We start from the raw sequence: 72089 nt of genomic DNA, 5'->3' as shown, positions 1-72089 counted from the left end.
ATAATATAGGCAAAGCACTTTGTGAGCCTTAAACCACTATATAAATAGTTGCTATTATTACACGTACAAGGTATGTGTATACAAGACAATATAAATAAAACACAAGATCCCCTTGGAAGGTCAAGCTTTAATTAGAACCTGGAGGATGGGGAGGCTGCAGCAGGACCAGGAAAGTCCTCCCCAGAAAGGTGGGTCTGAAGGAAACCAGGGATTAGTCAGCATAGATGGCTAATGAAAATGAAAACAAGACACCACTGCCTACTGGTCCACCTTTGTTTCTGAGATTCTTTAATGCTTCCCCATCGTCAAATGAGGTCCTGTTTAATCTGTGGCCTCTTTGATCAAGCACAAATGCTTGGACCTGGGTAGCTGCAGGGCCCCTCCTTTTAAACTATTTACATAAGGGCTTATCTCCTCTGGCCTCTTCTCTCTTGATGTCACTATGTTTATAGATGTTGAAGCCAAAATGTAAACCATATTGAAATTATTCTACAACAGACCTTGGAAGTCTTGAAGTCTCTAGTCTCTATTGACATATCTTAGGCAAGATATTTCAAGTGTTTCTATTGGCATCCTGCATTTGGCTTTTCCTTTTGTCTGCCTGGTAAAACAGATTTAAGGGTGGGATTTTTGTTTTTGTTTTCTGTAACACAGAATATTTGTGATAGATCAAATCAAGAAAGGGGGGGATTTCCCAGAATTCACTTTTACATCCACTGAACTTTATGCAGAAAACAAAAGCTGGGAATGATTGTTAATGTGCTCAGGACAGAATCTGGATCCAAAAAGATTTTGATAGATTAAAGTGTTGAACTGAGTCTAATAAGATGAAATTAAGGATAATGTATAGTCTTGGGTTCAAAAATCATTTTGAAAAATACAAGAAGGGGTATGTAAGGTTAGACAGTAATTGGTCTGGAAAAGATATAGGAATTCTGCATATCTCCTATGGTATTTTTTCCCTAATCTTAGGCATATGAACTTGCTACTCAATGAAGATTCAACATACCCAAAGCCTCATTCCTATCTTAATGAGTTCAACTTTTCCACAGTGGGACATCATCCTATATCACCCATCTCCTAGCTCAGTGATGGTGAACCTTTTAGAGACTAAGTGCCCAAACTACAACCCTCATGTCACATGAGAACTGTCATCTAACCCCAGACAGGGGAGGGAAGAAGTGCTCCCATTGGGCTGCTGGGCAGAAGGGCAGATAATGTGAGAAATGTCCTCAGGTGCACGTGGAGAGAAGGAAGGAGGCAGCCCCCACCAGCACGTGTGCCATAGGTTCACTAACACTGTGAATCTTAAAAACTGCTCAGACTCTACCTTAGAAGATTTGGTTAAGCTATTTCCCATTTTAAACAATGGAGGCACTTAGTCAGGAATGTATTGAGAACTTTAAAATTACTCCACCTTGCTCAAACAGTGCCTTAGGGGAAGATAAAGTTGTAAAATTCCTTACTGAACAATGAAAAGTTCCCAACTCATACTTCTAGTGGAGCAAAAACCCTAAGCTAGGTCTATTTCTAGATCCAATACAAAAGGGTGCTAAGTACCTATAAAGGTTAAATTAATCACTAAAAGGTCAAGCAACTTACAAAAGGCAAGCTTAGCAAGAGATGTGAAGTTTTAGTCTACTCAGAAAAGGTGATAACAAAAAAGATGTGAATTAAGAATGGTCAGTCCTGTGGAAAGCGTCTACTGTGATTGGTAGATGTGAAAATTTAGGGGAGGTGACATAAGAGAAATTTCTCTTTAAAAGGAACTGGCTCTCTCAACTTAGGACCTAGTTGGAGCTCAGACTAATTGGAGTGACTGGGCCTCTGAACATAGTTGAGTTTGGAAGCTGAATTGGAGGGTCTATCTGAACACTAGAGCTTGCTTGGAACAAATCTTGTGGTGAGTGGATAAAAGACTGACTAGTCTCTCTTAAGGCATATAGGCCTTTTCCTACTATTTCCTCTTACTCTGTCTCTCTCCCTTTCCTTAATTCCTTCATTTGTATTAATTAAAATCTCCATAAAACCCAGCTGACTTGGGTATTTTCATATTTGGGTATTTTCCCATGGCGACCACTTATTTTTGATTTAAATCAAGACACTAAAAATTATCTTACCAGTGTGGCCAAAACCTTACACTTTGGCCATTTACACATTTTCGCGGTCACAACACAGTCCTGGCTCATTTTATTTTGACTGGTAAAAATTGTGTTCCTTGTTTTCCACTTGAATAGACCATTTTTTCTACTCAGATGACTACAATATTACCCCTCACAAGGACTACTGTATTGGCTTCCTAATTTGTCTCTCTGCTTCATCTCCCCCTTCGCCAATAAATATAGCTACTAAAATGTTGTTCTAAAAATAACATCCTGACAAAATCCCCTTCACTGTTTTAAGCTTCACTGTTACCCCACTGCCCTATAGGAAAAGGGTTCCTAACTTTTGTGTGAGTCATGGATCCCTTTGGGAATCTTTTGTAGTTTATGGAACCCTCAAAATATTGTTTTTATTCCAAATAAAATAGCCAGGATGACATGGGTAATAGATTATATTGAAAAATGGCTGTCAAAATAGACACATATTTTAAAAATCATGTTTTGTGGACTCCAGATTAAAAGATCCTTCATTAGGGTAAAATGAAACTCCACTTTCTGGAATATAAAACCTTTAAAAAGAGGATTGTGATGTAGCAATACAGACTCATTCAATGTTATTCCTGCTCTTATATGTTAATCCATGCATCATTCAACTGCCAAAGTGATTTAGCATCAGTCTAATCATGTCACCTCCTCCCTTAATAAACTCCAGTTGCTCTCTATTACCTCCAGAATGAAATCTTTTTAGCACATAAAGCATTTTCAGTGTCTTCCGTCAGCAATGGTTCCTTCCCATCTGCCTGCAGAAAACAGTAATGAACAGTACAAAGGAATTGGTGAATGCTGATTTATATAATAAGCATAGGAACTAGACCTGTGATTTTATTAGTATAAGGAATTCCCACCTCTGGTGGTTAGTGCCTTTGACCTTGGACAAGTCATTGGTCCTCCTAGGACCTCAGTTTCCTCATCTATAGAATGAGGAACCTGGACTAGATGGTCTCTGAGCTCCTTTTTCATTCTAGAACTACAATCCTATAATTCTAGTTGAGAAGATTCCCTCTATCATTTGGAGTTGGCATCTCTACAATCTATAGTTTGTTCCCTAGAGCACTGAGAAATTAAGTGATTTGTCTAAGATCACATAGAAAGTATGTGTCTGAGACAGAACTTGAATCCAGGTCTTCTTGGCTTCAAGGCAGTCTCTCTATCCACAACTCTATGCAGATTCTTATAAAGTTAAGTGTTAACAAACATACATGTATGTATTTATAAATATGTGCATGAATATAAGTCTATATTATATTATAGACTGTACATATATATAATATATATGTATATATAATATACATATTATATAAGTCTAGTAGATCAGTCACTCATGTCCCATAATTAAATGTATTTACATCATATATATATATGTATATATATATATATATATGTACTTTCTCTTTAAGATTTGTTATTAAATTGTCTGTTTTAGGAGTTCTGGGAGAAAATAGTTTTTGTGTCAATTATTTTCTGACTGCGAGTCTCAACAAGCAGTTCCTGAATTTTGAGTATTATATAATAGAATGATATGAGCACAAGAACTGCAATATGACTATAGGATAAATGTAATTTATTGGATTACACACAATAGAAGGGAATTTTATTATTAATAACAAGCCGAGGTGAGGTCCTTCACAGAGGATTGATATTCTGAATCTGGAAAAAGAGAGAGAAACTCTCTTTTCTGAAACATGTTTCAGAATTGCATTAGCTACGTTTGAAGCTGGAAGTGATGGACAGTACAGCTGCTATTTGAGGAGCAAGTCTAGATGAACAGAAGAATAGTTTGAAAGATGGAAATCATAAGTCACCCAGTGAATTGATTCATTTTGATCAAGATATCATACCCACTGAGTCCTTGGTCCAGTCCAGCATGGATCAACTTAGCTTAGCAAAAGAAGTATTTATTCAACACAAAAGCTATATTCGTCAAGGAACTAGACACCAAGTTTAGAGTCCCAGAGGTGCAAGATAGTCTGAGGAATGCATTTTCCTCACTCATGTGTCTTCTTGGTGTGGTTTGCCGTGTGCCTACTCTCCTCTCAGAGAGAGTGAATTGGTAAAAGATGGTAATCCAGATTTATGTGTGAATGAAAATATATTTATTATTCATGCATCTATTTTACCATCCAGGTATCGATCATATTATTGGGTTTTTTTTACCTTATTATTAAGCAAATGACTATGACATAAACGTTTACGATATGAGAGTGCCATTATTGTGAGTGGCTGTAGAAACAGAGATGCCTAGGGACCTAAAATAGCTAAAGAGTTAAGTGTGACTAGGAAGGATGTTCCCCCACCCAACGCTCAGGGGGGCGCCCTCAGGTCTCCGTGAGAATTTGAGGGGTGATGGTGGCCCTGTACTGGGAACCCAGAAGTGCCAATGTGAGAAAAAGTTAGGCTGAGCAAGCCAATTCAGAAAATAATTAAGTATTCACATACCAGGTGAGAAATATAAGCATTATCAGTGGATATAGCCATCCCAGGAACCCATTCTAAACATATATGTTTGTTAATACATTTATCATATATGCATGTGCATATATATCTTCATTCAACTTCCACATAGTACAAACATTCAAGTACATAAATGAGGCCATAAAATAAGAATGTAATTTTTTTTTTCAAAATAGGAATCTTTAAAAGATTTTACATACGCCTTTCCTTTAAATTTGTTTTATTTAGATCTTTATTTTTACTAATTGGCAATCTTTTCCCCCCAGATCTCACACTAAAAATGACAAAGACAGAAAAAGGAGCTGGACCAAACCAAGAACCCCAATACATATTTCTTGAATTGAATGAGGTTTAATTTTCCCCTGAACTAACATTTCTGGATTGGCCAGTATTTAGATGGAGCAGGTAGCAATTATTTTTAGTCTGGTTTAGTTCGTATTTACAGAGACTTTCCTAAGGAAAGGGGTTGAGAGCTGGTTTCCTTTTTTTTAAGGTCCTTCTCCACTTGTTTTATTAGAAAAGCTGTGTTTTTCCTGATTGTTTGTATTTTTGATGGATTGTTTCCATTTACATTGGGTGATCCAGATGAACAAATGGCTAATGGGAACAGGCAATTCCAACACAAAAAGAGAGTCAAACCCCAGAGGACATTTTTTTTTTCAGTAGGAATTTAATTATGGGATGTGCTTGGCTGATCTCTTCAGAATGGGAAAGCTGTCAGAATTCTTGATGGGTGAAAGAGGTGGCATTTTGCTCCCAGTCTGCCTCAGCTCTGACCTCATCTGTCTGTCTGGTATGATGACAGCCCATTTTCTCTTCACAGAAGCAGAGAGGATGCTGGGAAGTGTGTCACTTCCCATTAGCAAGTTGTGGCATCTCTTCTGGCATGCTTGGCAACTTGGTGAAGATAAAACAAGCTAGGAAAACATGACTTGTGAGTCTGAATCTCCAATAGCATCTTTTGCCCTCTAATAATTTGATTTGCTAAAGTTAAATGGAATCCATCTTTCAGGAACACAATGAGTGGAACATCCACTTAATTTTCCCAGGGTTCTAGAAAATGCCAAATTTTTAACCCTTTTTAGCCCTTTTCCATGAGATCTTTAATCATGTCCAAAGAAAAAATGATAGCCTATTATTCTTCGCCTGGATCGAAGCTAACTTTCTGTAATCCTTGGGCCACTCCCATCACCTTTCTAGGTCTTGGCTTCTATACATGCAAAATGGCAAGTTTAAAAGAAGGAAAGAAGATCTTTGGGTTTGGGAGGGAAGGAGGCATTATAGCTGTCTCCACGTACATGAAGGTCTGTCTATTGGAAGAAAAACAAAACTTGTTCTGCTTTTTTTGCAGAAGACAGAATTAGGAGCAGAATGGAAATTATAAAGACACAAATTTAAGCTTAGTAGAAGGAAGGTTGTTGTTCAGTCATTTCAATTCGTCCAGCTTTGTGACCTCCTTTGGGGTTTTCTTGGCTAAGATACTGGAGTGATTTGCCATTTCCTTCTCCAATTCATTTTACAAATGAGGAACCTGAGGCAAACGAGATGAAGTGTCTTGTCCAGAGTCACACAGCTATTACATATCTGAGGCCAGCTTTGAACTCGGGTGTTCCTGACTCCAGTCCCAGAATTCTTTTTACTTTGATACCTGACTGCCCATAGAAGGAAGGGCTTCTGACAAATATCTCATATGGTAAACTTTTATATCATAGTCATTTGCTTAATAATAAGGTAAAAAACCCAATAATATGATCGATACCTGGATGGTAAAATAGATGCATAAATAATAAATATATTTTCATTCACACATAAATCTGGATTACCATCTCTTACCAATTCACTCTCTTTGAGAGGAGAATAGGCACATGGCAAACCACACCAAGAAGTGGAAGGGGCTCTCTGGTGAGATAATGAGTTCCTCTTGTTGAAGATCTTCATGATGACCAAATTGATAACCATTATTACAGGAATGTTGCTATGGAGATTCTTATTTGAAAGGCGCCACCATATTCCCCTCTGATCCTGAAATTCTGTGAATCCCAATTTTATTATTCCTTTGCTATACTGCTTAGCCTATGGAGATTCTTATTTGAAAGGCGCCACCATATTCCCCTCTGATCCTGAAATTCTGTGAATCCCAATTTTATTATTCCTTTGCTATACTGCTTAGCCTCTCTGATATCCAATCTCCTTATTTAGACAGTGTATCCCTTTTAGGGTAACTCCCCCAGTTTGGTGGTCCCCAGATGGTGGTTGACTACCACTCCTTCCAGGGTTCTAGGGCTAACCCCCAATAGTGTTATTCGTGAGCTCTTCCCACTGTGCTGACCATTGATAATCAACCAATGGACTCCACTAGCTTTCAGGAAAATAAAAAGATGTCCTGAAAAGTTATAGCAAGAACAGTTAGGACAAACTATTCTGCCCCCACCAAGAGACTATTATGTTCTCATACCCAAAAAGCCTGGGGGAAAGAGAATCTACCTGACAGCAGGATGGCCATGAGTCATGTATGTTGAGTACACATTTGGCCACGTTGTATTTCCCAATTTGTCACCTTGGGGATCTTGTTTGCCCTTCGTAGACTCCTCATAAAGTTTTCAGTGAGGCAGAAGTTAGTGGTGGACAAGTCATTCTGCCATTCAGAAAACCTGGTAAATTGCTGGACCAAGGATCTTCTCCCTGCTTATTGACTGGGACATTTCTGTCTGGGAATGTCACCCTGCTGTTGGGTCAGGCCACACCTGGACTCCAGGGATCATTCAGTCCAGACACTGGTGGGACTTCTGCTGGGACGTCTGGATCTCCTAAATTCACGAGGTCACCTGAGCACTTCCATCTAAGAATGCTCATTTGTCTAAGAGGAGGAGAGAATAAATACAAAGAGACATCTGTAGACATGTGCTCACAGCTGCTGTGCCTGGGAAGGAGACAGAGATGACTTCCCACCCCACTCAACTCTCAGCACCAGCTCAAAGTAATCCTGCTTGGCTCATGGCCACAGAGGAAAGAGAACAATGAAGGAGTGGGTTGAACCTTTTTTGTGTACACATTGAATTCCAGCTCAGAGACGTCAATTGTCCATTTTTTCTGCCTCTATACATAATTCAATGACTTTTCGTCATCACACACTACAAATCTCTGAGTTATCGTGGCTAGAAACCAGCTTAGGCTGAGAAGAGCCAGGGAATATCTGGGCCTGATTCAAGGATTAGCCCCTACAGCCCAGTCTACTGCTATTACATTCACAAAATGAGCAGCTTAACAGTTGAAGTACCATGATAATTGCTTTGAAAGTAGCTTAGAAGAAAGCTACCCCTCTCTCTCTCTCTCTTAACTCCAGGTTCTTCCTTAACTCCTCACCTCAGCGGAGCTCTTTGGTAGGGAACTCAAAGCACCAGTTCCATTATTCTTGGAATTATAAGATGACCCACATTCAATTCTTTGGGACATTATGGCCCTGAGCTAATGGAGTAGAGAGAGTCAGGCTTGGAATTACAAAAGAACTTGACGTCCAAAAGGATCTCAAATAAGATAAATTACTTAAATCTCTGAACCTCAGTTTCCTCCAGTGTAAAAGAGGAATGATAATATTTCACTGCATTAAAGTGAGTCAAATGGCATATCTTCCAAGTGTTCTGCAAACTTTAAAGCAACATATAAATGTCATTTATTATTATTATTTTGTACTGCTATCCCTTTCTTGACAATAAAGAAAGTCATTGGAACATGTAGATCGTAGAGCTTGGTTTGGGGGTATGATATGATCAGACGTGCATTTTAGGGATATCCCTTTGGCGGTTTGGGTGGGGAGAATTGATTGGAGCAGGAGACAGAAAGACCACTTAGGAGGCTGTATTGCAGTAGTCTTGGGAAGAAGTAACAAAGACTTAACTGGTGCAGTTGCTGACTAAGAGAAGAGAAGTGTTTATATAAGGGATGCTATGAAGGGAGAAACAAGGTTCGACAATGTTTGGCTATATGGAAGGAGTTCAAATGATGAGCTGAAGATAACACCCAAAAGACAAATGGAGGATGACAATAATAGGGAAGTTGGAAAGGGCTGAGACAATCAGTGACTCCCTTTTGCCTCTGAGATCAAAGATCCACTGTTTCCTTCCAAAGCCCTCACAACCTGGTCCCAAACTGCCTTTCCAACCTTAGTCTGTTGTTCAGTCATTTTTCAGGGACCTTCATGGCAAACATATCGGAGTGGTTTGCCATTCCCTTCTCCAGGTCATTTTACAGATGAAAAAACTGAGACAAAGGGAGTTAAGTGACTTGTCTAGAGTCACACACAGTAGTGGATGTCTGAGGCCAGATCTGAACTCATAAAAATATCTGAGGCCAGATCTAAACTCATTAAAAAAAATCCTGATGCCAGAACAGGTACTCTATCCACTGAGCCACCTAGTTGCTTAACCTTAGTTTACATTACTTCCTTTCCCAAACCTTATATATTTCAAGAAAGCCTGGTCTTTTTCCTTACCCACGACATCCATCTTCCATTTCTGCCCACAACTAAATGCCTGTTGGTTGATTGATTGGAGTTCTGCCTAATTGAAATTTGGTGATTTTACAACTGATTGATCCTCACCTACCTCCCAGTGTGATGTTCCCAATGTGAACTCCCCCCAAAAGTCTAACTTTGAGATCTGATCCCCTCCCCCTGTCATTTGGAACTTCAGAAGGGAAAAAGTCCTGGACAAGGTCTCCCCATTGCTGCTTCATCTCTTCCTCTCCTTAATGGGAGCTGACACAAAGAATTTAAGGGTTTGGGAGAAAAAAAACTCTACCCAGAGCCATAGCCAGCAATGTTGGTACCTGGGGCATGACCAGGACACTGGGTAATTAGGACCCTATAACACACGTTCAAATGGGCATAGAGACAAAAATCCCAGCTCAAGGTCTCCTGTTGGCACAGATTTCCAGGCACGAAAGACCACTTTTAGAGAAGCTACCCCAACATGGTCAAGTTGAATTGGGACAGACAAGAACCAACTTGAGATGGACGTACCAAGGGGCAGGAAGCCATCATCTGGTACTTCTTGAACTCTTTATCCTGGCTTACTCTGTGCCAAATTCAGTTTTAAAACTCCTAAAGAGCAAAAGTACTATCAACCCCTCTAAATTCCAATGCCCTCATGCAAAGACGTGTGGTCCTACCCTAGTTACATCTATGCCTTTCTATATATTCGATCTTCCAAATAACTGTGACTGGAGAAGCTATTGCTATTCCCATTTTACAAATGAGGAAATTGAAGCTTAGAAAGCTTTAGGGAGTTGCCCGTGACACAGAAAGGAAAAGGAAAAGCAGCATGCCAAACTGGAAAATGAGCTGGGTTTTGACCAGAAGAGTTCATTTCAAATCTCATCCCTGCCACTTGCTGGTTGGTGATCTCATGATCGTGGCTTAACTTCCCTGGTTTCTTCCCTTGGTTTCTTCAGCTGAAAAATGAAAAATTTTGACTAAAAGGACCACCAAGGTCCCTTCCTGGAGTGCCTACATAGCAAAGTACATAAAGGGCTGGGACTGAAGTCAAATGTTATGGTTCAATAGTGGTAAATGTTGGATTTGTCCCAAGAATGAAGACTCAGATTCTGTCCGTGGCAGGAAGGCTAATTTTATTGGGTTCAATGGCTAAGTTTATTTTTGTTTTTTAAAGGTCAAAGTGTTTTATTTCTGTATGGGAAAATGTCATCTATGGCCTCTAGGAAAGGCATCATTGCCTGGGGATTTCTAAAATGTTGTTATTGTCATGCAAAACACAATTCCATATTGGTCATTATTCTAAGAACACACTCAAACATAACCAAAACCTCCCAATAAAACCAGAGATCCACTGATGTGAAAGACGACTCCAACAGTTCTCTGGAGGTGGATAGCGGTCCCCCATCATAAGTCTTTCAGGATTATCCTAGATCAGTGCACTGCTGAGAGTAGCCAAGTTTTCACAGCTAATCATCATCCAACATTTGTTATTGTGTTCTGTGTTCTACCAGTTCTGCCGTATTTCGCTCTGCATCAGTTCCCGCAGAACTTTCTAGCTTTTTCTGAAATCATCTTATCTTTTCTTATCTTACAGCACTACCTCACCAACATGTACCACAAGTTGTCCAGCCATTCCCCAATGGGTGGGCATCCCCTCCATTTCCAATTCTTTGCCACCACAAAAAGAGCTGCTATAAATATTTTTGTACAAGTAGATTCTTTCCCCCTTTTTTAATTATCTTTTTGGGATACAGACCCAGTGGTGGTATTACCACATCAAAGGACAATGGCTAAGTTTAGAATGGCCAGGGTGGTGAAAGAAAAACTACTGTTGGGGGTGGGGGAAAGCTCTTGGAAAAAAAGTTGCTTTTCTAGAACTCAGGTCTCTAGATTTTTATTGCGGGTCTGCAGGATTCCTTCGTCCCATCTTTGGGAACTCTTCCCCCTGTCCCCAGATTATTCTTCCCCTGGGCATTTTAAGGGTATTCCAGGCTGAAAAAAGGAGAATGGGTGAAGAAGGGGCATATAGGTCTTTAGGTGTGTTTTAAAGGCTGGCATATCCTATGGTGAATTTTTGAGCATGAAAAGAGGAAGGGACTTGCTCAGGGCTTGAGGATTTCCCCAAATCGTAAAGAACTTCCCTTAATTGCAAAGCTGCTCTTGGGGAAAATCTGCTCCACTGCAATTCAGGTTTCTAGATTTTTTTTGAGGGTCTTGGGGGGGGTTCCTTTCTCCTAGTGCACATGTATGATGTTTCCTCCAGTGTTCCTTTAAAAAAAAAAAACCCTTACCTTTCATCTTGGAATCAATACTGTGTATTAGTTCAAGGCAGAAGAGTGGTAAGGGCTAGGCAATAGGAGTTAAATGACTTGCCCAGGGTCACACAGCTGGGAAGTATCTGAGGAAAGATTTGAACCTAGAACCTCCTATCTCTAGGCCTGGCTCTTAATCCACTGAGCTACCTTAATGTAATTATTTTTAAAGGTTGACTCGGACCTCAAACCAACCATGAAAATGCTGAGCCTGAAGTGTTCCCAGAGCTAAAAGATATTGACAGTGATGGCCAGGAAGCGACTTTAAATGGAAATTAATCCATGCTACTTTTTTCTATTCTGGTCATTTAAAAAATATTTGTTTGTTGGTTTGTTTATTGTGTGTGTATCTATGTGTGAGGCAGCATTTTACACACTAGCTGCTGCAGCTTCAAGACTGTGCCTTCATGTATTAACACGTGGCTGCATGGCTTTGCAGTGGAGTCAGAGCAGAGGGATTCCTTAGGTGAGACGGGATTCCCTGTACCGTCTAGAGTTATTTGGGAAAAATATGGTGTGCCTTTTTGTCCTCTTCTCCTCCATCTCTCACCCCATCAGAGCAGGAGGATGTAATTTTGAGAAATTACCAACAGATGACATCACTCCAAGGGCACAGAGGATAAAACTACCGAGGTCTCTTCCAATAGAAAAAGCCCTGCCTCTTGAATCAGAATCAGAAGAGCTATCATTTAGGTGGTACTTTAGGCTTTACCAAGGCTGTATGCAGAAGATGATCCATTCCTTACTCTTTTTGTGCGATGGATCTCTTTGACAATCTGGTGAATCTGATGGAGTTTGTTTCTGAATAATTTTGATAAAACAAAATCTCCAGAATTGCAAAGGAAACCAGTTTTGTGGCAGAAACAGTTATCAATTTTTAAAAGGTTGATAAATAGAAATAAGTAAGATATAGTTATATAAATACATATACATCTTTTTGTCAGGTGATTCCTTCTCTAACGGGGGAAGGGAAGAGAGTTAACTGGCATTTTAATGTAACAAAACAAAGAAATAATTGTTAAAAAAAAAGATTCACAGAGCTCAGGTTAAGAATCCCTGTCCTAACACAATAACCAACCATGACTTCAGGGATAAAGACCAAAGACAGTTCCAGAAGGCTCGTGATGAAACAGGGTGCCCACCTGCTGATAGAGAGATGAGACTCAGGGTGCAGAATGAGACATATTGGGTTTCTTGGACGTGGCCAATGTGAAAATTTATTTTGCTTGGCTAGGAATGTTTGAAAAAGATTTTTGCTTTTCATTCTTTTCTCCAAGGGGGTGCAGAATTTTTGCTGATTTATAAACAAATTTTTACACAAAGGTTTTTCCCCCAGAGAGACATCAAGGAGAGTGAGGAGAAAGAACCTAGGAGAGTTAGATCTGCCAGCTGGATAAAGTCCCTTAACCTTTCTGTATCTCAATTTCTCCATCTGTAAAATAGGGCTAAAAATACCTGCCCTACTTACTTCACTGGGCTATTGTGAGAATTCAGCAGGACCCTGGATAGGAAAGTGTTTTGAAAACTCTCAACCCTTTAAGGGGTTATTTTTTCCCAATTCCTACCTCTTCCTGTTCTCCCCCCTGCCCCCCATGCTATACTTTAAGAGGTAAATTAAGAACTGGTAAAAGGAAAGGGAAGAAGTTGTTATGAAACTCCTTTTTAGGTCAGATCCATAGAAATGTATTTTATATATAGAAGTGTATAAAGAATGTGATTTTTAAGGGGCTCTGATGAAAAGCCTGAAACGATTGAATTGAGAGTTTAGAGTGTTCATTGGTACCCTTTGGATGATGCTGTTTTTTCCCAAGGAGCCCTAGTCTGTGCAATTCATGACCAGCAAAAGTACCTAGAATCTGTTACAGAACTAAAGAATTCAGCCAAGGATGGAGGGATGCAACCAACAAGAGTTTAGTAAGCACCTACTGTGTGGAGGGAAACACAAAGGTCCTAGGGAATAGAAAATCAAAGAAGAAAACATTCCTAAGGAGAGTTTGGGCAGTGTATGGTGCAGTAGATAGAATACCAAGGCTGGAGTCGGGAAAATCTGAGTTCAAATCCAGCCACAGATGCTTTTACTATCTATATGACCCTGGGCAAGTCACTTAACGCCTACTTGCTCTGTGTAAAATGGGGACACACTGGAGAAGGAAATGGCAAATCAGCCCCAGTATCTTTGCCAAGAAAATCCCAAATGGGGTCACAGAGTAAGGCATGACTGAAACGTGAATACAAAAATCCTTGATGGACATGGAAGATAAGTGACTTGGCCAGGATCACAGAGCTACCTTCAGGGAGTTTTCATCTGAACTGTCATCACTCCCTCCTCTCTCAAATAATGGGATTGGGCTAAGTGTCATGTGTTCTTCCTTCTTCCTTTAGCATTCTAACACACCCAAGGATATTTCACCCATGATCTTGAACTAAATGGAATTGGAAAGGCCACTAGATGATGCAGTAAACCTGGAGTCAGGAAGACCTGAATCCAAATTCCCCTTCAGACATATGCACTTCCTGTGGGACTCTCGGTAAGTGATTTTATATGCCTCAGTTTCCTCATCTGCAAGATGAAGGTCAAAATAGATCCTCCCAGTGACTATTAGGATAAAATGAGATAATATTGCTTTGTAAACCTTGAAGATAGATCTATTTCACCCTCTGCCGTTTTTCTATATACGTACACACATATCTATAGGGTAGCTATCGTTAATAATAATCAATATTAAAAGTGCTAGATTTGGGATCAGAGAACCTGGGTTCAAATGCTGGCTTTACTACCTGTGCTGCCTCAGGCCAACCTTCTTAAACCCTTCTCTCCTCTTCCTTTTAGCCTGCCCTTCTCAGCTCTAACTAGAGAAATTTACTTAGGGATTCCCTTTGATGCTCTTGTCTTTTCTCTGTCAATTATCTCGCCTTTATCTAGTATGTAGCTTGTTTGTACAGTGGTTTGCATAAAAAAAAAACAGGTAACAATATTTGAGAGGTGTGGGGGTTACCAAGGGCTTCTTCCAACACTGAAGCCAATGTCTTTTGAATAGTAATAATATTAATGGTATTTACATAGTACTTTAAAGTTTTCAAAGCACTTTATAATTATTATCTAATTTGATCCTCAAAACAATCCTATTTTTAATCACCATTTTACAGATGAGGAAACTGAGACAGAAAGAAGGTAAATGACTTGTTTAGAGTCATAAAGTTATTGCATGTCTAAGGCTGAATTGGAACTCGGATCTTCCTGACTCCACATACAACACTGTGACACCCAACTACTTTCCTTAGCATGAAAGCAGAAGAAATGTGTCCTTGAAAGAAAAACATACAACTGAGTTTCAGGGTTGGGAGGAACCTTATCCACAACCTCCCCTTCTAATTTTTAAATTTTTTCCCATGGTTACATGATTCACGTTTTCTCCCTCCCCTCATCTCTCTCCACCTCCCAGAGTTGACAAGCAATTCCACTGGGCTATACATATATATTGTATGTATATATTATATATAATAACATATATTAACACTTTAACCCATTTCCATATTATTCATTTTTATAAAAGAGCAATCCTTTAAAACCAAAACCCCAAATCACATACCCATATAAACAAGTGATAATCATATGTTTTCTTCTTGGTTTCTACTCCCACAGTTCTTTCTCTGCTGGTGGATAGCATCTTTCTCCTAAGTCCTTCAAAATTGCCCTGGATCACTGCATTGCTTTTAGTAACACAGTCAATCACATTTGATCATCCCACAATGTTACAGTCTGTGTGCATAATGTTCTCTGGGTTCTGCTTATTTCACTGTGCCTCAGTTCATGGAGGTCTTTCCAGTTATTAGAGAAATCCATCGACAATCCCCACTTTGAGAGGCAATATGCAAGGGAGAGAGGACCAGTATTAAAGAGAGACCTGAGTTCTAATCTTCTCTCATTCATTTGTAGTTTGTAGCACTATGAATAAGTCACTTTGATTCTCGGACCCTCAGTTCTGTTATCTGTAAAGTGAGAATTATATCATTTATGCTATATATCGCACTCATTTGCAGACCTTCAAAGAATAGATATGTGTAAATCTTCTAGACAGGATTAGTATTTCACTGGTTGATGTAGGCTGTGGAAATTCCCTTCACCAATGCAAATCAGCATCTCTAATTCATTGTTTTAAGTGCAGAGATTTAAACGTTTAAAGAAATATTTTCATAATTGCATTTCAATATATTCAGTTGCTTTCGTAATCCTATGTGTTTTATTTTATTCATGTCAAAATGTTGTAGAGGAATACATAGATTTTATCAAACTGCCAATGAGATCCATGACACACACAACAAAGTGAAGAAGCCCTGTCTTGGAAATTTTCCCAGAGTACTAGGAAGATAAGTGACTTACCCAGGGTCATATTAAAATAATGCAACCTTCTCAAGGGCAGAGATTGTTTAGGGTTAAAGTCTTGCTATTGTAAGACCACAAATTTTGAACTGAGAGTGACCTCAGAAGCCATCTAAGCCAACCCTCTCGATTCACAAAGGAGAACTGAGGTCATTGAGAAATTAATTGACTTGTCCAAGGTCACATAGGTAAGAAATAGAAAGAGGAATTCAACCTAGTGGGTCCCAAATTCAGCACACTTTCTACTCCATTATGAATGTCTAGCACAGTATTCATGAACGCAAAGTAGGTATTTAATAAATACTAAGAGTAACAGCCAATATTTTAAGGTTTGCAAAGCACTTGACAAGTGGTATACCATTTGATCCTCACAAGAACTCTGAAAGTATTTATTAATAATTATTAGAATTGCCCTCAATTTACACTTGAGTAAACTGAGGCAAACAGAGTTTAAGTGACTTGCTCAGGGTCATATAGCTTTCCAGGCTCAGGGCTCTTTGCACTTTGATGTCCCCTAATGGCTTGTTGTTTGTTGATTGATTTATATAGTTAATATAAGTAGAAAGTCAGGAATCCACTCCATGGGTTGCTAATACATTATACTGTAAACACTGCAAGACACAGTTGCTTTGTTGGTTTAGTTTTTCCTTGTATTTTTCTTTTCCTTAAGGAAGAGTGTTGTGGACATCTTTTCTGTCATGCTTCCAATCAACCAGTGAATCAATCAGTAAACATTTATTAAGCACCTACTATGTGCCAAGCACTGTGCTAAGCTCCTGGGATTTTTTTTAAACCATTTCAGCTTTAATTACCAATAGAATTGATGGAAAAGATTTTGCAACTTTATTCTTCTTCAGTTTAAATGATTGTTGCCACATACAGCCAGGAACACAAGCAAATTGAGACTAGATTCCAAGAACCAAATGTACAAAGGAAGTAATCTCAAAGTTGTGAGAATAGGTTAAGAGAGTCAAAGATTTAGGCTCTTCCTGAATGAGATTCATGGACCAAGGACCCTGGTGGTTGCTCTCAAGGAACTTGAAATCTAATGCAAACAAATATATACAAAGTAAGCCATACCCAGGATAAATAAGAAATAATTAGAAGAAGGAAGGCATTAGAAGCAAGGGCGGGGGCTTCCTGTGTAGAAGCTCTACACAGACTCTAAAGGAAGTCAGATAGGTCAGTAGTTGGAACGGAGGAGAAAGATTATTCCAGGCTTGGGGATACCCAGGGAGAATGTCTGGAGCCTTTGAAAAAGGCACAAACAAAAGTTATTCCTGGGAAGGAGGAAGAATGAGAGCCATTATTTTATGGAAAGCAATTCATCAGAGATGTTGGTGGAATTAAATCACAGGCACAGCGAATGAGTGACAAAGATGGAGCAGGAACCCAGCTCTTCCAGATCCCAGCCTGGTACATCCTCCATCGCCCTCACCATAGAGATGGCCCATTGAGCCTCAGCTAAGTGAGAGTGGCTGTCAGATCTGAAGCCATTCACCTGCCCTGGGCTATGTTGACCTGTCATGTAACTAAGCAACTGTATCGATGGGGTCCTGCCACCTCCCTGGCGTGTTGTCCTGCCGTCTCGTCCAATATCGGCCAAGCGGGAAGCCTTTGCAAGGCTGCCACAAGGAATAATGAGGAGGGGGAAGGGAACATCTAGTTTTCTGGCTGACTGAGTAAGGGGAGCGAGAGGGCCAGCCCACTGTATTTCCCAATTTGATTTTCTGTGAGTGGCTAGAATCAATATTGACTTGGGCTAGGGGAGCCCACTTGTCCTCTTTGCTTAAAGGAGAAGGGAGCTTGGGGGAAAAGGTACCCTGGGAGAGTGTTTAGATGGCGGGTACCCTCAGTATCTATCCCCTCATTGAGCCTCTTGTAGCCTAAACACATTTGGAGTGAAGCCAAGTACCCAGGCTCCCAAAGGCTTTCGAGTCTAGATGAAGGCAGAAGAGGGTCAAGACAGAAGAATTAATGAAATAAATTTGCTCTTATCTAATATGAGAAGTCTTGCAAAATACTCACAATAATCTGATGAGATAAGTAACAGGAGCCTTATTATCCCCAGAGGAAAATGAGGTTCAGTGATTTTTTAGTAATTGTCCTACTGTTGCTAGAAACCTCAAGAACTAAGATTTGAACTCCAGTATCCCAACTCCAGGTCTAGTATTCTTTTTTACTGAACTACCTTGTCTCAACTAGAGGCAGCTAGGGTAGACCAGAGTGCACAAAACTATTAAACTTGGAAGTCAGGAAGACCTGAATTCAAATCTAGCCTCAGTCACTTACTAGATGGGGGATCCTGGGCAAGTCACTTTATCTCTTTCTGCCTTGGTTTTCTTGGCTGCAAAATGGGGAGAAGAAAAATGATATTTGTAAAACACCTGGTATATAGTAGGAGCTTACTCAATGCTTGTTACCTTCTTTCTTTTCTTCCCTACTCAATCTAGGATATAAGATAAATAGGAAATGTATAGGAGTTAGGCCTTTCTTCCAGCCATCTGGGCTGCATGCAATGTGAGAGAGAACTTGGAATCAGCTGAGCAGAGGAATGAGAATGAAAAACAGTAGGAGTGAAAGAGAAAGAGTGAAGATCTTTGGCTATGTTATTTTTATTCCCATTCTACAGATCAGAAAATTAAGACTCAGGAAAAGGTAATGCCTTGCCCATGATCATGCAGCCAGTAACAGAAGTAGGATTATAATCTAGACTTCTGACTTCTAATATCCCTAATTACTAATCCCTATTACTATTTCTTCTTATATTATGATGTCTCATGTCAAATTTACTTATTAGGGTAGGGATTATGGTTCAGGATAAATCAAGGTTCATGAGCACAAGTCTGAGTAAACAATGAACTCAAACAGGTTACAGAAACCAGCCTGTGTGTATTTGTGGTGGGAGAAGGGGGGAAGAGTCAACCCTACATTCAGAAATTATCATTCTGTAAAATTAGGAGTAGGCTGTATGCTGTAAGACCACTTGAAATAGAGCAAAGATTGGGGGCATCTGGATGGCTCAGCAGATTGAGAGTCAGGCACAGAAATGGGAGGTCCTAGGTTCAAATCTGGAATCAAACACTTCCTAGCTGTGTGACCCTGGGCAAGTCACTTAACTCCCATTATCTAGTTTTTACCATTCTTCTGCCTTAGAACCAATACACAGTATCGATTCTAAGACTGAAGTTAATGGAAGAAAGAGAAGGAAGGAAGGAAGGAAGGAAGGAAGGAAGGAAGGAAGGAAGGAAGGAAGGAAGGAAGGAAGGAAGGAAGGAAGGAAGGAAGGAAGGAAGGAAGGAAGGAAGGAAGGAAGGAAGGAAGGAAGGAAGGAAGGAAGGAAGGAAGGAAGAGAGAAAGAAAGGAAGAGAGAAAGAAAGAAATGGAGGGAGGGAGGAAGAAAGAGAAGGAAGGAAGAAAAGAAAAAATATAGCAAAGATATACAACTGGAAGGGACCATCAAGCACACACCCCTCATTTTACAGATGAGGAAACGAGGCCAGAAAAGTTGATGGACTTGCCTGTGACTCTCAGGCAGGATTTAAATCTAAATATTTCTGCCTTCCTACCTGATGTCCTGTCCACTAGCCCACACTGCCTTTCAATGGTATTGCATGGTCTCTTCCAACTCACAGGTCTCTGGTTCTGTGAAACTGTCACTGTCAGGGACTTGGGGCTGCCTAGAGGGACGCAGATAAGTTCTGCTTTTCCCACCTGCAACAGCATTTGTGTGGCACCTTCATAAAAGCAAGTAGGGGAGCCAAACCCTGGGACCCCCCTTCCTTGCCAGTTCAGCCATAGACACCAAGTCTTCCTCCATCGTCCTCTTCTCACATCTCCCTTTGGGTTCCCCAGGGGCTCCTCTAGGACCCATTGTGGGGAGGATGTGACTTCTTGTGATTTAGCCAGGAGAGGCCAGCAGAGGGAGTCTGAGACTGAGAGGTTCGGACTTCCAGAGAACTCTGACTACATCCCAGCCCCTTTGGGTTTGACTGAAAGTCCCAGTCACTGATCCCTTGGAGAGGTCACGCTGGGGATCCGAGCACTTCGAGATCGGTTTCCCTGATGCCAAAACCTTCCAGAGAAAAGGGGAGCCTCTCAGCCCATCAGACCACCCCTAGAGCAAAAGCTCAGTGGAGGAGATACGTGGAATCCATATGGCCAATGCCTGAAGGAAGGTTCCATGCTCCACTGCTCTGCCCTTCAGAGGATGAACCGCCCTTTAGGGTCCCCCTCCTCCCTTGACCCTCCCTTTCTCCTATTCCTAGGACATCCCTAACAACAAGGATTCTACTTCCCCTCATTCTCTACAGGTCTACAGTTCCCTCCAGAGCCATCTTTGTGACCCCAGAACAACAATTTGCATTCAGTGATCCCCACCTTCTTACTCCATAATATTACCAACTCTGTTTGTTTGTTTTTTTAACCACAGAGATGACCTGATTAGGAAGATAAAGTTTTGACCATAGATTCAGGAAGCCTTGGGTTCCAATTCTAACCCTAACATTTACTGTGTGACCCTGAACAAGTCTCTTAAACTCTCTGAGTTTATATTTTCTTCATTTTACAAATTGGGGGATCATTTTACATAGTACTTTGACATACTATGTCATTGTTATTCAGGCGTTCAGACATGTCTGACTCTTGGTGATCCCATTGGAATTTTCTTGGCAAAGATATTAGAGTGGTTGACCATTTCCTTTTCCACCTCATTTTATAGATGAAGAACTGAGGTAAATAGGATTAAGTGATTTGCCCAGGTTCATACAATTAGTAAGAGTCTAAGGTTGAATTTGAACCCATGAAGATGAGTCTTTTTCCAAGCCCAATTCCAAGCCCAATGCTCTATCCACTGTGCCACCTAGCTGTCCCAAGCACTTTATAATTATTATCTCACCAGATCTTGACAACCCTAAGACGTAGAGGCCATTATTTTCCCCATTTCACAGATGAGAAAATTGAGGCAAATGGAACTGAAATGACTTGCCTAGGGTTATACAACCGGTAAGTATCTGAAAAAGGAGTAATATTCAAACCTTTTATGCTCTATTTTTCCCCATAACATTTTCTTTTTTAAAAAAATGAGCTTTCCCCCCTAGATTACATGTTAGTACAATTTTTAATCATTGTTTTCTGATGTTTTGCAATTCATGTTTTCTCCCTTCCTCTCACCTCTCTCCCCCAAATGGCAGTTAATATGATATAGGTGGTACATATGTTATCATATAGTATATATTTCCATGTTCATCATATTGTGAGAGAAGACAACTATCACTTACTTTCATGGAGGAAATAAAATGAAGAATGACATACTTCAAGCTACATTCAGATTCGGTCAGTTCCTTATAGGGAGGTGGAGAGCCTTTTTTGTCATGAGTCCCTTAGGATTGTCCTGGATCTTTGCATTGCTGAAAGTTATTCAGAGTTTTGTTTTTTTAACCCTTATCTTCTATATTAGAACCAATACTAAGTTTCAGTTCCAAGGCAGGAGAACAGTAAGGACTAGGAAATTGGAGTTGAAGTGACTCTTCTAAGGTCACACAGCCAAGAAATGGCTTGGGCCAAACTACTGCTGCTGCCCCATCATTCACACTTGATCACTGTTCTTCATTGCTGTTACTGTGTACAATGTTCTTCTGGTTCTGCTCACGTCACTATGCATCAATTCATATAAGTCTTTCTGGGTTATTTTTGTCATCATCTTCTTTGTCGCTGCTTATACAATAACATTCCATTACAGGCATATACCACAACTCATTTGGCCATTCCCTAATTGATGGCCATTCCTCCAGTTTCCAGTTCTGGAAACAAAAAGTACTGCTATAATTATTTTTGTACAAGTAGGTTCTTTTCTCCTATCTTTAATCTCTTTGGGATACAGACCTAGTAGTGGTATTGCTATTTCAAAAGGTAAGTACAGTTAGATGGCCCTTTGGGCATGGCTCTAAATTGCTCTCCAGAACGATTGTATCACTTCACAGTTTCACCAACAGTGTATTACAGTCCCATTTTTTTCCCACATCCTCTTCAACATTTATCATTTCCTTTTTTGTCATATTAGCCCATATAATGGTAGGTTCTGTTTCAGACCTTTATCTTTACTCTGTATGTGTCTCCCTGTTTTAAATGTGTTTCTTATAGATAGTCAGAATATTGTGGGATTCTGGATTTTAATCCACTGCTATTTTCTTCTGTTTATGGATGAGTTCATCTCATTCACATTCACAGTTGTGATTATGAACTACGTGCTTCCCTTTATCTTGTTTTCCCTCTGTTTATCCTTCCTTTCCTCTCCTTTCAATCTTTCCCTGTTCATAAATTTTTTTTTGCTTCTGACTGCCATCTCCTTGAGTTCATCTTCTTATTTGTCGTTCCCCCCTTTAATCTCCTCTCCACTTCTTACTTCCTTATAGGATAAGATGGGTTTCTATAGGCAATGGTGTTCAGATATTATTCTGAATCTGCTCCAATTCCAATTAGAGTAAGGTTCAAGCATTGCCTGCCACCTTCCATCGTCCCCTCCACTATCCTGATTCTTACACACTTCCTCATGTGAGAGAATTTGCCTCCAGTTTTCTCTCCTTTCCTCTTTTCCCAGTATATTCCTCTTTCTCATTCTTTGATTTGTTTTTTTATATCATCCCATCATATTTAACATACTTTCTGTTCTCTGCTGAAGAATGCTTCTATTTACTGTTCCAATAATGAGAAAGTTCTTAAGTATCTTTCATACCTTAAGCATCCCAAGTAATGGTACCTTAGACACTTCAAGTATTGTAGACATCTTAAGTATCTTAGTTATAACCTTATATAATAATTTAAGCAGTTTAACTCCATTGTTTCCCTTGATTGCTTTAATTATTTTAAGTACCTTAAGCATTTCTTGTATCATAGATCTTTTTATTTTATTTTAAAAATATTTTTCCATGTTTACATGATTCATTTTCTTTCCCTCCACTCTTCCCTCCCCACTCCCAGGGCATCAAGCAATTCCACTGGGTTTGTATCATAGTTATCTTAAGTAGCCTAGTTAACACTTTCCATTTAGGAATGTGATCAATTTAATACCATTGAGGCCCTCAGATTTTTTCTTTTCTTTTTACCTTTTTAAGCTTCTCTCGAGTGTCAAATTTGATCATTGAATTTTATTTTCAGCTCTAGTCATTTCATGTCTTCTATTTCATTAAATGTTTACTTCTTCCCTTAGAATATTATGCCATTTTGCTGCATAAGTGACTCTTAGTTGTAGTCCTAGATCCTTATCTTTCAGAATATCTTATTTCACGCTAAAAGGTAGAAGCTGCTAGGTCCTATGTAATCCTGTACCTCCAAGATACTTGAATTGGTTTTTTCTTACTGCTTGCAGTATTTTCTCTTGGACCTAGTAGTTCTGGAATTTGGCTATAATTGTCCTAGAATTGTTGAGTTTGACATCTCTTTCAGGTAGTAATCAGTGGATTCTTTCAATTTCTCATTTCTCCTCTTGTTTGAAAACATCACAGCAGTTCTTCCTGAATAATTTCTTGTAATATTGTATCCAGGATATTTTTGATCATGGTTTTCAGGCAGTCTAATGATTCTTACATTATTTTTCATGAATCTACTTCCCAGTTAGATATTTCAGATTTTCTCCTATTTTTTTAAGAAAGCACGTGTCTAGGCCCAGAGAGCCCATTTACAATCACTCACTCTACATCCTGCCTGGTAGAGCCACATGTGCCCAGATGCAGAAGTCAAGAGAGCAAGCAGTAGGCAGAGTCCCTTTAAATAATAATTTGTGATCTCACACTCAGGGAGATTCAGGGAGATTAGAGGACAATTTGGAAACTCACAAGGACTTCTGGGGATTGATGTCTGGGGTTCAAATCTCCATTTTTACAGCTTGCATTTGGTCACTCCTCAAGCGCCTCAATATGTGCTTGCATCAGGCTGCTCCTCACGTTACCTCTTACCCCAGTGAGACAGGTTTCTCCTGCTGCCCCTTTACATTTTCTTTGGCTGAAACCATTTTTCTCTGTCTTTTGTTGGTTCTGTCACTCCAGAATTTGTTTTGAGACTTTTTTTCCTTTTATGATTGTTTGGAGGTGGGTTGGGGTGAACTGAGAATGTTCCTTTCTCCACCAACTTGGCTGCTGAAAGCAGCCCCATAACATTTTCAATCCCTATCTCACAAGGTCAATTTGAGTTTTGAATGAGATAATGTGGAAAAGGCACTTAGCAAAATTGTCAAGCCCTGTATAAATATCAGTCATTATTGTTATTGTCAAATTTTATTTTATTTTTATTTATTTATTTTTTTTTGGTTAAAAATGTTTTAATTGTTTAATTGAATAACTGGGGGCAATCAGGTGGATCTGTGGATTGAGAGCCAGGTTTAGAGATGACAGATCCTGTGTTAAGACACTTCCTAGCTGAGTGACCCTGGACAAGTCACTTAACCCCTATTTTTTTTTTCTATTTTGTCTTGTCAAATTTTATTAATAACAATGGACTGTCTGAATAATTCAGACTCAGACACAGGTCATAAATCCTTCTCTTAAAGGAAAACATCCCTATCCAATGGCCAAGTTGGAACAAAGTCAGCTAGGTGGTATAGTTGAGTGCCAGCCCTCATGTCAGGAGGATCTGAGTTCAAATCTGGCCTTAGGCACTTATTAGCTGTGTGACCCTTAACAAGACACTTAACTCTATTTGTCTCAGTTCCTCATCTATAATATGAGCCAGAGAAGCAAATGGCAGACAGCCCCAATATCTCTACCAAGAAGATTCCAAATGGGGTCCCAAAGGGTTGGACTCAACTAATCCTCTTAACAACCAAACTTGCCAAGGCAGCTGGTCTACAGACTGGGGCTCAGATAGGAATTGCTTTATCTACATTAGCCCAACAGATTTCACAGCTGCTATATCAGCAGCCCTAAAGTGTAGAGAGAGAGCTTATCTTAAACCAAGAACACGTGAATTTGAATCCTGCTCTGATCCAAGTTAGCTGTATGAACCTTGATAAGCTATTTTATCTCACAGGGCTCAGTTTCTAGTTCTATCAAATGAGAATAAGCCTAGCACCTTCCTCCCAGGGTTGTTGGTAGTTAAATCATGTCTCATGCTTAAAGGGCTATGGAAATCCTGATATTATGTGTAAAATATATAGAAATGTCAGTTATTCAAATACCTCCATTTGGCTTTGAAAATCCTTCAGAGGGGGTAGCTAGGTGGCTAGGTGGATTGAGAGCCAGGCCTAGAGAAATATGAGAGGTCTTGAATTCAAAACTGGTCTTTTAACACTTCCTGGCTGTGTAACTCTGGGCAAGTCACTTAACCCCCTCATTGCCAACCCTTGTCAATCTTCTACCTTAGAACTAATCACAACGCTACCCACATTTGGAGGAAGAACTGTGGGAATAGAAACACAGAAGAAAAACAACTGCTTGTTCACATGGGTCGAAGGGGATATGGTTGGGGATATAGACTCTAAACCAGGGATCCCCAAACTTTTTACACAGGGGGCCAGGGGGCCAGTTCACTGTCCCTCAGACCATTGGAGGGCCGGACAATAAAAAATACTATGAACAAATCCCTATGCACACTGCACATATCTTATTTTAAAATAAAAATAAAACAAAACAAAATGGGAACAAATACAATATATAAAATAAAGAACAAGTAAATATAAATCAACAAACTGACCAGTATTTCAATGGGAACTATGGGCCTGCTTTTGGCTAATGAGATGGCCAATGTCTGGTTTCATATTTGTCACTGCTAGCCATAACAAGTGATGCAAGTGTGCATCAGTTAGTCGAGATCTGGTTGGAGATTTCAGATGTTTCATTCTGGAAAAAGTCTATTCACAGACCTAAGTGCTGCCAAAGATGGTTGCTATTTTGAGTGCATGGTTCCTGAGATTAGGATATGTTGCAGAGGGGAGAGATGCATAGAAATTAGGCAAGCTGCTTGACTTGAATGAGTCTTTCAGAGAGTCACAATTCTGCAGTTCAGCCAGTTCCATTTGGTAAATTGTATCCACATTTTCAATGTCAATAGAAAATGGGTTATGGAAAAGCTACATGTCCTGTTCATGGAGATGAAGCTCTTTAAATCTGAATTGCAACTCCTTTTGCAACTTTTCCAGTGAATCTTCACATGTTTCTTTTGGGAATGCAATCAAGGGCTTTTCCACTAACAGATTTTTAGTTAAGAGGAAAGGGCAGAATTTTTCCTCCTTCACTTGTTTGATAAGGAGGCCTAATTTTATTTCAAATGCATTCACATGTGATTGCATATCACAGATGAGCTTCCCTTTTCCTTGAAGTTGCACATTGAAACTGTTGAGGAGCTCTGTTACATCTGTCAGAAAGGCGAGGTGCCATTTCCATTCTGCATCATTGAGCTCTAGTACTTCTTTGTTTTTTGAAAGCATAAAAGCTATAATCTGTGGAAGTAAGTCATAGAAATGTTTCAAAACTCTCCCTCGACTCAGCCAACCAACTTCTGTGTGGTACAGAACATCTTCATAGGCAATATTTAGCTCAGACATAAATTCCTGAAATTGTCTGTGGTTTAGTGCATTAACTCTAATGAAGTTAACACAAGATACCACCAATTTCATAATAGTCTCACTTCACTGATTTACTACATAGCAACACTTGCTTGTGGATGAGGCAGTGTTTGGCTATTGGATGAGAATGGTTATGTTTGTCCATCTCTTGGTTAATGTGAGCAATTACTCCTTTCTTAGACCCCGCCATGCTAGAAGCACCATCAATTGTCACCCTGGCTAATTTAGCCCAGTCCAGATCCAAATCCTTCACAGTTTGGGAAATCTTTTCATAGATATCCTCTCCTGTAGTTGTTCCTTTGATTCTTTGCAATGCAGCATGCTCTTCTGTGACTTCAAAATTGTCATTTGTCCCACTAATAAAAATTAGAAGTTGTGCAGAATCATGAACATCATTGCTCTCATTGAGTGCCAAGGAAAAATAGGAAAGTTTTCTTGCAGAGTTTTGCAAATGCTGAGGCAAATTGTCTCTCATTTCTTCAATCCTTTGTGTAATTGTAGATCCTGAAAGACTAACTGTACTAAATAAGTCTGTATTTTCTGGATGCTTCTCTTTGGCAACAGAAAGAAGGTACTCTTTAACAAATTCTCCCTCCATGAATGGTCTGCCAGTGCACGCTATTAGCTTGGCAACTTGAAAACTTGCCTGCAGTGATGAAATATTTAGCTGCTTCTGCTTCACAAAAGTATTTTGCTGTATTTTTCAGTTTTAATATTTTATTTTTTCTCACATCTCTGACCAAACAAGCATATTTATCTTTATGTTGAGTTTGATAGTGTTGACGCAAATTGTATTCTTTGAACACAGACACTATATTCTGGCATATCAAACACAAAGCTCTTTCCTTGTACTGCAGGAAAAAGTAATCATAAGTCCACTGTTCATTGAATATCCTACACTCCAAGTCAATTTTTCTTTCTTGACATCATTGTTCCCTACGGATTCCAAATTGCTATTAGTAAAATACCAATAGATATATATGTGTAACATATATATATATATCCCTAAAAAAACAATATACCAACAATAATTTTGCCCACACAGAGGCATACAGACTGCACTGCCCAGTCCATATCATTTCAGTCTCACCAGTAGCCATATTGGTGGAACTCCACTTTTACCTCAGGCTCACACTGGTGCTGTGTGGGAACCGGCATGATTGCAGAGCTGATTTCTCCACCACCTTTCTAGTTTACACTACCCTGTGCGAACCACACTGCGATCTGTGAACTCACACAGGAATCTGATCACCTGGGTAAGACCCATGTGATCATATTCCATGGCAGGAAAAAGGAAGGCATGACACTAGTGCATGTCCTCTTGTGGTCTATGTTTATGGATCTTTAATTATAGACTGTAATATGAAAAACACATGCCTCACTTCCCCCACATAGTACAATGGCAACCATACTCCCCCAGATGCACAATATAATGGCCCCTATAATAGGGGCCATTATGTTGTGCATCAACTGTGTTTCTCTGAAAATAGGATGCATCCTGTGCTCCTCTCACTGACCACCAATGAAAGAGGTGCCCCTTCCTGAAGTCCAGTGGGGGCCAGATAAATGGTCTCAGGGGCTGCATGTGACCTGGTCATAGTTTGGGGACCCCTGCTCTAAATGATCACCCTAGTGCAAAAAGCAATAATATGGCAATAGGTCTTGTGCATCAGCTATGGGAAGGGGTTAGGGGGAGGGGAGAAAAAGAACATGAATCTTGTTACCATGGAAAAATATTCCAAATTAACTAATTAAATAAAATCTTCCCCCCCCCCCAGTGAAATAAGCCCTCCACTTCTTAACAGAGAAGCAGTGGACCAGACAGCTAGACATGCATTAAAAAAAAAAAGAACTAACCACAGTACTGATTCTAAGATGAAAAGTAAGATTTTTTGTTTTTTTTTTTAAAGACCTTTATAGTCTGGCTCCTTCCAGTCTTCTTACACCTTTGACAACACCTGTATCCCTTAGTTTAGAATCCAGTGACTCCAGTTTCTTTGCTGTTCCTCTCACAAGATACTCCATCTCCTAGCTCTGAACATCTTTCATTGTCTGTTCCCCTTGCCTTCTCATTGCCACCTCCTAACTTCCCTTAATTCTCACCTAAAATTCCATCTTCTCCAAGAAGCCTTTCCCCATCTTCTTTCCTGCTAGTGTCTATTCTCTGAAATTATCTCCAATTTATCCTGTAAATATCTAGTTTTCACATGTGGTTTCTTGCACTAGATTGAGAACTCTTCCAGGACATATTCTGTCTTTATATCTACAGAACTTAGCACAGAGCTTGCCAAATAGCCAGTATGTTATAAATACTTGTTAACTTGATAATCTCCACATCCTAATAAACCATCAAAGCAAACTTTGGTGGATACAGACATGCTCAAAGGCATGGGACATCATCCAACGTGCAAGTGTTTGCTCAAACATTGGCCTTTGCCTGCATTTGAATGGATTCAATGAGGATAGACTGAATTTTAATCCTTCCTCCAGACATGGAATCATAGTCTCCTCTAGAAAACTCTGATGTTACCATCCTGCTCAGTATCTTTCTAGTGTGTTCCATTCTAATTGATTCTCTTTGGAACTGATTATGTGCCTTCTTAAAAATAATTCTTTTGAGTGACAGAGCCTGATTGCCCATCCTGTCTTTGTGCAGTGAAATGACCTTATCCAATTACTGGGGAAAGGAAAGGGGGAAGGGACAATATGCTAATATTACTATGTGATCAGACACATTTATCATTGTGACAGGAACATGCTGTCTTTAGAGTCTGCCCCTAGAGGGGAGAGGTTAAAGCAGGAGCCATGATTCAAAAAAAGATGAGGAACTCTTTATTGTTAGCATGACAGGGAAGGCAGGGCAGCTGAACAGTAAAAGTTGAAATGATACAGCTGTAGGCAATAATACTGATGCTTATACCAGTCTCTTTATGGGGCCAGCACTATCTGCAATCAGTCCATCAATACCATTTTTTTCAGGCACTATGTGCTAAGCCTTCAACATATAAAAAGAGGCAAAAGACAATTCCTGCCCTCAAGAAGCTTACAATCTGACTCGAGAGACAACATGCAAACAAAATATACATTGCAAGCTCTATACAGGATAAATAGAAAATAGTGAACAAAAGGAAGACGCATGAAAACTGGGTTTCAATGTTGGTTAATCCAAAATAACCCAGGAATTGTTACTATTACAAAGAAAGATTTAGCAGGAAAATATCAGGCATTTCCATGTCTTTTGCATAGCTACATGTAAATGGTTAGTTCCTTTTCCCCTGGCATAGGCAGCTGGAATCACAAGGAATATCTATAATTTTTTTTTACTCTTAGACTACCTTTATGGGCTTGGGATTGTGGTGGTGTGTGAATTCAGTCTATAAGCATAGATCTAATGACTGGGGGAGGTGATAAATCCTAGGATCAGTTTAAAATAAAGTGTCTGGCTCCAGCTGGTGAGCCCCCTCCTTCATGCAGTTAAAGTTACCTTCATATAGCAGAACTGGAAGCATGGCAAGGTACCTAGTATTTGCTGGACCTAGACAGTATCTGTTTAACACTTAACCAGTTAGTAAATAAATATAACATAAATATAAATAAATATAACATATATAATATATAGTATATATACATATATAACATATAATATATAAATAAATATAACAAATTATATTTATTTATTAAATATATGCATATATATTCCTCCTATATTTATTTAGTCCTCCCCACAGTGATTGCAATTGAGAAGAGGGATATACATTTATGTATTATATATAATATATAAATAAAAATAAATATTTTTAAAAAGTGGATCAGGACTATATTAAGGTACTAACTGAGAGGGAAGAATATTGATTGGAAAAAGACACTGAAAACTGTCAAGAGTCCAGAGGAGGATAATCAGGGATGGTGAAGGGCCTTAAGATCATGCCATATGGGTATTAGCTGAAGGAAATGGGGGGATGCTTAGCCTGTAGAAGAGATGTCATAGTCTGGGTGTGAGGAGGACATTTGGTTTGTCTTCAATTATTTGGAAGCCTGTTATGTATAATAGGAATAAGGCTGCTCTGCTTAACCTCCAAGGAAAAGTCTAAAAAACAATGCCTAAAAGCCATAGAGAGGAGGCAGCTAGGTGGCTAAGTGGATAAAGTCAGGCCTGAAGACAGGAGTTCCTGGGTTCAAATCTGGCCTCAGATGTTTCCTCTAGTTGTATGATCCTAGGCAAGTGACTTCACCCCAATTGCCTAGTCCTTGCAACTTTTCTGCCTTGGAACTGATATTTAGTATTAATTCCAAGACAGAAGGTAAGGATCTTAAAAAGACAGAAGAGGCTTGAGGCAAGGAAGAACCTCCCACAGGTTGAACTGTCCCAGAAGGAAATGGACTTCCTCAGGAAGGAGTAGATTCCCCTTCAAAACAGGTCTTAAATGAAGGTTGGCCAGCCACTCATTGGGGATGGCTCACATCTGGGTCCTTACCCTATTTCATATGTTACAATCCCCTCTGGCAGACTCATAAAGCCTGAGGATCTCTTCTCAGAATCATGTTTTTCCATGCATGAGTCTCACCTCAGACACTTAGGTGAACTGAGGAATCACTTAGTCTTCCTGTGCCTCAGTTTCCTCATCTATGAAATAAATGGGTTGGCTTGAATGGCTTCTTATGACTCCCTAAATTTCACCTCAGCTGCCTTCTCACTTTGGAAGTTCCCTTGAACATCTTTCCACCTTTGCTGCCTCCTTCTTCCATTGAATTCCTCTTGGAATGGTTTAATGGAGTGAGCATTGGGCCTGGAGTGGGGAAATATGGAGCCCATAGTTCTGTAACCCTGGACAAAACATTTCATCCCTATTTGCCTCAGTTTCTCCAACTGTAAAATGGAATAATAATAGCACCTACCTTGCAGGCTAGTTATGAGGTTAAAATGAGATAATATTTGTGAAGCTCTTAGCACAACGACTGGCACTCTGTAGACACTATGGAAATGCTTCTTCTCTTTGCCCCAGAACCTCTCTTTTGAGGGAAGGCCCAAGCCAGGCAGCCTTTATTCTTCTCTCAGCCCTGTATGGACTTTCTATAGTCTTCCATCCATCTTGCATGGACTCTCTTGACTCTTCCCCAAATCGCTCTTTCTCATCCCTTTTAGATATTCTCTTCCTTCTCAGAAGGTAAGCTCCTGAAGGGCAGGGACAATCCTCTTTGTTTATATTTGTAGCCTAGAAGCTAGCTCAATACCTGTTGACTTGATTTGACTCCAAGCTTCTCTCCACCTCTGTCTTTTGATTCTGCAATTCTCCAAATCATTATAAGAGAACCACAGTTTTCTCTTTTCTTGCTTTAGCACCAAAACCTCCTTGCAATAATTCTCACAACTCCACCCCCTCAACCTGTTGCCACAATGTCAGTTGATCAAATCTGGACATTTCCTAGTTCTGTGACCCTGGACAAGTCACTTAACCCCATTTGCCTAGCCCTTGCCCTTCTGTCTTAGAGTTACTACTATGTCAGACGGTGAGGGTTAAAAAATAAACAAATGATGGCTGACTCCCTGACTGGAACCTGATGGTCCAGAACCATACCCTGGAGCCTTTTCCCACCTTGGTGAGAAGTTCAGGAACCCAGGGTTCTGACCGTCTTCACCTCAGTATCAGTTTTAGCCTCTTATTCTAATTATTGCTAGTTTGGTTTTGACTTTTTAAGAATCTCTTCTGTATTTTTGTTCATTACAAACTTCCCTCCCTCTCAGGATTCCTGACCTCTTACTGGTAATTCCTTGTTCTTCCAAACTCTGCCTGCTTGATTGCCGGGATTCCTGACTTCCTATTTGTTTTTGACTTCTCAGTCCCCTCAGGGAGGGGAAGAAAGATAGTATTAATCAGAATTTGAGATGGATAATAGGGAGGCCATCAGGGCTCTAAGAAGAGTGGGTGCCACAGTGGAAAGAGCTGAGGACCTGGGTTCAATAAGCCCCTCTCTCATGTATTACCTATGTGACCTTGGGCAAGTCATTTACCTTTCTTTGACTTGGTTTACTAATCTGTAAAATTGGTGTAGGGGGTCAGACTAAATGATCTCAAAGGTCCCTTGTTGCTCTAAATCTATGATCTTATGGGTTCAAATATCATTTGGCTCTTCTTAGACTTATATGCCACCCCCTACTTTTTTGCCTACCTGTGACCCGGATATAACAGTGGTTTTGTATGTGTGCACTTACCACTGCAGATATATTAAAAACGCTATGGATCCCATGATATTCAGAAAGCCAATTCATCTCTGGTACCTGCCATTATGCTTACTCAGTATCCTGGTTACTGGAAGATTACAACACACAAGAGTTTTTTTTTAATGACTCTAAAGGAGGACAATGTATCACAAAAGGCAGAGAGGCATAAAGGGAAAAAAGGAAATATTCTTCAGTGGGAAATGGGTTTAGAAGGAGAAGAAACCTCCCCCCCATATTGCAACTTAAAAGCAGTGCTAGAAATTGAAATGATTTCCTCTAGGAACCTTAACTGTATTTCCATCCCATAATTTGCATACTCTCTGCCTGCCAAGATTCCACTGATAAGAGTGTGTTGGGCTAGAGCAAAAATCACTTTGGAAAAGCTGTGGTTATTTTCTCCTCTCTGAACAGACTCCATGGACCCTTTTTCAAATGAATGCAACTCTGAGATGGTTTGAGAAAGAAGCAACTGGGAGTAATCAGGACAGGTTTCACGAAGGAAATGACAGTCGAGTTCTTCCTTGGAGAAAGCTAGGAATTCTAATAGGTGGAGGTGGGAAAGGGCTCCATTTCAGTTATAGCATGGAGTGATGGGAAATAGAATGGTCCAGAGAATAGCCAATCGCCTCCTTTCTACTATAACCTGGGTTTCAAGCCTGAGACATTTTGCTCATTGCTGTTTGGGCAATAATTCCAAATTGGTGAAAATGGCAACAAGGTGTGACTATGTGAGGAGCGGAGTTGGCCAGGAATAAACCAAGGATCTCTTGTCTCTGGGTCTGGCTTTCAATTCATTGAGAAACCTAGCTTTGGATGGGTGAGACATTCTTTTTTTCTCTCTCTTTAAGAGAGATATAAGAGATGATGATTTTTTTTTTTTTAAATTTTAATATTATTTTATTTGGTCGTTTTCATACATTATTCACTGGAAACAAAGATCGTTTTCTTTTCCTCCCCTCCCCCCCCCCCCCCCCCCGCCTTTCCCTCTCCCATAGCCGACGCATGATTCCACTGGTTATCACATGTGTTCTTGACTCGAACCCATTTCCCTGTTGTTGGAGTTTGCATTATAGTGTTCATTTAGAGTCTCTCCTCAGTCTTATCTCCTCCAACCCTGTGGTCAAGCAGTTGCTTTTCAGCGGTGTTTTTACTCCCACAGTTTATCCTCTGCTTGTGGGTAGTATTTTTTTTTTAGATCCCTGCAGATTGTTCAGGGAAATTGCATTGATACTTATGGAGAAGTCCATCACCTTCGATTGTACCACAATGTATCAGTCTCTGTGTATAATGTTTTCCTGGTTCTGCTCCTTTCGCTCTGCATCACTTCCTGGAGGTTGTTCCAGTTCACATGGAATTCCTCCACTTTATTATTCCTTTTAGCACAATAGTATTCCATCACCAACATATACCACAATTTGTTCAGCCATTCCCCAATTGAGGGGCATCCCCTCATTTTCCAATTTTTGGCCACCACAAAGAGCGCAGCTATGAATATTTTTGTACAAGTCTTTTTGTCCATTATCTCTTTGGGGTACAGACCCAGCAGTGCTATGGCTGGATCAAAGGGCAGACATTCTTTTATCGCCCTTTGGGCATAGTTCCAAATTGCCCTCCAGAATGGTTGGATCAATTCACAACTCCACCAGCAATGAATTAATGTCCCCACTTTGCCACATCCCCTCCAGCATTCATTACTTTGCATAGCTGTCATGTTAGCCAATCTGCTAGGTGTGAGATGATACCTCAGAGTTGTTTTGATTTGCATCTCTCTGATTATAAGAGATGTAGAGCACTTTTTCATGTGCTTATTAATAGTTTTGATTTCTTTGGCTGAGAATTGCCTGTTCATGTCCCTTGCCCATTTGTCAATTGGAGAATGGCTTGATTTTTTGTACAATTGATTTAGTTCTTTATAAATTTTAGTAATTAAACCCTTGTCAGAGGTTTTTATGAAGATTGTTTCCCAATTTGTTGCTACCCTTCTGATTTTGGTTACATTGGTTTTGTTTGTACAAAAACTTTTTAATTTGATGTAATCCAGATTATTTATTTTGCATTTTGTAATTCTTTCTAATTCTTGCTTGGTTTTGAAGTATTTCCCTTCCCAAAGGTCTGACATGTATACTATTCTGTGTTCGCCTAATTTTCTTATAGTTTCCTTCTTTATGTTCAAGTCATTCATCCATTTTGAATTTATCTTGGTGTAGGGTGTGAGGTGTTGATCTAAGCCTAATCTTTCCCATACTGTCCTCCAATTTTCCCAACAGTTTTTATGAAATAGTGGGTTTTTGTCCCAAAAGCTGGGATCTTTGGGTTTGTCATATACTGTCTTGCTGAGGTTGCTTGCCCCCAGTCTATTCCACTGATCCTCCTTTCTGTCTCTTAGCCAGTACCAAATTGTTTTGATGACCGCTGCTTTATAATATAGTCTGAGATCTGGGACTGCAAGACCCCCTTCCTTTGTATTTTTTTTCATTAATTCCCTGGGTATCCTTGATCTTTTGTTCTTCCAAATGAACTTTGTTATGTTTTTTTCTAAATCAGTAAAAAAAATTTTTGGGAGTTCCATGGGTATGGCACTAAATAGATAGATGAGTTTGGGTAGGATGTTCATTTTTATTATATTGGCTCGTCCTACCCATGAGCAGTTAATGTTCTTCCAATTGTTCAAGTCTAGTTTTAGTTGTGTGGAAAGTGTTTTGTAGTTGTGTTCATATAGATCCTGTGTTTGTCTCGGGAGATAGATTCCTAAGTATTTTATTTTGTCTTGGGTAATTTTGAATGGGATTTCTCTTTCTAGTTCTTGCTGCTGAGCTGTGTTGGAATTATATAGAAATGCTGATGACTTATGTGGGTTTATTTTGTATCCTGCAACTTTGCTAAAGTTGTTGATTATTTCAATTAGCTTTTTGGTTGAATCTCTAGGATTCTTTAAGTAGACCATCATGTCATCTGCAAAGAGTGATAATTTGGTCTCCTCCTTGCCTATTTTGATGCCTTCAATTTCTTTTTCTTCTCTAATTGCTACTGCTAGTGTTTCTAATACAATGTCAAATAATAGAGGTGATAGTGGGCATCCTTGTTTCACTCCTGATCTTAATGGGAATGGATTTAGTTTATCCCCATTGCAGATGATATTAGCTGATGGTTTTAGATATATACTGTTTATTATTTTTAGGAATGACCCTTCTATTCCTATGCTTTCTAGTGTTTTTAGTAGGAATGGGTGTTGTATTTTATCAAAGGCTTTTTCTGCATCTATTGAGATAATCATGTGATTCTTGTTGGTTTGCTTGTTGATGTGGTCAATTATGTGGATAGTTTTCCTAATGTTGAACCAGCCCTGCATCCCTGGTATGAATCCTACTTGATCATGGTGGATGACCCTTCTAATCACTTGCTGGAGTCTTTTTGCTAGTATCCTATTTAAGATTTTTGCATCTATATTCATTAGGGAGATTGGCCTATAGTTTTCTTTCTCTGTTTTTGGCCTGCCTGGCTTTGGAATTAGTACCATGCTTGTGTCATAAAAGGAGTTTGGTAGGACTCCCTCTTTGCTTATTATGTCGAATAGTTTGTATAATATTGGGGTTAACTGTTCTCTGAATGTTTGATAGAATTCACTGGTGAATCCATCAGGCCCTGGGGATTTTTTCTTAGGCAGTTCTTTGATGGCTTGATGGATTTCAATTTCTGATATGGGATTATTTAAGAAAACTATTTCTTCTTCTGTTAGTCTAGGCAATTTATATTTTTGTAAATATTCATCCATATCACCTAGATTGGTAAATTTATTGCCATATAGTTGGGCAAAGTAGTTTTTAATGATTGCCTTAATTTCCTCTTCATTTGAGGTGAGATCCCCCTTTTCATCCTTGATGCTATTAATTTGCCTTTCTTCTTTCCTTTTTTTAATTAAATTAACCAGTACTTTGTCTATTTTGTCTGTTTTTTCAAAGTACCAGCTTCTAGTCTTGTTTATTAGCTCAATAGTTCTGTCACTTTCTATTTTATTAATTTCTCCCTTAATTTTTAGGATCTCTAGTATGGTTTTCTTCTGGGGGTTTTTAATTTGTTCATTCTCAAGTTTTTTGATTTGCATTTCCAATTCCTTGGTCTCTGTCCTCCCTAATTTGTTAATATATGCACTCAGGGATATGAATTTTCCTCTAAGTACTGCCTTGGCTGCATCCCATAAGGTTTGAAAGGATGTTTCGCCGTTGTCATTTTCTTCAACGAAATTGTTCATTGTTTCTATGATTTCTTCTCTAACTATCCGATTTTGGAGTATCATGTTATTTAATTTCCAATTAATTTTTGATTTGGGTCTCCATGTACCCTTGCCGATCAATATTTTAATTGCCTTGTGATCTGAAAAGGCTGCAGTTAATATTTCTGCTTTTCTGCATTTAAGTGCCATGTTTCTATGACCTAGTGTATGATCTATTTTTGTGAATGTGCCATGTGGTGCTGAAAAGAAGGTGTATTCTTTTTTGTCCCTATTTATTTTTCTCCATATGTCTATTAATTCTAATTTTTCTAAGATTTCATTCACCTCTTTTACCTCTTTCTTATTTATTTTTTGATTTGATTTATCTAAATTTGATAGTGGTTGGTTCAAGTCTCCCACTAATATGGTTTTACTGTCTAATTCCTCCTTCAATTCTCCTAGTTTCTCTATTAAAAATTTGGATGCTATACCATTTGGTGCATACATGTTGATTAGTGATATTTCCTCATTGTCTATATTTCCTTTTAGCAGAATATATTTACCTTCCCTGTCCCTTTTGATCAGGTCTATTTGTACTTTGGCTTTGTCAGATATCATGATTGCAACTCCTGCCTTCTTTCTATCGGTTGAGGCCCAAAAGGTCTTACTCCAACCTTTAATTCTAACCTTGTGAGTGTCAACCCGTCTCATATGTGTTTCTTGAAGACAGCATATGGTAGGGTTTTGTGTTCTAATCCATTCTGCTATTTGTCTACGTTTTATGGGTGAGTTCATCCCATTCACGTTCAAAGTTATGATTGTTATTTGTGGATTCGCTGGCATTTTGATGTCTTCCCCTAGTTCTGACCTTTCTTCTTTAGCTTTCTCCTTTTGAACCAGTGATTTACTTTAGGTCAGTCCCCCTAGTCCCCTCCCTTGAGATGCTTCCCTTTCTAGCCCCTCCCTTTTTATGCTCCCTTCCCCTCCCCCCTCTCCTTCCCTCCCTTTTTGTACTCCCTCCCCCCTCCCCCTCCTTAATTTTCCTTTCTTTCTTGCCCTAATGGATAAGATAGAATTCAGGATCCCACTGGATCTAGATGTTCTTCCCTCTCAGATTTGATTTCACTGAGAGTAAGGTTTAAGTACTTCCACTTCACGCTCTCTTCCTCTCCTTCTCATATGAGAGTTCTTCCCCTCCCTTTCCCATGTGTATCTTTATATGGGAAAGTTTATTCTATTGATTCCCCCCCTATTTCTTGAAGTTAATCTTAGTATTATCACGGTTCCCCCCTCCCTTTTCCTTTTTTTGCCCCAACTTTCCCCAAATCTTCTTGATTCCCCAATCTTTCCCTATGCATGTTTCTTCTAACTACTCTTATGATGATACAATTTATGAGAGTTACACAAAACATTTTCCCCACATATTAATATATATAATTAGATGTAAATGTAGTCCTTATAGAAGAGAGTTTGACTTAAAGAGAAAGATAAGATTTATCTCCTTTTCCCTTTCTTTCATATTTACCTTTTTATGTTTCTCTTGCTTTCTGTGCTTGGATATCGAACTTTCCACAGAGCTCTGGTCTTTTCTTAGCAAATGCTTGGAAATCTTCTATTTTGTTGAATGCCCATACTTTCCCCTGGAAGTATATAGTCAGTTTTGCTGGGTAGTTGATTCTTGGTTGGAGACCCAGCTCTCTTGCCTTTCTAAATATTGTGTTCCATGCTTTGCGGTCTCTTAGTGTGTTAGCCGCTAAGTCATGTGTGATCCTTATGGGAGCCCCCTTATATCTGAAGCTCTTCTTCTTGGCTTCTTGTAGGATTTTCTCCTTTACTTGGAAGCTCTTGAATTTGGCAATTACATTCCTAGGCGTTGTCTTTTGGGGATTTAGTATAGAAGGTGTTCTATGAATCCTTTCTATTTCTATTTTGCCCCCTTGCTCCAGAACGTGGGGGCAATTTTCTTTTATAATCTCCTCTAGAATAAAATCCAATTTGTTGTTTACCTCTGGTTTTTCTGGGAGACCGATGATACGGAGATTTTCTCGTCTTCCTCTGTTCTCCAGGTCCGTGACCTTCTCAGTGAGATATTTTATGTTTTCTTCCAATTCATTAATTGTTTGGGTTTGCTTTATTGATTCTTGCTGTTTTATCATCTCACTTTCTTCTAGGTGCTTGATTCTGGTCATTAGGGACTGGATTTGCTTTTCAGCCTTGTCTGCCCTTGTATTGGATGCTTCGAGTTGTTTTTCCAATTGAGCAGTCTTATCTGTCAGACAGCTGATCTCTTTCTCCCATTTTTCTTTCCAGAAGGTTTCCATCTTTTGGATAAGTTCCAGTTTGAGATCTTCCAGAGCTTGTTGATAGTTTCCATTTTGGGAGGCGTGTTCTGAATTTTTTTGGATTTCCTCCTGATTCTCCTCTTTTCCTTGGGTACTTCCACCATAAAAGTTTTCAATAGTCACTTTTTTCCCTTTCTTCCTGGAGGCTTGATTTTGGGCCATGTGAGCCATCCCTTTGGTGGTTTTATTTCCCTTTCCTTTTTGGTCTGGGGTCTGGGTTATAAGAGTGGTTTTTCTGTGAATTTAGATTGCTTCAGACTAGTTCTTCCCAGCCTCCGAGCCCAGGTATTCAGCTGAGCCCAGGTATTCAGCTCCGCCCAGATAATCAGCTCGCCTTGTTCAGCGCAGCCCGCCCGAAGTCCGCTGGCTTCTCCAGTGAAAGCGCCCTGAGACGTTTTTTCCTGGCAGTCCCCAGATCCCAAGGACCCTGGAGTGCCCCCCCAGACAGAGACGCTCCCCACTCACTCGCTGTCCCGGTGAGCGCTCAGGTAGCTCACTCTGGTTTAGTGGGGGAGGTGGGGTGGGGGAAGGGCGGCTCAGTTCACTTTTCTGTGCAAGCTTTTCCTTCTTATTTTAGTGTGGAAATGTTCAAGCCCCACGTACCTTTGCCTCTGTGGGGTACTGGGGAGTCCTTCTGTTCCTCCAAAGGTGATTTTATGCTCCTTTGATGTAGTCTATTTCGTTCGGTGCTGGGGAGAGAAAGCGTGCAGCGTCTAGATTGCAGCCATGATTACCCGGAAGTCCCAAGAGATGATGATTTAAGAGAGATGGTTCCAAATTCTCTTCAGGGAGAGACCTGTGAAGAGAAAGAGAGACAGAGACAGAGACAGAGAAAGAGACAGAGACAGAGAGGGACAAAGAGACTTTGGAGGCATCACAAATATAGGGGAAGCTGTCTCTTCAATCTGTTCATAATTCCCAATTTACTTCCCTAGAATTTTTAGGGAATGTCTCATTGGGTGGGATGAGGAGCTCTCTTTAGTTCAATCTGTAGAAGAGTTAACTCAGGTTGTACCTTTTCTGTTATATTCTAATCTGTAGAATTTCTCCAATTTCTATTTCCTTTCTGGATTTATTTACTAATCCTTATTTGAATCACTCTTTTGTATAACTAGCATTTTGTGGGAAGGGGTCAAGCCTATGAATGTAATTTTGGGGGTACCCTCCATTTTAAAGAGAGAGTTTACAGAAGTATCTTGAACCTAAAAAGGTGCTCTTAGATTAGTAATATTTCAGGGAGCAGGTATAATTTTAGTTTGGCATCCCCTCTATAAGGAAAACAGAACAGTCACTCTCCTGGCCACTTCTCTTGCTCACCTCCATTCAGGAATCAAACTAAGCCTTGGAAAAGTGTGAGCAAAATCACAGAGATATCTCTCCATGCCTCCCTACAAGCCTCATTTAATTAACCATTGACATATACACATCTTAGATGAGTAGCCCACATCTTAAACTATCATGCAATATCCTACCCTTATCACAATCTAAATGTAGTTTCCATTTACCCAGCACCCCATTTAAAAGAGCAACGAACTAAAATTTCTCCTTCAAAATGTCATCACGTCCCAATTATTCTAGGCCTGGGTATATGATTTATGGATCATCCTGCCCCAGTGAAGCTTCTCCTCTAATTATTTATGTATTTAGGAAGTTTTTGCTCATTTTAACCATTCCTTTACTCATTAGTACCTTTGCTAAAAGAGGAGGAGAAAAGAATGTAAGTAAAATAGAAACTCGGCAAGTTCAAGTTTCTATCAGCAAATTTCTAAGGGTCTTTTCATGGCACAGTGGATGTAGCACTGGATCTGCAGTTAGGAAGACTCGTCTTCCTGAAGGAACTAGTTGTACAAAAAAAAATTAAAGATACTCTTTTTGTGGTGGCAAAGAATTGGAACTTGAGGACGTCCATCAATCTGGGAATGGTTGAACAAATTATGGTATATGATGGTGATGGAATACTATTGTACTGTAAGGAATGATGAAAGAGAGGACTTCAGAAAGAGCTGGAAAGACAAAATGAACTGATGCAGAGTGAAATAAGCAGAACCAGGAGAACACTGTACACAGTAACAGCAATACTATGGAATGATTAACTGTGATAGACTTAGCTCTTATGGGCAGTACAATGATTCAGGATAATTCTAAGGAACTTATGACAAAGAATGCTATCCACCTCCAGAGAAAGAACTTTTGGAGTCAGAATGCAGATGAAAGCAGATGATTTTTCAATTGTTTATTTGGGTTTATGTTTGGGGGTTTTGGTTTTATAAGATTACTAACTTACAAAAAGGAACAATATGGAAATATGTTTTACTTGAGATTACATTTATAACCTAGATCAAATTGCCTGCCAGCATTGGGACAGGGAAAGAAAGGGAGGAAGGGAAATATGTTCAGTCATATAACTTAGGAAAACTTTTGTGGAAATTTGTTATAACATGTAATAAATTAAAGAAGACTCATCTTCCTAAGTTCAAATCTGACCTCAGACACTTACTACCGGTGTGACCTTGTTTAAATCACTTAACCCTATGTGCCTCGGTTTCCTCATCTGTAAAATGAACTGGAGAAGGAAATGGCAAGTCATTCCAGTATCTTTACAAAAAAAAAAAAAAAACCCACCACCACCACCAAATAAACCCAAATAGGGTCACAAAGAGTCAGACATGACTGAACACTAAAATAAATAAATAAATAAAGATTTGGCAAATTTACTTTTTTGTTGTTAATGTGGTATAAAAGAAATCGAAACAAATTAAAAATCCAAGAAAAAAGGTGGAGTCATGACCTACATAGCAATGGAGGCTGCTTACATTGTTCTACATTGGTTTGTACAAATCTTCCCAGGTTTCTCTGATTCTTCTGAATTCCTTCTTTTAGTCTTATTCCAGAGTTTTGGTTATGTATGAGTGCGCTCCTAAAACAATGGCCAACATGGAAATGTGTTTTCCATGATAATAAAAATAAAAATTTTAAAAATACATCATCCCAGAGCATTCTTTAAAAAAAAAGTTTTGTTGATGCATTTTATTTTTACTTCCATCATTTCTGGATTACTAACTCCCACACACCTTCCCCTAACTAAGCCTTCCTTTGAAGCAAAGAAAAACAGTTAAGCAAAGTCAAGTGATGCAACATTCTATACCACTGGTCCTCTGCAAAAAGAGGGGAAAATGTTTCTCCATCTCCTCTCTAGGAAACAAGATTGGTCCTTGTAATTACACAGACTTTGGGTACGTCTTATTAATCATTCTGTGATATTGGCATGCTTACTGTTTTCCTGACCCTACTTACCTCACTCAAGCATCAGTCATATAAGTCTCGTGTTTCCATGGATTTCTCGTAGTCATTTCTTCTTATGGTACATAATGTTCCATTATAGTCACATACTATAGTTTGGCCATTTCCCAATGACTAGACCCACTTTGTTTCTAGCTCTTTTCTACCAAAATAAAGGGCAACTGTAAATATTATATATTTATGTGACCTTTCCCATATGGTCTTTGGCCTTCTGGAAGTCTGTTCAGTGAAGGGATCACTGGGTCAAATTAATCTCTGTTCATTTTTGGTCTTAATTTTCAGTTTTTTTGGAAACCTGAGGCTTGGCTAAGAAGAGCGAGGTATCTTGTGGTAATGGCTCCATAACCCCCAGGGCATCGTCCCATTGTACCCCATAAGGTGTCCTCTCCCCCCCCCATTAACAACCCATTCTCAACTTTATTTAGGGATGCTTCTAGTATGAAATAATGGTTTAGTTAATGAATGCAAAGACATTTTGCGAAAAAGCAAACTAGAAAGTATTATTCACTTATATTCCTTTTCTCCACCTCCAACCCCTCTGGTATAATTTTTCATATCCAAGCTTGTGACAATGAAGAGCATGGAGCAGGAGGGAGGTATTTGGGAAGGAGTCTTGGCTCCAGCTCCAAGGGGGCCATAGCCCACTGCACTTTCAAAATGCTCATCTTCATTATTTCATGTTTCAGCTCTCTCAAGAGTCCCCAGAATAGCAGTTCATGCACTGCTGTCTCTCCTTTTCATTTTGTTTTTTAACAATATTTGGAAAAACAAAACCAGATGCTATCATTACAAAACACACACACATACATATACACATCTAAGCATCGACAGCTGCGTTAAAAGTAACAGATTGGAATCTTTAATTTCCCCCTGGGTTATTAATCAAGGACAGCAATACTATCATGATTTCTAGGGGAGAGAAAGTTAGGACCTCAACATGGATTATCTCAAAAGTCTTTTCACCATGCCAATACCTTAAATTTGTCTTCTGAAAGATGGCAGCCTTCCTAGGTTATTGTCACATCCTTGGTAGTCAGATCCCCCATCTCTCCCACCTCCCTCCTAGAAAAAACAATCATCTAATGCATCGTTGATTGAAACAATAGAAAACATATAACAGAAAACTTGGGGAAAGATTCACTCCCCCCTTTCCTTACAAATATAAAAGAGAAAAGTCCCAACAACAAAAAAATATTTATTTGGAAATACACATGGCAGAGTGACAGCTGACTTTTGGAATCAGAACCACTAGCCATGTGACCCTGGGTAAGTCCTCACCCCTTTGTGCCCCCAGGAAGCTGGTCAAGGCTATGGGTTAAAGACTAGTTGTAATTCTATGCAGTTAGAAGATAGTTTCAGACTTTAGACCTGGCATTGCCATAAATGGAATAGAAAAGCATTTACTAAACACTTACCATGTGCCAAGAACTGAGAGAACAAAGAGAAAAACAAGACATTCCTCATTCTTGAAGGTCTCACATTCTAATGGGAAGAGTCAAGACAAAGAGGAGAAATGAGCTTCAGGGCTGATGGCCAAGCCAAGGAGGTCTTTAGGATACCTTGTCAGGAACATTTCCTGGAAAGATCACTATCAGTCTTCTCTTTCTGGCCCAGATACACTTAGTGGAATTTTCTAACTTTTGGGACATCTCCTCTTCTCATGGAGGTATGAGGTGTGAATACTCAAGATCTGTCACTAATGAGAAGAGTTTTATACAAATATCCAGGCTTGAACCCTGGACTACATACATGGGATGCAATCTTGTATAGAGGGATCACCTCCTCCTTTACAAATTCCTGCCCATTTCCAGCCATCCTGTATGCACTGGGCCATCATCTCCACTCCATCCCCATCTGAGTAGGGAACTCTGCCCCATAAGCCATCCTGGGCTTTGAAAGGTCACCTCTGACTTTAGCTTGCTCAGTTCCAGACTTTCACTACACTTCTAGCCCTCACTTCCCCATTAGAACGTAATTAGAATCATCAGGCCAGTAGGTAGTAAAATGAATAAAGTGTCAGGCCAGGAGTCAGGAAGACTCATCTTCATGAGTTCAAATCTGGCCTCAGATGCTTACCAGCTATGTGATCCTGGTTAAGTCAATTATTCCTGTTTATCTCAGTTTTCTCATCTGTAAAATGAGCTAGAAAAGGAAATGGGAAATTATTCCAGTATTTTTACCAAAAAAAACCCACCCCAAATGGGGTCACAAAGAGTCAGTCAGGACCAATCAACTTGACTAGAACAAATTTAAACTATAAGCTCCCTGCAGGCCAGCCTTGTCTGCTTTTATTTGTAATAATGTAATAGTGCTCAGCAAAGTGCTTGGCACAAAGGAAACCTTAATAAAACCTTTAATCGTCTATCTAAAAGGATAAAAGCAAAGCAAGGAATAAGCAACCATTGGTCTTCCAAGCCATAGCTTCCAGGATGAGAATTCCCTTGCCCCCAAGACTTGTTTTATTGTTTCCTACCATTCAAGGAAGGAAATGCAAGGGTGATCTGCCTCTTTCTCTTCTCTCTCAGTCTCTCCCCTTCTTCCTGGCTCTGCATATAAGTCTATTCCCCAAGTTTTCCAGACTACACTAATTAATTGCTAAAGTTAAGTCTCTCTGAAGCAGCGATTCTTACCCCTTTTGTATTCTGGACCCCTTTTGCAGTCTTAGAAAGCGTTTAGACTCTTTCTCAGAATGTTATTAAATGAATCAAATAAAATAAACAGGATACCAAAGGAAAAACAAAGGCTGGTGGCAAAACAAGATATATTTGGGTTTTTTTTTTTTACATCTAATTTTATGGACATCCTGAAATCTATCCATGGACCCCTCTTCTGTGTATTCCAGGGAAGAACCCTGGATCTATGGAGCCAGGTAGCTCAAAAGGCAGAGAGCCATGTCTAGAGACTGAGGGTCCTAGGTTCAAATTTGGCTTTAGACCCTTCCTAGCTGTGCGACCATGGGCAAGTCTAGCCATTATCTAGTTGTTACTGCTCTTTTGCCTTGGAACCAATACTCATGATCAATTCTAAGACAAAAGATATGGATTTTAAAAAAGGGGGTGAGGGAACCTGACTCTAAATTCAGATAATACCTTCTCTTCTAGTTAACACCCTTTTCACCCTCTCTGGGCCAATTTCCACTACCTTCAGGCTCAGTTGGTTACCAGTTCCACCAATAACCACATACCTCTTGGGGTAGTCATATTTTATTTTCTCCAGATATTCAAATAGGAATATAAGTATATTCATCCAAATGGACAAGATAGTCCTTCCATCTGAATTAAGAGATAGAGGAAGTAACCATACATGAGATTTGCGATTATGGAATGAATTGAGATTTATTAAGATACACAAGAGAGCAAAAAACTGGAAATCAAGGGGGCGCCCATCAACTGGGAGATAGATAGACAAATTATGATATAGGAATGTAATGGAATATTATTGTGTTATAAGAAATAAAGATGGATTTAGTGAAGCATGGGAAGGTTTATGATCAACTGATACAGATAAAAGTGAGCAGAACCAAAAGAAGAATTTATATAACAAGAACAACATTGCAAAGATAAACAACTTTGGAAGACTTAAGAGCTCTGATCCACAAAATAATGCATTGTGATTCAATGGACGATTGAGGTTACCACCCAAGAGAGAAGTGATGGACTTTTGGTGCAAACCAAAAAGTACATTTCTGGATGTGGCCAATGAAGAAATTTGTTTTGCTTAGTGTTTGCCAATATAAAATATAATCTCCTGAGTTTCTTTTTTCTTTTTCTTTCTTCTTTTTTATATCCCAGGAGGGAGAAGGTAGGAAAGATGTAAAATAAATGCTTGTTAGATGAAAAGAATAAAATAAAACTATTTTTTAATGGATACATAGAAGCAGAAGTTGAAATCACCCACAGCAGCCAAACCAAGCATGGGTCATCCCAGATATTTGATTCCTAGGCACATGGCAGGGCCCTTGGATAAACAACTGTGAAATTTATATGAAGCATAGCACCCCAAACACTGAGGGCTTTCATAGCCCTCTGGTGAAGGATGGGGGTGGGATGGGATTTAGAAAATTTCTGTTAATGGCCTTGTGACATCCCCCTGGAATAATCTTAGCAAGTCATTAATTCCCTAGACTATAGTGTCCTTGTACAGAATGAAGGATTTGATTAAATGGCCTTTCTACCTGCAGAATTGTGTGAGTTGATGGTATGTTACTATCGAGAGAATTATTCCAATACAGCTATTTTCCTACACATGGAAGGGAAGGGGCCAGTATCCCAACACTTGACATAGTAGTATTTTTTATTGTAATATGTGAGTGATAATAATAATGCTATATGGTTTTCAAACTATTTTACAAATATTCACTCACTGGATACTCAGAACAATAATTTTGGAAAGAATGTGCTATTATTATCATTTCCATTTTTTAAATCCCTTTTCTTCCATCTTAGAGTCAATACTGTGAATTGGTTCCAAGGCAGAAGAGCAGCAAGGGCTAGGTAATGGGGGCTAAGTGACTTGCCCAGGGTCACACAGCTAGGAAATGTCTGAGACCAGAAATAAACCAAGGACCTCTTGTCTCTAGGTCTGACTTTCAATCCATTAAGAAACCTAGCTGCCCTTTATCATCTCTATTTTACAGATGAGGAAATTGAGGCAAATAAAGGTTAAAGGACTTGTTCAGGGTCACCCAACTAGTAAAATGTTTTAGACTGTATTTGAATTCATGACTTCCTGATTCCAAGTCCAACCCCTTTTTAAACTCAGGTGAGCACTTTTGCCAAGCCCATTACAATGACTTCTTGCTGGGAGGGAAGTCTCTCTAAGATAAAATGAGTGTTTAAAGTACCACCTTCTACTTTATCACCTTTACACTTCTTCGACATTTTCAGGTTATTCCTCAAGCATTGACTATTATATCAAAGCCTTGTAAGTGTTTTCAGTCGTTACTTTAAATGTAAGCCATTCTGAACAAATTGTGATGGTGATGGCATACTATTGTGCTATAAGGAATAATAGGTAAGATAATTTCAGAAAAAGCTGGAAAGACCTACATGAACGGATGCAAAGGAAAACAAGCAGAACCAGGAGAACATTGTACACAGGAACTGAAATATTGTGGGGACTCAAATGTGATTGACTTTGCTACTAACAGCAATACAGTGATCCAGGACAACTCTGAGGGACTTATGAAAAAGAATGCTATCCACCTCCAGAGAAAGAACTGTTGGAGCCAGAATGCAAAAGAAAACATGATTTATCACTTGGGGGGGTTGGTTTTATAAGATTATTCACCTACAAAAATGAATAATACGGAAATATGCTTTACATGATATGTGTGTAACCCAGAAAAAATTTTAATTTAGTTTTATTTTAAAAATAAATAGCCTAGGACACTTCCCAGCTGTATGACCCTGGGCAAGTCACTTGGCCTCCATTGCTTAGCCTTTACCACTCTTCTGCTTTGGAACCAATACACAGTATTGATTCCAAGATGGAAGGTAAAGGTTTTTATTAATATAAATAAATAGATAGATAGATAGATAGATAAATATAAGCCATTAAGATGTCACTCTGATGCCTCATCGTGGTGTGGAGATGACCCTGCATTCTTGAAAGTGAGTCATTAGATTGTAAGGTCAGGCAGGTCTATAAAAATTAAATTATATCTCTAATAATAAAAATATTATATTTAATGAGGTTTATTAAGGATCATTAAAAGTCAAGGGATAAAGATACAAAATAAAAACCACGTGCCCATGGCTGATTAGCCCATTCAAAATCCCCATGCTTAGCTTACCATTATACTTGCTACATCATTGCAATGGAAGAGAAGAGAGCATAGGAGGCATTACTGCCAGTTAAATACCAATTGTGATCTCACCTACATGGGGACTCAGGTGAGATTATAGGGAATTCTGGGAGATACCAAGGACTTCTGGGGATTGAAGTCTAGGGTTCAAACTCTCCATTTTTACAGGTCCTACCAAGCTTTGAATATCTGGGAACTGAATTCATTCTTGTTGCTCTTTTGGCCAATGACGGCTCTGTAAATGTCGATAAAGATAATGGCTAATTCTGTTTGATAAGGATAAAAACTTGACCAAAAAAAAAAAACCTTGTCTGGATAAAATGAAAACCTTCAGAAAAAAATGCTATCATTTTCACTCCAATGGCTGGTGTTAGGTGAGAGATCCAGAAAATGTGGTTTAGGGAAGTATGCTTCTCCTTGTCACAAAACTGGCAACAGCTCTGTGTATGCCAGTGAGTGTCTAAAAGCACAAGCAGCAAAGCTTAAGTCTGCCTCCCCAGTAAACAAAGGTTGACGCATGAGTCTTGGCACAGTGATTCCCAGAATACTCTTTGGGGCAGCCCATTGAGGAGGCAGGTTCCTTGATCACTTAATTCCTTGGGCCTCTCGGATGGAGTTAATAGTAACAGAAACCTGAAAAGCAAGATTTCATAGGAACAATCAGATCTGGGAGGGAGGCCAGAAAGCCAATGTGTGTGAGTGTGTTTAGGATAAAGGAGAAAAGTTTCTCTTTATATCCACCCTTTGACTTGTCCTCATGGCCATTAGTCTCTTCTCAGGCTCTGCCACACAAACTCAATGCCATTTATCTGCTTCCCTCGCTCTACTGCCAACATCACAGATAACATCTGGGGGTGAGATTTCACTTAGTTTTCAAATCAGTGACTCACTCCAACTGGAAGCCCTGTTCCCTCCATCTATATGGGGCAAATAAAGCATAGTATTTGTGCATTGATATATTAGAGAAGGAGGGAATAGATGAAGAGCCCAGGGAAATAGAATATAAGCCTGAAACAGAAGCATAATACAGCAGTGATGGACCACCTCAACTACCCAGACATCCACTGGATAGCTCCTTTCCACTCTCTGTCTATCTGTCTCCACCCTTCCCACTCCCCCCAAAACCCAAATAGTTAATTTCTTGACTGGTCTTTTATGATAATTACATCCTTCAAATGGTTAAATAGGTCTATTCTGATATGATTTTCACTAATAGCAAGGAATTAGTTGCTGGGGTGGAAGTAAGAACTCTGGGTGGAGGAAGAGGGAAGAATTACCTCTATTATCAACTCTAGGAGAAAGTGGATGGGAGAAATATTTTGGCAGAGTTTGATACGTACCCTAGATGTTAGAAAAGTGAATTTCAGAGGGTTGAGGGAAAAGATAGGTAGGAACCCACGAGCTAAAATACTTCAGGGAAATTCAGTCTGGAAAGGAAGAGAGATGCTCATGAAGGGAATTCTAAACATTCAAAGGCAGATAATTTCTATGAAGAAAGGAAATGAAATTTGTCTGAAGAGACTGATATGGATCCCTAAGGAGCTCACCAACTACCTTATGTTTTAATGAAAAGATGTGCAGAAGGTGGAAGTAAGATCAAAGAAGAAAGGTGAATATAAGAGCATGGCAGAGTCTTGTAAAAAAAAAAAAACAGTTAGGAATACCAAAGCCAAGAATGAGTTGGGGCTTGTAAAGGAAATTGACAAACAAAAAATGGTGGGGGGTTGTTGTTGCTTTTACTGTTATTTGTATGTTTATATATGTGTGTATGTATATAGACTGTATGTTTTTAGCTACACTGAGAAAAAATGAAGGCTGCAAGAATGATAGGACCTTTACTTAGGGTGGATGGAAGAATGATAATGACCAACAAAGGGACAGCAGAGCTGATGAATTCTCATTTTGCTTCTATTTCTCCTGACAAAGACCACAACCTTTGATCTGGAAATGACCAGAACAAAGATGGCTCCCCCAGAGCTAAGTAATACCTAACATAAGTAAGGTGTTAGATGTGAGTCTCTCCTTGACACGTTAATGATGTTTAATTCTTTACAAGTTTTAAAAAGCCAATTTGTACTAGAAAAGGAAGTTCTCACATTAGTAGAGTTGGTTTCCTCACTAGGATTTCCTTAGACTGATGAAATCACAGACATAACAATAATAACAACAAACAAACAAGGTACTATGCTATGCTCTGGAGATGGAAATAAAATGAACAATATAGTCTCATCCCTCAAAAAGCCTCTCTTCTAGTGGGTCAATACCATGGACAGTCTTCCTTTCTGTCCTCATCCCCATTCCTGTCATCCTGGGGACCTTCAGTATTCACAAGACAATGAACACAGCCATGCATGCACGCCCACGCAATTCTTCTACCATGTTTAAAAGCATGAATGCCAGCTCTAAAGTCACCCTGCCCAGTAAACAAAGGCTGATACATGAGTCCTGGAACAATGGTTCCCAGAATACTCTTTGGGGTAGGTTCAGCCTCACTGAGGAAGCAGATTCCTTGATTACTTAATTCCTTGGGCCTCCCAGATGGAAGCCATTATAAACTCTCTACCATCATGAACTCCCTACTTATTGAACCATTGGATTTAGAGCTGAAAGGGCAGTAGAAAGGTCCTTGGAGTTGGAGACAGAGTACATAGGTTTAATTCCCATATATATATATTCCTCTTACTTTCTGCATGACATTAGGCAAATCAAATTGTTGAGACTTGTTTTCTTCTTCCACAAATTTAGAGAATCCTTCCAGCTCTAAATCAGTGATCTCATGATCATTTAGCCCAATCTTCTAGTTTTACGAATAAGAAAATTGAGCCCAAAGAAGTTAAGTGAGGTAAGGAGAGTAGGGAATTTAAAACCAGTCTTCTGACTTCAATTGCCCTGCTTTTCATCTTCCCACAGTTCCCAAACTATATACCCTTGGGGCACTATAGCAAACTCACTGGGACACTACCGAATATTTAAAAATTTGGGCCTAACTACTTAATAAATGGAACTGTTACATATTTCTTTTGGCCTAAGGGCACTGTGAAAAGATTAATGAGACACTAAGGACTCCATGAACCCAGAAAGTTTGGGAACTTTTGCCTTATCCCATGTGACCTCTTTAACCAAATCACCTCACGGCTCATCATCTCATAGATTTTCATCACCTCCAATATCCTCAGTTTCTATTCTTTAAACACAAAATGCCAACAGGAATCCCTAAAAAAAATTAATAAGAATTTGGGGGGAAATGAAGAGCTGAACTCCTACAGAAAAATTTGACGTGAATCAGTGGCTGATCACAGAAACTGAAACATTGCAAGGCAGAACCTGAGATAGTGAGTGGATGATACAGAATTAAAAATATAGTATTCAAACAAAAAAATACTTGAGGAAAATCACAAGATAATAAAACCAGAAGATATTTGAGATGCTTTTATCTTGGCTAGCCCTCAGAATCATTGACCTATCAGGAAAACACAATGAAAATGAATAATAATTTCAAACTCCATATTTCAGAAAAATGTACAAGCCCCAAGTGTTAGGATTAGTGGGAAGCATGCCAAGGGATTGAATCCATAGGACTTTGGCTCTGAGAAATATCAGGTTTGATGGTGGTCCCCTCTAACTCCAAATCTATGATCCCATATTTAACCAGAACTGGTTTCATCAAGCTCCAGAACTTTTAGGTCAATCAAAAAAATTAAATTGCCAGGAGGAGACAACTCATTAACTAGGGGACACTATTCTGAGTTGCCTGGGAGCTCAGCATCACTAATAAGAAATAAAGGATGGGGCTTTGATTGATAAAAAATAGCTAAGATAAGGGAAATTTATTGCAAACTGGAGCTTATTCCTAGAAGGAAAATAAGGGGATTTTCTAAAGCTTTGATGACTTCTAAGCAACCCTTTTGAGAAAACTAGAGTTGACTTTCTGAAATGCAAACATAGACAAAAGAAAGCTAAGAAAGGGAAAGGAGTCCAAAAATCTTTAAAGTGCTGGGTCTCTGATGGTTGGAGAGAGAAGGCTATTGTTCCTTGGGAATTCCACCTTTCTGTGGGTCATGGGAGGGAGGGGGAGGCAGAGAAGATAAGTGCCCTGAAGGAAAGGGGAGGGAGGGGGTTGGAGCCAGAGAAGCTGTAGTATTTTTTCAAATAAAGTCATCTCAGGTGAAGGTCATTCAAACAAAGGGGTAGGAATAAGAAAAAGGGCAAGGCTCATAAAACCCTCTTATCTAGGCTGGAAAGGGAACTTGTACAAAAGGTTATGGCAGTAGATATAGAATAAAGTGAGTGCCAGACTGTGGTAGGCCAGAGAGAGTGAGAAAGTTTGTGTTTGCCATCCAGAGAAAGGGAGGAAATTGTGTCCAGTAAAATAAGCTATTTCTGTCTTAGGCTCTTTCTTAATTGAAAGTTGGGTTCAAGACAAGTTGGGTTCAGATCTGATTCATATTGACCTTGTGGCCTTAGATGAGTCATTTATCTGGACTCATGGAAACTCTCTAGGATTGTAAACTGAGTAAGACCAACTGGTCCACTTTGGTGGAAGGAATTTCTTTTATCAGTGAGCTCTTCTTAAATTCACAGAGCCAGACCAAGACTGAAAGGTTCAATGATTAGGGAGAGAGAAGGAGAGAAGGGAGTGTGTCCCAGAGGGAAGAAGGGAACAAGCATTTATTAAACACCATCTGTATTCCAAGGATTGATCTAATTTACAAATATCTCCTTTGATCCTCACAATAAGCCTGAGATGTAAGTGGTCTTTTTTTTAAGCTCCTAAAAACCAGTTTTATTTCAGTACTTAATGATTATGAATCTTGTGAAAGAAAAGAAAGGAAGAAGAAAAAGATATAGAAATCTTAAAATGTATTACTGCCAAAGCCGGTTTTTACTGTTTCCAGGTTTCCATAAGCACCACTCTGATTCTGCAGTGTTCCAAAAGCTCCTGTTTAGAATTGCTGCAGGGCCTTCTGAAGTTTGACATGGTCACCTATGAATGGCTTCATCCACCTTTGGACTATAATAATCCCTGAATATACTTTACTTTGAAGAACTGGACTATTGACTCTTTTCTCCATAAGAAGCCTGCTCTCATTGTACAGATAACTAAACTGAGGGATACAGAGATTGGGTGACTTTCCTAGAGTCATACAACTAGTTAGTATCTGAAACTGAATTTGAACACAGATTTTCCTGATTCTAGATCTGTTGCTCTATCTACTATATCACCTAGACACCTCTAGGCAGGAGACTAGGATGAAATTATTTAAAGCAAAATAAGCTATAGTACCTTGTGCTGATGTGTTTTTTTTTTATTCAAAAGAAGGGGAACAGCTGAAGAAATTATGGTTCCAGAATATACTGGAATATTATTGCACTGTAAGAAATGACAAAAGGGGCCATTTCTGAGAATCCTCTGGAAAATTTGCATCAACTGATACGGTGACCATGAAGATGAGAGAACCAATTTGTACAACACATTATAAAGAAAAGCAACTTTGAAAGGATCAAGACCTCTCACCAATGCAATGACCCAGAAGAAACATGCTATTCACTTCCCAACAGAAGGGTAACAGACTCAAGGGATAGAATGAACCACACATTTTGGACCTGAGAAATGTCTGGATTTGTGTTACCCGACCATGTGTGTTTGTTGGAAGAATTGTGTTTTTTCTTTTCTTTTGTTGAGGGCATAGATTTTGGGCAGGTGGGAAGGAAGCTAGCTACAAGGGAAGGAAAGGAAGAAAAGAAACAAACAAACAAGGAAGAAAAAGGTAACAAAAGATTTTAATTAAAACCTTTTTTTAACGCATCAAAGAAAACAGAAGGAAGTTAATAGGGAAAGCAATTATCAGAACATCTTTGGAAGTAATACGTTGGATGCTTATAAACCACTTCTCTTTTGTCTAATGATTCTACCTCTCCCATGGTGCATGCTGAGAAGGTCCTCAATGTCTTCACCCACCCAACCTGCTCTGTTAGTGCTTCCCCCTCTCCCAAAGCAGATTCTCCCATAATGTTTCTGAGGGATTTCAGTTGACCTCAGTGGGAACCACCACTTAAGGAGAAGGCAGTGGGACAAAAGGAAGATCCCAAGAACTTTTGTCTTTGGGGTAAGGTAACTATGGTATTGGAGCATCAGAAAGTGAAGCAAATACTAGTCTACCTTCTTAAGAGCAGGTGCCTCCTTCCAGACCTTCAATAACTATGCAAGAAGACCTTGATCTTCAGAACTAGCCTAGTAAGATGAAGTAGGATTATGCCAGCTAGTGAAGATGTGACAAACCACAGGTAGATTTTTAAGAAATTCATTTATCTTGGTAGATAACCGCTATTAATGTTGTAGAAGGTCCCCATAGTACTGCAGGGACCAGATGAAATACATTAGCAACTACTGCTATCAGTAAGCTTATTAGTAGGGATGACAGCAATAATGATGACGCAGATGGTCCCTTCCCACTACTAGGATCTATGACTTCCATGAAAGAAGTGTGGAAGAGTCATCATTAAGAACCCAGATGGACAGAAAGGAACTGGGGCTGGTCACGTATAGCTAAAGAGAGAGTCAACAACAGATGGAGGAACTTGAGTATCACAGAGGTATTCACAGAACATCAGAGGTCAAAAGAAAAGCCTTCACTACTCCTCAGATAACAGACAGACAGAATGCTAGATAATTCATTAAGTACAGTCATCCCTTCCGTATCTCAATGTTCTGGCCCTCTCTTTGTGCCAGAGAAGTCTCCATTTTTTTCTTTTTCTTATATGAGGTGTTTATAGTACCTTATTATAAATTTGGGGTTAAGTATGCATTTCTGGGTTTCTAAACTTATTTCTGTGTCATCTGCTGTCTTTGCATGTTATCTGTGGCTTCTGCAAAACTCCCTCCAAAATTCCCATTTAATTTCTTATGTCGACTAGAGACATATCAAAAACTCAATGGGAAAAGGGGCAAGGTAGAAGCTATAACACTATATACAATAACTATATGCCAGATGGGGGAAACAATCATAAGCAAGCAAGCTAGTCCCTGCCCTCCAGGAACTGATTCTAATAGTGAAAGACAACACATAAAGCACTTCTCATGCCTCCAAGGTGTTGGCAAGAAATGTTTATAGCTCCTTTCTTGCCCTATCTTTGAAGTAAATATCCTTTTGTAGAATTGTAATTAGTTAAATGGAAAGGGGACACTAGTCACCGGCAGCTAATGGCGAAGGGGGATGACGTACTCAGAATGGGAGCTCAGCCAATGATAATAGAGAAGAGACACTTCAAGGAATGCCTTTAGAGAGGGTGATGAAGTAGACTTCATGGAAAAGAGGGAAGTTAAGTGTATTTATCTGGCTCTGGGATACTGAAGCCAGGGTATACTTGATTTATATATACACACACACACACATATATATATATATATACACATATATATAATTTCTATTTATATAAAATTTACATTTATATAAATATATTATATATTATATTTATAAATAATAGAAATAAAATTTAAATAAAATATATTCTATATTTATGTAAAATAAATTTAAATAAATAAATAAATAAAACATAGAGTGTCCCCAAAGTCTTAGTATAATTTTAAGCTAATTCATGAATAATCAAAACACAGTTTATTAAAAATTTTATTTATTGTTAATACATGTAAATTATTCATTAAATGTATTTAATTAAATTAGTTAATTAAAACTTTAAATATACTAAATACACTCAAACTTTCAGGACACTGTATATGTATGTGTATAAACCTATATGTCTACCTGTCTATATACATTTGCATATATGTATTGTAGATTATTATTTATCATTTATTAATAGTATTTGACCCTAATTCTTTGCACCCAGAATGTAGCCCGGATCTCAGTAACTCACCAGGAAAGCCAGAGACAGTTACAAGGGATTTGAAGGGATTTGGGATTCCCTGCCAGGTATCAGATCACCCCCCATGTTTAGGCTCCCCATGCCCAGGGGCTCTTATTTTAGTTCTGCTCATATGATTTGTGTGTGACTCATGTTCAATACCTGTGTCAAAAGTCTATGTAATGTGAGCCTTCCACAAGCTGGGGAGACGGAGCCTCACCTCCTTTCTGGCTTACTCCCTCTACCAAAAGAACTACTCGATTTCTTTCTAAAACTATTTCCGTTTGGGCGGGGGTTGTTCTCATGAACGACATGTGCATACGTGTGTACATGTGTGTATGTATACATGCACAAGCACACACGTAGAGGAAGAGGGAAAGCCTTTCTGTACTACGTGACATTCTACACACACACACACCTCTAGAAGAGGAAAGCCTTTCTGTACTATGTGACATCACACACACACACACACACACACACACACCCTCCTAGAAGAACAGAGCCACGGCCAGCCGTGCAGTCCAAAGTGATTTCAGCGTGTCTTGGGTGGGTTCCGAGGGCCTATTGTCTTTTACACAATGGTGTAACCTGAGAGAACACATTTAGCGGCTCTCCAGAGCCCATGCCTTTGGCCAACATTTCCTCTCCCCCACGGGGGAAGTCAAACATTGGAGGTGAGCTAGAGTGGCTGGCTGCCCCAGGAGACTGCAGGGAATTCAGGCCATTTCTTTATTTCTCAATGCATCTGAATGCCTGGGGCACCGAAGGAGACCAAAGAAAAACATTGTCGACTTTGGAGTTTGGGGCCCAAAGATGGGGATGGGCAGCAGCAGCAGCAGCAGCGCATAGCAGAGGAACAGGCTTTCCCCCAAGAAAACCTTCCAATCCAAATGGCCCATTTAATATCTTGGAAGGGGTGAGCAGGCAGCCTCATGCCCAAACACAGCTGCTGAATCACATAGGGAAGAAAAGGCCCAGGGAGGGAGGAGGGATTTAAAGAATGGAGGTAACATGACGGTGCAGCTTTTATTGCAAGCCCAATCTGGCCTTCTAGTCAGCTAGCTGGAAGTTCAATTTACCCACCACACAGGGAAAAGTGGCTCTCTGTATTGCAACTCGCAGTTTTCATTTCTTGTCCAGTTTCCTCTCGGAAGTAGAGAGCATCTCGGCATGAAATCCCATGGGCGATTAAACCCCATGAATGGCAGCTAAAGAATAGCGCCCGGAGAGCAATGGATTCCACTAATAGTTTCCACGTGGGTGTACACTGTAACCCCTGCCTGGCCTCTTCTCCTTAAGGTAAGCATTCAGAAGAGCAGACCACCAAATGGGGGACCTCCAGCCAAACCCATCCATTTAGGCAGCCCTGCTTCAGAAGGAAAATGAAGTCGTTGACCGTTCATTCAACGCAGGAGACACGCTCCAGTTGGGGTCCGTATTTGTAAGTGGGCAGGCCACTCAAGGCTTTCTTCGTTGCCCTACTGGGGTTTGGAAGGGCCTCTTGGCATTCAAAGGCTCACCATGCCAGATGAGTAGAAATTAGAGAGCAAGCGTTCTTAGTCTTCTTTGTGTTGTGCAATGGATCCCTTTGGCAGCCGGGTGAAGCCTGACGACCCTTTTCAGAATAAGATTTTAAATCATTGAAGGAAGTGCTAAAATCCAGTTAGAGATCAGTGAAAATAAAAAATGTAATTTTTCTTATTCAGATTTACCTAGCTCTTTGAATTCTGTTTATAGATCCCATGGTAAGAACCCTGTTCTAAAAGGGTTAATATAGGAGGTTTGCTCATATTTGTGGGTCTAGTGATATATGTCAGCCTTCTGAGGATCAGCCTACATAAATTTAGGGAAGTTCATCAGCAGGGTTAGTAAAGCATCATCTTAACAATCTAGTCGTTCATAGAGGGATTATCCTCCATGTTGGTCGAGGGAGAACCTATAACAGCCAAACCACATAGGCTCAATATCCCAAAGGCCCATTTGCCTTTCCCTCATCCTCAACATTCCACATCCCATCTCCCTGCTTTTGTATATGTTGATCTCCATGGCTAGAATGCCTTCCTTCTTCACCTCCACCTCTTGGCATCCCTGGCTCCCTGTTCAGCTCAAGCATCATCTCCTGGTCTTCCAACATGCTTTCCTTTTATTTCTCTATCTCCTCTAAAAACTAAAACCAAAACCTTTCTGTTACATAGATTTGAAGACTAGAAACAATCTAATTCAAACCCCCCATTCTATATAAATGAGAAACCTGCCAAAGATCAAACAGTCAATATATGTAAAAGGTAGAATGTGATCTCCATTCTTTCTTGTTTCAGAGCTAATTCCCTCTCCAAATGGTCTTGGGGAGGCAGCATGGTACTAGTCTTGAATACTGTTGTTGTTCAGTTATTTCATTTGTGTCCAATTCTCTATGATCCCCTTTGGGATTTTACTAACAGAGATACTTGAGTGGTTTGCCATTTCCTTCTCCAACTTCTTTGACAGTTAAGGAAACTGAGTCAGACAGGGTAAGTGATGTGCCTGGAGACACACAGCTAGTGTCTGAAGCCAGATTTGAACTCACAAAAATGAGTCTTCCTGACTCCAGCCTTGAATAGTAGTAGCTTTCAATGATGAACTGAGCTTGAGAACTGCCTCTGACACACATTGGCTATATGGAACTTGGAGAAATCACTTTACTTCTTAGCCCTTAAAAGTACACCTCTGAGCTACTAAGTTGCCACAAGGTACTCAATTATATTGGTAGAGAGAGTTTTCCTCCCCTAGGAATGATATCAGTGAAAGCAAAGGTCCAGTAATGAACTAGCTCCTACTGAATATTTACTTGTCTATGAACACGTTGGTCCTCTACCTCACCCCACCTCAAACCCCCAGTATAGTATCAGCTCCTTGATTGTCCTAGAGTAAAGAAAGACAATTTTATTTTTGTCTCTGGTATTTAGCTCAGTACCTTGAATGTAGAAGGTGCTTAATAAATGTTGGTTGAATTGATCAGAAATCATCTGATTGCTTGACCACTCCACAAATGGATTCTGAAGACAACCAAATGATATAGATTAGTGATAAGTACAAATGAGACCCTGACACCTGGTCTAGACCAAGGTTGGATTGGTATAAGGTGATCCTTACTTAACTCTGCAGAGAACATATTTTAAAAAGGGGGAAGAGTCCTATGAAGGGTCCTTTGAAGGAAAGGGTCCCTGTGGTCATCTGTTCTCTTTCTAATCCAACCCTAGATCCACATTTCAAAATAACAAAGAGAATAAAAATGTCAGAGAAGAAAGGGAGGCATGAAGGAAAGTTAGGATTAGAGAGTAGTCATTAGAGGGCAGCTGGGTAGTATTGGAGTGCAGAGCCTAGAGTCAAGAAGACTCATCTTCCTTAGTTCAAATCCTGCCTTAAACACTTACTAGCTGTGGGATCCCGGGGAAGTCATTTAACCCATTTGCCTCAGTTTCCTTATATGTAAAATAAGCAGGAGAACAAAATGGCAAACTACTCAAGTCTCTTTGCCAAGAAAATCCCAAATGGTGTCGTGAAGAGTCCAACATAATTGAAAAATGGCTGAACAATAAGGCCTCCAAATCAAAAAGACTTAGATTTAATACAAACATCTGACATAGTAGCTGTATGGCTTTAAGTTAACCACTTAGGTTCTCAATGCACCTTCCCCACCAGAAAGTTCTCTAGGATAATAAGTTATTTGAATAATTGCTAAACTGCATGAATAGGGTGAATTTCAGCATATTTTCCTTTTAGTTTTGGATATGCCCAATGTGACCATACATATTCATAATGGGTTTTTATTGCCTTCTCAATGGGTAAGAAGATATTTAAGAAAGGAAAGCACAAATGAAACTTTTTTTAATTGAGTTAAGAAAATAGGGTATATTTACTCACTAGACATTCTATGTACTAATGAAGTAATACATGCAGTTCTGAAAGGGGAAAAAAAGTGCAACAATAAATATGAATGGTCTAAATTCCCCCACTAAAAGAAAAAAATAATTATGGAATAGAGCAAGAAACAAAACTTATGGGGGTAGCTGGGTGACTCAGTGGATTGGGAGTCAGGCCTAGAGATGAGAGGTTCTAGGTTCAAATCTGGCCTCAGATATTTCCTAGCTATGTGACCTTGGGCAACTCACTTAACCCCCATTGTCTAGCCCTTACTCTCTTTTGTCTTGGAACCAATACACAGTATTGATTCTAAGACAGAAGGTAAGGGTTTTAAAAAAAAAGAAACAAAACTTATTATGCTGTATGTATGAAACATATCTAGATCAAAATTGAGAAGTTCTAATATATAATATTAAGTTGAAAGTATCCCTCCTCAAAAAAAAAAAAAGGCTAAGTGGCAATAAAGATATCTGAATTATTCAAACCAGAAAATGTTGAAAGAGATGGATGAAGGCAAAGAAATAACAAAAATGCAGCACTTTTTAGTTAATATGTACCCAACAATTTTTAAAATTCATAATAGAAAGATTAACAGAAATGCACAAAATGAATAAAGTACAAAAATAATTGGGAACTTTAATATTCTGTTATTAGGTTATAACATTTAATTAAAACAAGTTTTTTTATAAATTAAAAATAAGTTATATGAAGGCAAATAGGAAAAAGCAAGAAATCTACATTCTTTTCAAATATATAACTCCATTCCTAAAAAAATAATTATAAAAATTAATTATGTAGACCATTAAAAAATCTAAATAAGTTCAAGAGGAGTTTGTGTGTTCAGAAATTGAGCTTGATTTATTTTCAGTCTACAATATAACTACATTAGAATTAAATAACAACATAAGCAAAAGGTATAAAGCTGCATGAAAGGTAAAAAAATTATTAAATCAATAATCAACTCTATTAAATCAATAATTGATCAAAAAAACTATATATATAGATACATATATATATATAAAGCACTTTGAAAACCTTATAACACTATATAAATACTAGTTATTGTTGCTAATAATCAGTAATTGGGTTTTTTTTAACCCTTACCTTCTGTCTTAGAACCAATACTCTATTGGTTCTAAGGCAGAAGAGCAGTAAGGGCTAGGCAATGGAGGTTAAATGACTTGTCCAGGGTCACATAGCTAGGAAGTATCTGAGGCCAGATTTGAACCTAGGACCTCCTGTCTCTAGACTTACCTCTCAATCCACTGAACCAACTAGTTGCCCCCCAGGAACTGAATTTTAAAAGAAATAAGACATGGTGTGGGCAGCTGAGTGGCTCAGTGGATTGAGAGTCAGACCCAGAGATGGGAGGTCCTGGGTTCAAGTATTCTAAGACAGAAGGTAAGGGTTTATGAAAGAAAGAAAGAAAGAAAGAAAGAAAGAAAGAAAGAAAGAAAGAAAGAAAGAAAGAAAGAAAGAAAGAAAGAAAGAAAGAAAGAAAGAAAGAAAAAGAAATAAGACATGGTAACAGAATATTTAAAAGATGACAGTAGCATTACATCTTAAAATCATGAGATGCATTCACAGTTGTTCATAGAGGAAAATAGATATCACAGATCATATACATTAATTAGAGGGGGGAAAGAAAATAACTTGGACATGTTCCTAACGACTCTAAGAAAATAGTAAAGCAATAGCCAAAAAGAACATTGAAAGAAAGATTAAAAAGCTAAGTGTAAAAATTAATAGAAAATGTATAGATCTTTCTATAGTTTGCAAAATGCTTTACAAATATTATCTCATATTTGGAAATATGTTTTTATGATAGCATGTTTATAATATACTCTCAAGTCTCTTACTGTATGAGGGGAGTGGGGAGGGATGGAGAGAATTTGGAACTCAAAATATTATAAGATTAACACCAAAAATTGTTCTTGTATATAAGTGGGAAAGAATAAAATATTACTGGAGGAAAAAACCCAATAAATATTATCTCATTTTTATTTTGGGAAACAGGTGCTCTTATTATCTTCATTTTATAGACTGAAGAAATTGAAGCACATGTAGGTCATGACGAGGTGATATTTGAACTCAGGTCTTCCTATCTCTAGATCTAGTGCTTTATCCACTGGGCCCACTTAGGTACCATAGAAACCAATATTGAAAAATGAAACAATGCTTAAAGTAATAAGTAAAATAAGAAGCTACAGAGTTTTGTCCCCAAAAGGCAAATAAAACATAGCAAAATCATTAGCAAATGACAGGAAATGCAAATCAATAATTATAAATTTAAAAGGAAGGATTATAATGAACATGAAAGAAATTAAAATTTTCATTAGGAAATATTATATATAACTAAATGGTTACAAATTAGAGAATGGTGAGCATGTACAAAAATATTAATTATCCAAAATGACACAAGTGAAAATGAATAATTTAAATAAATCTGCCTCTGAGGAAGAAATAAGATGTCATCAGTGAATTACCCTGCAGAAACTTACCACACTCAGATGATTTCACAAGGTGAATTATTTCAAACTTTCCAAAGACTGACCATACTTATAAATATTATCCATAAATAACTAGAAAAAATGGAATGACATCTAATACCTGACACTAGTTTTGTGACAATGGGCAGGTCATTTAATCTTGCTGAGATTTACTTTTTCTTTCTTCCTTCCTTCCTTCCTTCCTTCCTTCCTTCCTTCCTTCCTTCCTTCCTTCCTTCCTTCCTTCCTTCCTTCCTTCCTTCCTTCCTTCTTTGTCCATTTATTTATCTTTACAATCTTTTACTATCTCTCCCCAAATGAACAATAGAAACAAAAGTGAAAAAACAAAGCTTTCATAACAGAGATACATAGTTGGCAAAAAGAAAAAAAGAAGAAGAAAATTCTTGCACTGGCCATGTTAAAAAATGTATGTCTCATTCTGCATTTTAAATCCATCACCCCTCTGGCAGGAGATGAGTTGCATGATTAATGTTTAGTCCTCTGGACTCCTGATTTATCGCTGTGTTAATCAGAGTTCTAAAGTCTTTCGAAGTTGTTTTTCTCTATAATATTGCTTTCATGATGGAAGTTGTTCTTCTAGTTGAGCTCAGTTTCCTTTGAAATTGTCCGTTTCATCATTTCTTAATGACATAAGAAAATATATACTTCATTTTTCTCATCTGTAAAATGGATATCATAATTAACTGTGAGTCTTGTTTCACAGTCTTGTTTCACAATTGGGAAGCTCAAAGGAGACAATGTTCGCAAACTTTAAGTTACTCTATAAACGTTAAATAGAATGATTCTATAGGAGATTATTATTTATATATGAATTCCACTATTTGCCTTAAGAGGCTCCTTCCAATTCTTGGATTCTGATAAAAAAAAAAATATATATATATATATATAAAACCCTTACCTTCCGTCTTGGAGTCAATACTGTGTATTGGCTCCAAGGCAGAAGAGTGGTAAGGGCAGGGCAATGGGGGTCAAGTGACTTGCCCAGGGTCACACAGCTGGGAAGTGTCTGAGGCCAGATTTGAACCTAGAACCTCCCATCTCTAGGCCTGACACTCAAGGATTCTGTTATTCTGAGGGTTCTCTAGTTTTGATCTAGATTTTTGATTACGGCTGTCAGGGCCAGACATCCCCCTGGTATCTGGGAGGCAAAAGGCTACTGAACACATATGTAAGCCCCTTCAAAGATCTCTTCCAGGTAACAAGGAAAAGCAAATGTGGGCTTCTGGAATACAGGTAGCCAGCAAGTAAATCCAACCAACTCAGCAGAAGCTGTGCCACCAGCCCTAGGCAGTATTTCTATCATCTTCTGCATGGCAGAATAGAATGACCATAGGGATGCCCCACAGTGGGGATGTCTACCACCTCATCAGCTTCCCTTGCATTTGGAGGTAGGTAGCTTGAGAGGCGAAGGAGCAGAGCCAGACACTCATCTAAAATCATCTAAAAAAAATTCGTCACACTGATCCAGCTCTTTCATGTCGACACGACAGGGGAAGTCCTATCTGTTGGAGAGACTTCCGATCACTTCAACATCTCCAATGGCGTGAAAGAAGGTTGTGTCCTCGCTCCGGTACTATTCAACCTATCCTTCACCCAAGTATTACGACATGCTGTGATGGATCTAGACCTGGGCATCTACATCAAATACCGGCTGGATGGCTCACTATTCGACCTTCGCCGCCTGACTGCAAAAACAAAGACAACAGAGAGACTCATCCTGGAAGCTCTCTTTGCAGATGACTGTGCTCTCATGGCCCACCAAGAAAATCATCTTCAAACCATTGTGGACAGGTTCTCCACCGCAACAAAACTGTTTGGCCTGACTATCAGCCTCAGCAAAGCAGAGGTGCTGTTCCAACCTGCACCAGGGAGGCCAACGAACCAGCCGTGCATTACAATCGACGGCACGCAGCTTTCTAATGTCAACACTTTCAAGTACCTGGGCAGCACCATCACCAACGACGGGTCCCTAGACCACGAGATTAATGCCAGGATCCAAAAGGCCAGCCAGGCACCTGGGCGGCTGCTCTCCAACGTCTTCCAACACAGAGGTGTAAGCACTGCGACGAAGCTCAAAGTGTACAACGCAGTGGTCCTCAGCTCGCTCTTGTACGGTGTGAGACATGGACACTGTACCGGAAGCACATGAAACAGCTGGAGCAATTCCACCAACGCTCCCTCCGGTCAATCATGAGGATCTGATGGCAGGACCGAATCACCAACCAGGAAGTCCTCGACAGAGCCAACTCCACCAGCATCGAAGTCCTGGTCCTCAAAACCCAGTTACGATGGTCTGGACACGTCATCCGCATGGACCCACAGCGAATACCAAGACAGGTATTCTAGGGTGAACTGTCAGCTGGACTCAGGAAACAAGGCCGACCAAAGAAAAGATTCAAGGATCAGCTAAAGTCCAACTTGAAGTGGGCTGGCATGACACCAAAGCAACTAGAACTCGCTGCCTCTGACAGAAGCAGCTGGCGAACCCACATTCACCAGGCCGCCGCCACCTTTGAAGATGAGCGACGTCGACGTCTTGCCGCTGCGTGTGAACGCTGACACCAGGCCACACCCGTACCTCCCGTAACAACTGGCGTCCCATGTCCCATGTGCCACACACTGTGCGCCTCAGCCTTTGGACTCCAAAGCCACATGAGGGTACACCGTAGATGATAATGCACAAAGACAATTGTCATTCTCGGTCACCGAAAGACTACTACTACAATTACTTTTGATCATCCCACAATATTACAGTCTCTGTGTGCAAAGTTCTCTTGGTTCTGCTTATTTCACTCCACATCAGTTCATGAAGGTCTTTCCAGCTTTTATAGATGTCCACTGATTCATCACTCATTATAGCACAGTAGTATTTGATCACCATCATATAGCACAATTTGTTCAGCCATTCTCTAATTAAGGGACAAACCCTCATTTTCCAACTTTTTTGCCACCACAAAAAGCACAGCTATAAATATTTCTGTACAAACAGATCCTTTCCCATTTTTTTATCTCTTTGGGCTACAAACCTAGCAGTGGTGTTGCTGGATCAAAGGACACAGATTCTTTTAGCGCCCTTTGGGCATAATTACAAATTGCCTTCTAGAATCAATTCACAATTCCACCAGCAATGCATTAGTGTCTCAATTTTGCCACATCCCCGCCAACATTTATTATTTTTCTTTACTGTAGTGTTGGCCAATCTGCTAGGTATGAGGTGGTACCTCAGAGTTGTTTTGATTTGCATTTCTCTAATCAGGGGGGATTTAGAACATTTTTTTCATGTAATTATTGATGGTTTTGATTTCTTCATCTGAAAATTGCCTATTCATATTCTTTGATCATTTATCAATTGGCCTTCCCCATACCTTTGAGGAATCTTTTCCTTTCATGAACTCTTTTTAGTTACCATTTATTGTGTTCAACAAGACCAGGTTCCACACTCAAGATTAAGCAAGGTTTAAAATTTAGATAATTCAGAACAATAGTCACTTAAAGCATCCTAGAGGGTTATTTTCCTAAAAACATTCAAACCCTCTTTTAGCACTCCTTACAAAAAAACTCCCTTTCTACGTGGTCAAAGGTGAACTGGAGAAATAGTTCTATTCTTTGATTTAATCGGGCTTCTTCCTATTCTTAGCATGGTTATTATCCTAATCACTTCAAGAAGAAGTATTTCCTAAGCTGACGAGGAACAAGAGGTCTAGAGAGTAAGGTGGGAAACTAGTTCAACCTTCCATAAGACTGATGTAAAACAATTTCAGTGCAGGATATTAGTTCAGAATTGATAAAGACTGATCAGATTTCCATTCAAGTGGAAATCAGAATGTTAGAATAAAATCCTGGCAAATTTTTTTGCAATCAATAGCCTAGAAAAGGTAGGGGAGCAAGAGTGGGTACATTAGTACATTAGTACATTTCCATACTTCCACATAACTGTGTGAACTGGGAAGTTATTATTTTCCATTATTCAAAATCTATTTCTCAATATCCGGTGTGATGTTATATGTTTCCCTCTGAATTAGTCCATAGAGGGCTAGCAAAAGGGGCACATGTCCCATTCTTACATTCCTGGGAGAACTCTGGGTTAGATTTCCCTGATCTCTCTCTGTTTCCAGATAGAAGGAGGCAATTGGGGAACTGACCAGAGCTCTCTGAATTGCTAGGAAAAACTGGAATTGATGAGACTGGGCACTGAGGGAAAAGGGAGTGCTAAAAGGATGTAGCAGTCTACAAATGGGAAAAGTTGGGGTACTAAAGTCAGATTTCACTTACTTTATCATTTTCTCCAAGGCTGTCCTGCAGCCAGAGCCACAACTAGGAAACATTGTTGATATAGAGAGCTTTAAAATTTGGAAGTTTCTTCTGTGTGTCATAAGAGATTTAGGTCTACAAAGGATCTTGGAGGACTTCTAGTCCATTTACAGGTAATGAACTGAGGCCCAAAGAAACTAGAAAGTGTCTGAGATGGGAACCGAACACAAGTTTTTTTCTGATACAATCTCTAGTGCTCTACTCTCTAAGCAGCACTATCTCTTTTCATCATATCTTGCTATCAATTTATTGTTGCTATCAAAACTATATAAATCCTCTTTTAAAAACCCTCCAATATTGGTTTATTAATTTCACCATTACTTGAAGAAATTGAGGCAAACAGGGTTAAGTAATACTGCTGAGTGGCCAGTCTAGTCATAGTGTGTTCCATAAAGCCTTGATTATCATAAAATAGGCTAGGTGGTAGAGTGGATAGAGCACTGGGCCTGGAATGAGGAAGACATCTTCCTGAGCTGAAATCTGGCCTCAGATAATTACAAGCTGTGAGACTTTGGGCAAATCACTTAACTCTATTTGCCTCAGTTTCCTCATCTGTAAAAGGAGCTAGAGAAGGGAATGGGAAACATTCCAGTGTCTTTGCCAAGAAAACTCCAGATGTGGTCACAAAGAGTTGGACATGACTGAAAAGTGATTGACAACCGCAAACTATGTTCCAGAAATTGCTAGACCTGAAGATACAAACTCAGAAATGAAACTTTCCCTGCCCTCAAGGATTTGACCACATTCTAATGGTAAAGGCAGAGTGTAGGGGATGGGACGCATTTAAGGATTTTATTCAGGCCACTAGAGACATGCCTGTAAACTTCTCATAACAGAACATACTGATGTTCTAAAGTTAGCAGAAACAGACATTTAACTTTTAATCCATCTTGTAACTAAGGACATCAAATCATTGATAAGGGCTTTGTAGTAATCATTATTATTCTCTGGGTAATAAGGAAGATTGTGAGTGGGTGGAGAACAGATTTCAATGCTTGGCCATCAGCATTCTTCCTTTTTAGGTTGACTGGTCCACAGATGTGGAAAGTCCCACTAAATAACTGCTTAGTGGTGGTGGTAGTGATGATAATAATGCAGTGTCAGAGGCAGCATTTGAATCCAGGTCATCTTTTTTTTTTTTAACTGCACCACAAGTCTTTGCTAATTAGTATTCACAGATAGGGAATGGTTAGCTCAAGAACAAAACCTTTAGTGGGCAGATGGGAAGCTGAGGAGTTATTTTTTTCTATTTCCCACACCTATAGTTCTTCCTATCTTCTTTTCCTTCATCCTTGCTTATTCTCGTTTCTTATGGGAGAGAGTCAATGTCTTCTTTAAAAAAAAAAACCCTTAACCTCCATTTTTTAATCAATACTGTGTATTGATTCCAAGACAGAAGAGTGATAAGGGCTAGACAATGGGGGTTAAGTGACTTGCCCAGGGTCACATAGCTAAGAAGTATCTGATGTCAGATTTGAACCCAGGACTACCTAGCTGCTCCCTACTTTGCCTTATTTAAGAATTCTTCCCTTCTTAAGTCACTCCTTATCTATAAAATGGACATTATGCCTCCTCTATTACCTGTCTTTCAGATTTTTAATGAGAAGATTGTTTTTTAAGCACAGATGTGAATCTTTATTTAGTGTAAGTTATTTATTCTCTTCTCTCCTCATCTCCTGGGACAGGTAGTGTAGAGAGCCAAGATGAAGAGAAACAGGCTAATTCTTTTTCGTTCACATCTCAATCCCAACTCCAGATCACATAGCAAATCAGCAACAAGGGTCTTTTATGAGTTTAAGGTCATATGTTTTACAAAGTTATCCTAAAATCAACGTTCAGGTCTAACAGGGGAATACTCGTATCTTGCAATTAGGAGGGCCAGGATTATATTTGGAATGATTCAATCCCCATGCGGATTTCAGAGCATTTGAAAATATACTTTCTAATCTGCTTACCATATGAAGAAGGGGGATCTTTTCATTGGCTACAGAAATCGAATTAAGAATGGGTATAAAAAGACATGAACCAAATGATTTGGTTTTGCTTCCCTGCCTGGCTGGGTTGAGTGAGGAAGAGATATTGTAAGCTTTTGGGAAGGGATCAACTTGTAGCCTGTGAATGTGGAGCTCTTGTCTTTGCCCCTATTTGTTTGTTTGTTTGTTTGCTGAGGCCAAGGAGTTTGGGAGTAGCCTGAGAATTGATGAGTTGCTAGAAGTTAGGAGAATAAGTCACCAGAGCAGAGGCTATGCCAGATTTCACAGAAAGCTGAGCCACATAAAAAGAAAAATCCTAAATCATGTTTGGCACAGCATAGCAGGCAATAGAGAGCGATAGGGATTCAACCACTATCTTATACCCCCTTTGGAAGTTCACTTGGTAGGCCAAATGCTTTATGCCATGGTAACCAATTTCAGGTTGTGCCCAGTCCCCAAGCACCAAGGTGGTATAGAGGAGAATGCACCCTCACAGGGGGTGGGTAGCATAAATGCTTTATAACTTCTGTGCTTGATATATTTCTCAGTAAATATCCCTTTGTAAAAGCTCATTGATGATAACTGGTTAAACGATAGTGAGGGTTATTGATAATATAGGAGAAATATTGTCTGTAACAGAGTTAACATTGGGAAGAATGCAAAAATGGAGACTTGGGATGATAGCATTAAAGAAAGTCAAGCTCATCCCTCAAAGGATACTCCCAGAACCTTGGAGGAAATGTAGCTTTCCTCTGGGGGACCTGACACATCAATAGGGGAGATGGTAGAAGGAGCTCCAGAGTTTATAAAGACCATATAAACATTTTCATTTTGTTTCCCATCTTATCATTATGAACTTGGCAAACATAAAAGATGGACATTTCCCTTTCAGGGAAAAAAAAACCACACGAAAAGAGGGAGTCACAGATCTCTACTATGTAAAGCTTTTTGGGGAGGTTGGGGAGTGAAATATTTGTCAAATTTGGTTGTTCCCCCCAAACCCCACTTCTCTATGGATCCTTCTGAACTTCATTCTGCTCTCTTCTATATGTTTTAATGAATAATTGATGCTCTTTTCTTTTTTTTTCTTTAAGTAGTACTTATTACTCTCCAAAAAGGGCTTCATTATAACAAATAAGCATAGCCATATTATTTATATTACATAATCATATAAATCAAATACATATATATTTTGTTGATGGTTTTTAAAAACACTTCATTCAATACCTCTTTTCCACAAAGTAGAAGCTTTTAGATGCTTAAAGTCAAGCTCCTGATATATAATTTTCCAAGCCAGGAAAAAAAAAGGAAAATACACTAACACCTGGCAAAATAAATGAATGCCTAGAAGGAGATGCTATTTTCTAATGGGTAGGAGATATGGTAAGAGGATAAAGAATGACCTTTCCCCTTCAGCAACTACAATGCAAGATGAATTTGAGCCCCAAAGTCTAATGAGTTAGCCTGTCTCTGTGCAGTGCCCTGTGAAATATATAAAGTAATATATATATATACATATATACATATATATAATATACACACACATTTGGCTCACTCTCTCCAGAATAGTGCAACTTAGCAATCTTTCTTCTTTGTTTGAGGCCCTTGAATAAAGGAAAGAATGGAGAAAACTCATTTTTTAAAAATAATTCTTAAAGGATTGTTATTTGATCCCCATAAAGCTTATTTCAGGGTCAAAAAACAAAACAAAACAAAACAAAACAACAAAACAGACAAAAGATAATGGGCTTGTGAGTCACTTACCTTCTCACTGATAGATAACTAGAGGAATTATTCACCATGTCTTGGGTGCTCAAGTTGCTCATGCAGAAAGAGGAGGGGCTTTTTGCTCCCTACTGGAGCCTCCCAGAAGGGCAAAGTAGAAAGTTTGCTGAAACTGAGTGTTTTGCCTGGAGAAAAAGATGTCAGAGAGAAAACATGACAGCTGTCTTCCCCTATTTGACGGCTGCCAACTAGAAGAAGGAAAAGGCTGATTCTATGTATAGCTCCAGAGTGTAGAGCTGGGATCCATAGGTAGAAGTTTGCAGGGAGGCAGATTTTGGCTCTACATTTTGAATTTCCTAGCGGGGGAAGAGGAGGTCTGTTTCTTCCTAGATATTAAGTTCCCCGTCACTGAACAAAACCACATCTTAGGATCATTGGTCATTTGTTTTAGAACTTAAAGAGATGTGAGAGGCTATCTAGTTCAAAACCCCTCTCCATTTTACAGATGAGAAAACTGAGGCCAAGAAAAGTTCCATGATTGGCTCAATCACAAAAGTGGTTAAGTACCTGATGTTGTATTTGAACCCATATCCTAAGTCAAGAATGGATGGCTGTTACTTGTCAGGTGATACAGGAGAGATTTTTACATTATAGGAGGAAATGTATATTCTAAAGTACTTTTCAATTTTGTGATCCTATATTTCTGTAAAATTTCTGGTAGGAGACTCAGCAAGGACATTTGCTATTAAGTCATGGAACTCATCTGTGGTCCAAAATTCCATATGTCAGATTTAGAGAGAAACTTAAAGCTGATCTGGTCCAATCCTCCTATTTTCCAGATGAGAAGCTCAGGTAACATAAGTGACTAATTCAATATTTCATAGATAGCAAGTTGCAAAATCAGCATTCAAACCCAGACTCTCTGACTTAAGATACAACAGATTTTTTACTACACTACCCAGTAGTATGTAAGTTCCTGGAAGATGGGCACTATTTCATTTGTTATACCTCTAGTGCCTAGAACATAATCTCATCTTAATAAATGGTTACCGATTTGGGGGAGGTAGTAAAAATGTAATGAATTTAGAATTCTAGCTCATGAGTTCAAATCCTCACCCTAGAACTACTTATCTGAGTCTGGACAAATCCTGAATTCTAGGTATCAATTTCTTCATCTGAAAAATGAAGGGAGGGGTTCATCATGTAGATCTCTAAAAGCTTTCTAAATTTATGTTTCTTTGATGATTGATTGATTGATTGATTGATTGCCTTCTATGGTCTAGACGGGAATAATTTTACTTTATCCTGAACTATAAAGGAGGTCTTTTAAATATGGTAACTGCCACTGCTAATAAAGACACAAATTTGAGGAACAGCTGCTAGGCCTGAGCATTTTTGGCTAATAATAGCATTTTAAAGTTTCCAAAGCAATTCATATACATAATCTCATTTGAACCTCACAACAACCCAGTGATGCAGATGCTATTACTCTCTTCCTTTATAAATGGGAAAACTGAAGCTAACAGAAGTTAAATGATTTGTCCAGAATCGCACAGCTAGTGTGGTAAAGTCT

Source organism: Monodelphis domestica, chromosome 7 (genome assembly GCF_027887165.1).
Source record: "Monodelphis domestica isolate mMonDom1 chromosome 7, mMonDom1.pri, whole genome shotgun sequence".
Taxonomy (NCBI): domain Eukaryota; kingdom Metazoa; phylum Chordata; class Mammalia; order Didelphimorphia; family Didelphidae; genus Monodelphis; species Monodelphis domestica.
This window is presented reverse-complemented; position numbering follows the sequence as displayed.